Source organism: Malus domestica, chromosome 01 (assembly GCF_042453785.1).
Source record: "Malus domestica chromosome 01, GDT2T_hap1".
Taxonomy (NCBI): domain Eukaryota; kingdom Viridiplantae; phylum Streptophyta; class Magnoliopsida; order Rosales; family Rosaceae; genus Malus; species Malus domestica.
This window is the reverse complement of record NC_091661.1, coordinates 18111070-18183158: the sequence shown is the minus strand read 5'-3', so window position 1 is coordinate 18183158 and position 72089 is coordinate 18111070. Positions and strand designations below refer to the sequence as shown.

Sequence of the window (72089 nt, the reverse complement as noted above, 5' to 3'; positions counted from 1 at the left end):
AATTTCCAACCCCATATGGCAATGGTTACATCAGAGGATATCAACTTAGTGCACGATCATGTTACAACACTTCGGTCAAACAACAGCACCTGCTTATGCCCAAGGAAACCCTTTCTATACATGACCAAGTCATAAAGACCAGCCTAGACGAAACCAACTTGGATCTTCACGGTGGCAACAGTCAACCCGACGATCCTTGAGATAACTCTTTCACCCAACAAGCACAACCCGTTGAAGAGTTGGAGAAGGTCTCTATCTCAAAAGATTATCCGGATCGCATGGTGAAGATTGGCACCACCTTGTCACCACCCATTCGGTTGGCATTGATCTTTTTTTTACAAGAGAACACTGAGGTCTTCGCCTGATCATACGAGGACATGCCAGGCATCTCTCCCGATATCATCTGTCATCGCTTAAGTATTGACCCCAAGACCAAGCCAGTGAGACAGTAGTAAAGATCATATGACGTTAAACGGTACGAGGCAATGAAGGCAGAAGTTGAAAAACTCAAAGGCATAGGCTTCGTCCGTGAAGTTAATTATCCAACGTGGGTAGCAAATGTTGTCCTTGTTAAGAAGAATCCGACCAAGGAAAGTCTCCTGCTACAAAAGGTCTTGTGAAGAATGTGTGTCGATTACACCGACCTAAACAAATGATGCCCGAATGATAGCTTTCTTCTTCCTCTCATAGACAGACTTATAGACTCTACAGTAGGGTGTGAACTCTTGAGCTTCATGGATGCTTACTCAGGATACAACCATTTCTCATGAACCTTCCGGACCAAGAACACATAGCATTCACTACTGACAGAGGACTATATTGCTATAAAGTCATGCCCTTTGGCCTAAAGAATGCAGGGGCAACTTATCAGAGACTGGTCAATTCAATGTTCGCCGAACAGATTGGGAAGAGCATGGAAGTTTACGTTAATGATATGCTAGTCAAGAGCAAACATGCTGACCAACACATCACCAACCTATTTGAAACTTTCACCATTCTGAAGAGGTATCGAATAAGGTTGAACCCTAACAAATGTGCCTTCGGCGTAGGCTCTGGCAAATTCTTAGGCTTCATGATAAGCCAACGAGGCATTGAAGCTAATCCGAGAAGATCAAAGCAATCCTCGACATGAAGGAACCGGTAACTTCAAAAGACATACAAAGCCTTACTGGCAAGGTGGCAGCCTTAACTAGGTTCATCTCTAAGGCCACAGACAAATGTGCTCATTTTTTCAAAGCACTTAAGGGAAGTAAGAAGTACATTATATGGACTGATGAATGTGCTGAGGCATTCAAGAACCTTAAAGACTACATGAGTAAAGCCCCTCTGCTCTCCAAACCTGAGGTTAGTGACACTTTCATTATCTATCTGTCGATATCGACTTCAGCAGTAAGTTCTGTTCTCATTCGAAATGACGGTAATGTCGAACGGCCTGTCTACTACGCTAGCAAGGCCTTACAAGATGCGGAGACACGATACTCCAACATTGAGAAATTGGCTCTAACATTGGTCATGTCTGCTCAAAAACTTCGCCCTTACTTCCAAGCACACTTCATCATCGTGCTTACCAATCATCTTCTTCGACAGATACTCCAAAGTCCTGACACTTCCAGGCGAATGATCAAATGGGCGATAGCATTGGGTGAGTTTGACATCTCCTACCAACCAAAGCTAGCTGAGAAGGGCCAAGCAGTGGCAGACTTCATCGCCAACTTCACATATCATGTTGACATTGTTTCTACGCCTAAAGAAGTGGTTTCATTACCCTCAGAAGCTCAGAAAACAGAACCAACAGCCCCAGCATGGAGCCTATATGTTGATGGCTCGTCCAACCAACAGGGTTGTGGAGCAGGACTAATCCTTACGACCCCTGACAAAGTGGCAATAGAGTATGTTCTTCGTTTCAAATTTAAGGCGTCGAACAATGAGGCCGAATATGAAGCCCTCATAGCAGGCTCATGTTTGGCCAAACACCTTGGGGTTAAACATATTGATATCTGCAATGACTCCCAATTGGTGGTTAACCAGGTCACCAACAACTTTGACGGTAAGGATAGCTTCATGGCAGCATATCTGGCACAAACACAATTGTTGCTCAAGCACTTCCACTACCATATCACCCAAATTCCTCGAGCGGCAAACAGTCATGCAGATGCTTTGGCTCGCCTCGCCTCAGCGGTGGAAGACAAGATTGGGAGAAAAATTCAGGTTGAATTGTTGGCAGCACCAAACACCATGGTTACGGAAGTGTGCAACTTACAACAGGGGGATAGTTGGATTACCCCGATTTATAGATTCCTTGCTCATGGCACCTTTCCAAATGACAAAGTCCAAGCTAAGCAAATTCGATACAAGGCTACCCGTTACTGGATCATTAATGACCAACTCTACAAGCGAGGTTTTAACCTACCATACCTAAGATGCCTTACGCCCGCAGAGGCGAAAACTGTCCTTCGGGAAATACATGAAGGAGTCTGCGGAGATCATGCTAAATCTCGACCCCTAGCACACAAGGCTTTTCGCCAAGGATATTACTGGCCAACACTCCACCAAGATGCCATCAGAATATCCCGCTCATGTGATAAGTGTCAACGCTACGCAACTATTCCTCACTCATTTCCCGAGCCGCTCACTCCTATGATCAGCCATTGGCCCTTCGCCTAATGGGAACTTGATTTAATTGGCCCAATGCCTGCAGGGAAGGGCAAAGTTTGCTATGCAATCGTTGCAGTTGACTACTTCACAAAGTGGGCCGAAGTAGAACCCTTGGCAACCATTACTAAGGCAAAAATAGAAGACTTCGTATGGAAGAACATCCTTTGCAGATTCGGCATTCCCAATGCGATAGTCACTGACAACGAGTGACAGTTCGACAACAATAAGTTCAAGTTGTTCTGCTCTAAGTTCAACATCAACTTATGTTTTGCCTTCCCAACTCATCCCTAGTCTAATAGACAAGTTGAAGCTATCAACAAAATAATCAAGCGAACTTTGAAAACCAGCTTGGACAAGGCTAAAGGTTGTTGGCTAGAATTTGTACCCCAAGTTCTTTGGTCATACCGCACTTCGTATCGAACATCAACAGGAGAAACCCTATTCTCACTTGCCTTTAGTACAGAGGCAGTTGTCCTTGTTAAGCTTGAGTAAGCAACGTTCCGAGTCCAGAACTACGTGCAAAGCGAAAATGATAAACAACTTACCGTCAACTTAGATCTAGTCGAGGAACACAGAAACCAGGCTCATTTGAGGAATGTCGCCTACAAGCAGCGCATCTCCAACTACTATGACTCAAGGGTCAAACCTCATTCTTTCAAAGTGGGGGACTGGGTATTGAAGAAAAGATTACTCTGCGATAGAGTCACGAGTGAAGGAACACTTAGTCCAAACTGGGATGGACCGTTTGAAGTTGTTGGCATCAGTCACCCTAGCTCCTACAAGCTTAAAAGCTCTGATGGCAAGACCCTTGGCCATCCATGGAACGCTAATCACTTAAAGTACTATTACAAGTAAACTCACATTATACAAGTGTTAAGCTTCAGTCGTTCGGCATCCTATGTAACGAAGACTATTTGGCATTAATTCAATAAAGAGGTGATTTAGACAACTCGGTCTTAATCCTCTTACATTCCTAGCAATGAAACATTCGGGTTCAAAGCTTCAACATGAATGCTTCCAACATGAAACAAAGTCTAAGTATATGTCAACAAGACTATACAAATAAACGAACAGCTTGACAGTATATTCGTTCAATCATACATTCCAACACATTCATACATAAGCCAACTGTGCTTTGAAAGGGTTCAACATACTTTGTGTCATTCAACACTTGCTACAATATGCCTAGACGCCTTGCCCTTATTCTCACCAACCAAGTGATGAAATGTGAATAAGGAACTCATCTTCATGCCACTAACCAGATGATGAAATGTACAACCCGTACTCTCCTTCATGCCACCAACCAGGTGATGAAATGTACAACCCGTACTCTAATATCATTTGGCAACTTGCCACTCATGCCACCAACCAGGTGAAAAATGAACCCATCTTCATGCCACCAACCAAGTGATGAAATGTACAACCCTTACTCTCCTTCATGCCACCTACTAGGTGATGAAATGTACAACCCGTACTCTAATATCATTTGGCAACTTGCCACTCATGCCACCAACCAAGTGAAGAAGGAACTCATCTTCATGCCACCAACCAGGTGATGAAATGTACAACCTGTACTCTCCTTCATGCCACCAACCAGGTGATGAAATGTACAACCCATACTCTAATATCATTTGGCAACTTGCCATTCATGCCACCAACCAAGTGATGAAATGTACAACCCGTACTCTCCTTCATGCCACCAATCAAGTGATGAGGTGTACAACCCGTACTCTAATATCATTTGGCAACTTTCTAATCATGCCACCAACCAGGTGAAGAAGGAACTCATTTTCATGCCACCAACCAGGTGATGAAATGTGATGAAAGGTGATGAAGGAACTCACATTCGTACCACCAACCAAGTGATGAAAGCAACTCACCATTCATTCCACTTACCAGAAGATGAGTGGTACAACTTGTACATATGAACTCCTAGCATTCACAAATAATAAAAAACCCTCAAGATTGACAACTCAACTAGGGGAGCACTTATGCCCAAAAAGCGTTATAGTCACCAACAAAGTCTTATTGCAAGCCAACAACAACTTCAGTGTATGGCATACGAAGATCAAGCTATTCAGCCCTCTTGCATCTGCTTCAAACATTTCCCCTCTGTAACAATTCAAACATTACAACTTGTAGAAAGCTTCGCACACTCTTTATCAAGACAGTGTGAAGCAAAACCAATTTATGGTGCCAACAAGAGCTTCATCAAAGAAGTTCAACCACAATTCTCAAAGCTTCACACACTCTTGATCAAGACAGTGTGAAGCAAAACCAATTTATGGTGCCAACAAGAGCTTCATCAATGAAGGGCAACCACAATTCTCAAAAGCTTCACACACTCTTGATCAAGACAGTGTGAAGCAAAACCAATTTATGGTGCCAACAAGAACTTCATCAAAGAAGTTCAACCACAATTCTCAAAAGCTTCACACACTCTTGATCAAGACAGTGTGAAGCAAAATCAATTTATGGTGCCAACAAGAGCTTCATCAATGGACGGCAACCACAATTCTCAAAAGCTTCACACACTCTTGATCAAGACAGTGTGAAGCAAAACCAATTTATGGTGCCAACAAGAGCTTCATCAAAGGAGTTCAACCACAATTCTCAAAAGTTTCACACACTCTTGATCAAGACAGTGTGAAGCAACATCAATTTATGGTGCCAACAAAAGCTTCACACACTCTTGATCAAGACAATGTGAAGCAAAACCAATTTATGGTGCCAACAAAAGCTTCATCAAAGGAATTCAACCACAATTCTCAAAGCTTCACACACTCTTGATCAAGACAGTGTGAAGCAAAACCAATTTATGGTGCCAACAAAAGCTTCATCAATGGAGGGCAACTACAATTCTCAAACCTTCAAAGCAAATTCACGACTGTTCGAAGCAAATTCAATTTATATGGTTCATCCAAACCTTCGACTACTACAAAATGTGGCTTGCATCACAATCTCTTGCTCAACAGTGTGGAAGCAAAATTTGTATATGTTGTCTCTCCCACATTTTCAAATTTCTAGTTTCCCAAAAAAAAAAAAAAGGGAAATTCAACAAAGCTTCATCAACGGAGGACAACTACAAAATCTCAAAAGCTTCACACTATGTTGATCAAGATAGTGTGAAGCAAAATCAATTCATGGTACCCAACAAAAGCTTCACCCATAAAAGCTTCACCAACAAAAGGTTCAACTCCAAAGCTTCACCAACAAAAGCTTCATCAATGGAGGACAACTACAAATTCTCAAAAGCTTCACACTATCTTGATCAAGATAGTGTGAAGCAAAATCAATTCATGGTACCCAACAAAAGCTTCAACTCCAAAGCTTCACCTACAAAAGCTTCAACACAAAAGCTTCACCCACAAAAGCTTCAACACAAAAGCTTCACCAACAAAAGCTTCATCAATGGAGGACAACTACAAATTCTCAAAAGCTTCACACTATCTTGATCAAGATAGTGTGAAGCAAAGTCAATTCATGGAACCCAACAAAAGCTTCAACTCCAAAGCTTCACCTACAAAACTTCAACTCCAAAGCTTCACCTACAAAAGCTTCAACACAAAAGCTTCACGCACAAAAGCTTCACCTACAAAAGCTTGACCTACAAAAGCTTCACCCACAAAAGCTTGACCTACAAAAGCTTGACCCACAAAAGCTTCACCTACAAAAGCTTCACCCACAAAAGCTTCACCCGCAAAAGCTCCACCCACAAAAGCTTCACCTACAAAGCTTCACACTATCTTGATCAAGATAGTGTGAAGCAAAATCAATTCATGGTGCCCAACAAAGCTTCAACCTCAAAGCTTCACCTACAAAACTTCAACACCAAAGTTTCACCTACAAAGCTTAAAATATATATATATATATATATATATATATACATATATTTTTCGGAAATTCGGAAATTCAAAAATTCGAAAGAAAAAAAAAACATTTGCCTAGGCCTCCTCTTCTTTGGGCCTAACAACTTTCATAATAAATATATATGAAGAAGGAGTTTTGGGCTACCACTTAGAAAGGAAATGCCTCATTCGTCAACTCCCTCAACCGAATACTTAGAGGACTCCTACCATATGTTACTGCACCTTGATACTCGAAAGTCTCACGACCACTCAGTGACTTGGATTTTTCAAGTGTCCAAACGAGAAGTTTTCCTTACTCGGGAAATTAAGGGAGCACTACCTCAACCTACATGCTTCACTCACAAAGCTTCAACATACAAGTTTTAACAAAAGGAAAAATTCAAAGAACTTAGTGAAGAAGGCCTTAGTGTATTTAACACAATACGTTGAAATGAAGCAAAGCTTGTTTATTGATATCTCCGATAAGTTACAAATATGTACATATACATGAATCAAAAAAAACAAACAAGAGAGAGCCTTCACAAAGGTTGCTCAGGAGAAGTCTCAGCAGTCGACAGAGCCCCAAAAAGAGAAGGCACCAGAGGGTGATTATACGGAGCATCAGTACTAGGCAAAACCCTAGAAGGATGAGGCACCGAAGGTTAATCATTTGGAGCTTCATTAAGCGGTACAACCCCAGAAGACGAAGGCAATAAATGCCTTGGGAACAAACCCACAAACCTCTGATGATCAAGTAAAATCTGACCATCAGACTCCTGCAACTGGTCGAGCTTCCTCTTCATGTTTGTAGCATAGTCATGTGTGAGCTTGTGCAACTGTTTATTCTCATGTTTAAGGCATCTGATCTCCTGTTTGAGACTTATCATTTCAGCCGCCAATGATTCAACTTGGCAGGTTTGAGCAAATAGGCGTTGGGCCATATTAGACACAGAGCATGCACACTGAACACTAAGAGCCACAGAATCCTTAACAACCAACTCATCAGACCGTTTGGAAAGTAGTCTGTTATCTTTGGGAGTGAGAAGGCTTCTGGCCACCACCGCAGCGATCATATCATTCTTCATCACAAAGTTCCCAACGGTAAGAGAACCAGTAAGGGATAAGAAGGATGGGCGCCATATGTTGTCTTGAGAAGGCATGGCTGCCTCTTCACCAAAGTTCAAGTCAAAACGACGGTCGGATGGGCCAGACATTCTCAGACATGATGAAGGAGAAATGAGGTGCAATAAATCTCTTAAGTAAGGGGAAAATTCCTACAATCAATAACTCTCTTAATGTACTGCTTGCACACAATTGGTGCCCTTATAAAAGAAATGGCAACAGGGCAGTTGGTTCAAAAATCGAAGAGGCACCACTCTCTAGATTCCGAAGAGGCACCACTGTCCACACGCAACATCAGCTCCTCGGGTACCATAGATAACTTTGCCAAAAATCTCTGACAAAGTTTAGACACATAAATTTCGAAGGTCCAGCTACCCTACTATTACCCACAAGGGTAAAGGAACAACACCACTGCTTGATAACTAGAAAATCCCAATGTGTGTCAACCTTCGTGCTCTGTGGCAAGGCAGACTGGCAAAAATGCCCAACCTTTACTCACATTCAAGAAAACACTCCCAACAAGATTGTTTGCTCAAAAATCTAAGAGGCACAGCTCTCCGAATCTCGAAAGCCAGACTCCTAACAGGATTACGTGCTCAAAAATCGAAGAGACACTGCTATTTGAATCTCAAGAGCCAGACTCCCAATAAGATTACTTTCTCAAAAATCAAAGAGACACTGCTCTCCGAATCTCAAGAGTCACTCCCAACAGGATTGTTTTCTCAAAAATCAAAGAGGCACCGCTCTTCGAATCTCAAGAGCCAGACTCCCAACAGGATTACGTGCTCAAAAATTGAAGAGGCACCGTCCTCCAAATCTCGAGAGCCAGACTCCCAACAAGATTACTTTCTCAAAAATCGAAGAGACACTACTCTCTGAATCTCAAGAGTCAGACTCCCAACAAGATTGCTTTCTCAAAAATCGAAGAGGCACCGCTCTTCAAATCTCGAAAGCCATAATCCCAACAGGATTACATGCTCAAAAATCGAAGAGGCACCGCCCTCCGAATCTCGAGAGCCAGACTCCCAACAGGATTACTTTCTCAAAAATCGAAGAGACACTGCTCTCCGAATCTCAAGAGTCAGACTCCCAACATGATTGCTTTCTCAAAAATCAAAGAGGCACTGTTCTCTGAATCTTGAGAGCTAGATCCCCGACAAGATTGCTTGTTCGAAAACCAAAGAGGCACCGCTCTCCGAACTTCGAGAGCCAGATTTCCTTGGATAAAGCTTGTATGCAATCTTCACACGTAACATCAGCTTTCCAGATACCACAGACCACTTTTTCAAAGTGCTCTGACAAAATTAAAACACGTGAAGCTTACAGCTCCCACTACATTGCTATGACCAAGAAGGGTAAAGGAATAACACTATTACTTGTTGTTAGGGAGATTCTTATATATGTCGACCTCCATCCTCCACAGCTAGGCAGACCTGCAAATAAAAAAAAATGCTCAACTTTTTTTTACATCCGAGAGGGCACTCTCAGCAGAGTCTCTCGAAATACTCAGCTTATTTTCCTCCTGATAATACATCTGCAACAAGCCACACCAGAGCAAGAGTATCTCATATCATCAGGGTTAAAAGCAAGAGTATCTCATATCATGTTTTTCCCTATCTTTTCCTTTAGCCTTGTTCTTACCTGCAAGACAAAGAGAAAGAAAGCAATCAGTCAGCACTTGGAATCAAGCTTCTAGTCAGGAACTGCCTGCCTGGAACCCCTTGCCTGATTACTTACCTGACATTGCTCTCGAGTACTCATCTTCAACATCTTATGCTTCCAGAGAAGATACCACATCTGCCTGAGGAACAAATAGGGCAAGTGAGAAGGATACAAGGAAGCATGTGGAGATAAGCGTAACAGAACACATGCTGATACATCTACTACTTTGTCAACAGCAAAAGTATCCCATATCATCATGGTCGAACGTACTCTAGATTTGATGGACTTATTTTGACCCTTAAATTCTTGAGTCGGCCTTATACTCTGGAGGAAACCAGAAAACCCTTCAGCCTAGTTCAAGAATAAGCCTGTGGAAAGTTACTTCTTTAAAAGCAAAAGTATCTCATATCATCTCTTCTCCATTTGCTTCTCCTTATCCTTGTTGCTGTTTACAACACAAGGAGAATGAGAACAATCAACCGGAAGCCAAAGTCGAACCTCCGATCCAGGTTACTTACTTGGAAGTCTGATTGCTTACCTTGTCTGTTACCTCTTTCGGTAAATCTCCTAGCTCGGCAACTTCAAGGACTCCTACTACATGGTTTGTATCGCGCTTGACCAAGCCTGAAACTACAAGTAAGCTTCAAGTAGAATTGATACATTACCTTATGCATCTCCACCGGTTAAAGATACCACCCTTGGATGGAGGAAGAGTACTTCCAGAGAAGATGCCACATTTGTTGGAAATGTGCCCTAAAACTAATCATATGATGATACTTTACGGACATTTCAAATGTTAAACTAATCTAGTTTAACATATAAAGGGCAAAGATTATTGTTTGAGCCGTCTCATATAAATGTTATATGCTTAAACGATAAAGTCCAAGGAATATGTGATTGGGAGAATGCAATCTAATGAAGTTAGATTAATGAGACCATTCTTTCGTAGACACATCCTAAATGTTCCTGATCATAGGATTACCAATTGGGCATTGACAGTCCGTTAAGATCAGTACGTACTGTGTCTTCTCTCAGGGAGAGTGACTAGTCTCGAGTCATTGGTGTGTGTGACATCAAGACAAGTACGTAGGTGCTCAATAAGAGAATGAGTTCACTGAACGTGATCAACGAAGAGTTCTTATATTCCATGTCACATGAGAACTCATGGTTGGGATAATGCAAAGTAGTCCTTTGACCTGAGGCATCACAGTTGTCTTGTGGTTAAGTCCTTAATCTTTGATTATGTCTAATTCACCCCCTAGGGGTGTCACGGCATCGTTGGGGTTAAGCCACTTAGCTATGGAGACAAGTAAATGCGCAACAAGGGATCTCTAACCTTCAAACAGTTGAGGGAGAATACTCTATGATATGATTTGGAATCTCTGGCCAGAGTATGAATGAGATTGGGGAATGCGTTCCAAATCACATTCAAGGAAATCATATAAGCAAACGATTCACATTGGATAGTAGACATGAGTAAATAAACTATCATACCAAACAATGTGGTCAAGAGTATTAGATTAGAGAAGGACCGTATTGCATTTGTAATCCCAAACTGAATAGGTTCTCTAACCTCTTCTGATTAGCTTGGGTAACCATGACATGCTGCTAGGCGTCAACCATGGTTTGTGGAAGCCCTATACGTGTATAACCACTAAAGGGAGAATTGAAAATTGTTTCAATTCACAATCGATGTAAAATTGTTTTAATCGCCCACTGCCTCGCTAAAAGGAACCTAATGGATCGCACACCATAAAAGGTAGAGATTGAAGATTAAACGGAAATGAGTAAGAATGATTAAATGGTTTAATCATTTATTTATGGCAAGGATTAATTAATATGTTAATTAATCAAACGAATTAGTTCGTTAAAGACTTCGGGATAGTTTTGGACCTTAAGGCCCAATGGGCTTCGAACGTCAAGCCCATTAACTTAAGTTGTATGACAATTTAATGAATAAAGATTCATTAAAGCCCAAAAGCCCATAAATCCCTAAATGGCCGGCCATATGTGTATGAATTAGGGTTTTGGTTGTTTAGGTCACTTAAAGAAGTGACTATATAAATGACTTTATAGCCAAATATTCATTAATGTGATTAAGGGTTTATTTTGGGTGAAAATGGGTGAGAATTGTCTCTCCATTTTCTCTCTAAAGAAGCTAACACCTTGGAGGGTACATCTAGCAATCCTACTACTCCAAGGTCACTCATTTCTTCTACAATCAAACCTTGGTGAAGAGACTTAGAGGTTCTCAATTTTGGGAACTTAGAGAACCTATTCTTCCATCCAAATCCATGGATCTAAGAAGCAAGGAATGAAGGCCCTATCTCTTTGGGTGATTAGCCTTTGCTTATGCAAAGAGGAATCTACAAAGGTATTAATTTCAACTCACTTTGTTTTGAGTTGATTATTGGTTCACCAATCTACTAGGCTTTGAATTTCATGGTAATGTTTTGTTTTTGAGTGCATGCAAGCATGATTCCGCCTTTTAATTGTTAATTGCATGCTATATGATGTTGCTCAAATGAACATGTTTTTCAAAATAAATCCTTCAAGTGGTATCAGAGCCTAGGTCTAGTAGTTGGTGAATCCTTTTGGGTTTTGTAGTTCATAAGTTTATGATTTAAAAGTTGTAATTGTTACAAGCTTTATTCTTGCTTCTTTGAATGTAAATTTTGTTTGAAAATTTGCCATCTCAAATGTTGTAGATGTAGTTCATATGAGGATGAATATTGGAGCTAAAATTTGGTGCCATGATTTTGGGAATTTTCGGCCAAATCCAAAGGGTGATTTTTTGGGTTCATGTTTGTCTTGTTAAAATTGTTTTAAGGTGACTTTTGGAACCCCTAAGTACCCTAGGATGTTAGCCTCATTTTGAATGATGAAAATTTGAGTTTTATGGCTTGAAAACATTCATGGAGCTCTTATGGGTTTTCATGGATGTTCTTCATTGTTCTTGATGTTCTTGCCAAGAACAAAAAGGTTTTGTGTTTTGATTCAAAGTTTTGAATATTTCATAAAGTTTATGTTATATGTTTTTCAAATGATTTATCATGTATTTAAAGTGTTAAATATTTGAATAAATGATGATGGAAACATCAATCATCAAAACATATATTAATTTTATGAAAGTATTTAAAGTGTTAAATATTTGTATAAATGATGATGGAAACATCAATCATCAAAACATATATTAATTTTATGAAAGGTGAAAGCACTACTTGATTGTTTTTGACAAAACTAATAAATCAAAACACCCACCACTCATTTTTATCCCTAAAAACCGGCCACCCTAATAAAATAGGGTATTTTTGGGGCTTTTATGCAATTACATAAAGTTTTGATACTTTTGTGTATTTGTACTTTGACCCGAAAGTTTACGTTTTGACGTTAAGGCCTAAAAACGCTAAAGGACAAATTGTTTTGCTCCTTTAATGAAGTTTTTGAATTTATTTAAATTTTGGGTTCTAGTTGTATTTACATGAAGTAGTGACTTTTGTGTTTTTACAAAGTGACCCCAAAAGTTTATGTTTTCGCAATATGGCCCAAAAAGTTGTGGTTATTGCACGATGGCCCAAATAGGATGAGAACAAAATTGTTTTGTCTCTTTAAATGAGAATTGGATTTTCATTTTGTTTAGCTCCACTTAAATCAATTTTATGGATACAAAAACCAAATGAAAATGTTGCATTCAATTAATTAGTTAAAACGTTAATTAATTAAAGGATGATTATGAACCTAAGCCTAATATAATTGAGCTATGTGAAAGGCGTTTCAAATTTGTTTGAACCATGGGAATGTGTAGATTAGATTTTGGTTGTAATTTGATTTGATCAAATGTTGTAAAAGGGCATAAGTCCTTCTTTACTTTAAGGTAATTTGTTTTATGCAAATGTTGTAATGAGCATAAGCTCATCCTTTACTTTGAAGTATTTCTTTCTTGCTTTATATGATATGCATGAAAATGAAGTAATTGGGTCCAACGCCCCTAAGACAACACGCCTTAATGTGATTAAACGCGTAACTAAAATCAATCTCCATCCCTAGACCGAGATTCAACACAAGGCTCGTGTTGAATCTAAACAAAGGTTCATAGTCATCCTAAGGCCCTAAGGCAACTATATAGTCCATCAAATGAATGCAAACCTTATGTTAGTAGTAACATATACTCTTGCTTTAAAAACCGTTTTAAAAGCATATTGGGAGTATTATGTACAACTAAAACAATCATATGGACCAATAGTTGTAATAGGACCAAAATAGTTTTAATAGAGATTAAAATGTATGTTTATATGAGATGAGACCTAAAACCCTCAACCAAACCATTATTAAGTTGATAAGCGTGAGAGTGCTTAGAACACTCTTTCGTGGGCTTCAATCGTTTGTGACTCGTACAATGTATTCGTCCAGTTCTGGGGTTGCAAAGTATGTGCTTACATTCAGGAGAAGCCTATAAACATATGATGAAGTGAAAGGTAGGCAACGAGTGTGGCCAATATGGAGTTCTTCTGAGGCCATTCTTGAACCCCTACTTGAACTAGCATGGTGGGAATGACTTAACTAAGTGCAATGGTGCCAATATGGAGTTCTTCTGAGGCATCATTCTCTAGAGGCCAAACGAGATGGGTACTTGCATTAGTTGCAAATGAGTAAGCGTACTCTCTCATTATTATTGTTGCTAGCCAATATGGAGTTCTTCTGAGGTGGGCTTGGTAATAGTGAGCCTCCCATAACCTACTAAGAGTTTCATCCAAAACTCTCGAATTCCAATGAGGGATATGGAATTTGCCAAAAATAGTGGGTGGTGCTATTTTGATTTAAAGACCCGAATCAAATGGCTTAAATTCAATCAATTTATATTCGTTATGTATTTGTTTACCAATATATTTGCAAACGCTATCCAACACTTGACAAATAAAAGCCGAACGTTTAGTTTACGGACTTGGTACTACAAAACCATAGATTGTCTTTAATGGCTTGTAAAAGTACCTAAGTAGTCTCATCCTCACAATCTTCCTATTGATAATGTATCATTAGAAGAATATGTTAGAAAAGGTCTATCATAGAGAGGACAACACTTTTAATGTCATAATTCTTCAATTACAAATTGTTGTATGAAGAAATAAGAGTTGCTTTGAACAACCCTTAGTCAATACAAACACTTAGTGCTTATTTCTTTGTTAATTGAACAAAGAACTTGAGAAGTAAGCACAAGGGCATGGACACTTTATGTGCCATGATTCTTCACTTACAAATTGTTGTATGAAGAAATGAGAGTTGCCTTGTACAACTCTTGAAAGTTTGTAATTATGTTTAGAACATAATGGTTGGTTGACAAAAATAGTCCATTAACATGGACTTATGATAATTTTGAATCATTGAGTGTTGAAGTGTTAAACCACTTAACGAGACGGAAACTAGGCAAGGACTTCACCTTTGTTTCCCTATCCTAATGGTTCACTAAGTTTATGGTAAACTATGTAGTGAACAATAACCACATACTCTCCAAATTGTTTGATGTGTATAACACAATTGAAAAAGGTTTCAAGAGAGATAGTGGGAGTTTAGGGACCATGACTAATGTAGTCAAAGGTGAAAGTCAAATAAAGAAGATAAATAACTCCAAGGGAACAAACTTTCTTAATGAAAGGATGGACATTGGAAGGGGTATTTGCAAGAAATGTCTTGCAAGTGTCAAGAACACACCTTTCGAAGGTGTTGTAAATTGTTCTTGAATAGTTCAAAACAGTTGGTTCTTCTACTTGAATGTATGATTCCGTATTAGTAACTATGTTTTACAAATCGTTGTAAAAGTGTGACTAATAAGAAGTAGAAGATATATGAGAGAAGAAAAGGTGCTTCACATACGGAACGTGAATAAGATATAGATCTCTGCGAAAGCAGATAGTACTTACTTCCTCATATGAACTACCAAAGAAATTGGATTCTAGTAATCTAATTGATTGTCTCTATAGTAGAGATGATATGGTAGTGTTAACTGTTTAGAATATAATGATGCTTAAAACCCAAAAGGTTGCAAGGTAGTGACTAATCCCAACTAAATTGTGATACCTCTAAAAACATAAATTACGAGTTGGTCATAGATGGACGCTTTGGATCGTTAGATCCGGATCCAATACCTTCTTGTTAAAATTGTATGGAGGCGAAATGTTCGAATCTTTATTCTTTTGGAAAGAAGAAAGAATCACAAAGTTGTTGAGGTTAATTCACTTAGATGTTAGTGGCACTTGTCCACAACATAATATTACTCATGTTGAATAACATTCACCGAAGATCACTCTCGGTTGGACTATAGTTTATTTTGAATAAACACAAGTCCGAATACTTTGTAAAATGTTTCAAAGAATTCAAGTAATGTAAGTTGATGAGTAAGACATATAAAGTATTTACCTCCTTAGATTTGATCCAAGGAAAGGTAACACTTTAGATAAGTTTCCTTGAAAGATATCAAGGAAAATAGCATCATAAGATAATGTATTTCTCCATTAGGAGAAGAACGAACTTGAATAAGATTTAGTTCGTTAAATGTTATCTATTACCCATATATAGGATATATACTTCTAAAACAATATGATTGTCAATGAGAAGATCTTCCAATATTTTCATGACTCCATAAGATGTAGTTGGAAAAGAAAGACAAATCTTAAGCATGTTAAAGATTTGGGGTTGTGTGCTAATAAGCAATATTTGTTTGATAACAATCTTGTAGGATATCCTTAAAATAACTTTTGGATATCGCTTCTATAAACCAACTAACAAATGTTGTTTTGTTGGGTAGTTCATTGTAATTCTACAATGTGATTTGCCTAAAAGCAAATGAACAAGAGATAGAACTCAAAGAATGGGTTCTTTGAGAGACAAGATAGTAATCAACAAATATAACAACCTAGTTCCTATACCACAAGCTCCAAGGTAGTCGATAAGAATGAAAATCCTTATACACTGAGTGCATATACGATATATACTCAAGGAAATGGTAAAGTACCATTTGACTCGAAATAATGAAACCTTCATAGCTAATTGGTAGCTTAAGGTGACTACAATCAAAGAAAATGGTTGACTTTGAAGAAACCATCTTTGAGATAGTCTTAGTTTCAATTAATTCGAAGATTGCTAGCTACAACTAAATGGTGATTCAATGTTTGGACATTATTGAGATAGTCTTGATAATATATGTCTAAAACTATGAATCACAAGACATGTAAGTTGTAGAGATCCATCCATCATGGATCTTAGCAAGCTAGTGGGAGCTATTTGCATCTTATGAGAAAAAGATCAAATCGTTTGATTGCTTATAAAGATGTAAATGAATCTTTTGTTTACTAGGTTTACAAAAGATTAGTGGGAGTTAATCATGTTCCTAAAATTTAAAATATATATGATATATTAATTTTGGAAATGAAAAGAATACTTCTTCGTTAAAGTTATGACTTTAATACATTATATGAAGATAGAATGTATATGGGAGATATAGTCTATATACATGGGATGGAAATCTATAATGATATATTTCATGATATAATTGGATTATATCAATCCCTAATAATAGACAATGGATGCTAGGAAGTTTCTCATATGATGATAAACTTCAATAAGAAGGACGATTCTAGTGAGACTAGCAAGTTGCCCTTCTCAAAGGGAACGTACCCTTTGACTCCCATAGAAATAATGCGTAAATTGAATCCTTTATGCATAAGCAGAAAGGTGATTTATGTATTTCATATTGTATGAAAAACATTGATATGAGTTGTACCTAGAACGGTACAAGACGATATCAATACAAGCCCAGGATCAGAACCATGGCAACTGTCAAGTGAGTCCTTAAGTATTTAAGAAATACTAAATGATAAATTCCTCAAAGATCGAGGAAGAATTAGAGTAACGTAATGGAAGCGTAAATGTATTAGATTATGAATCTAATCCATCATTGGATGTTTCTTCATTATGAATGAAGAGATAAACAAATATCTCTTTATTATGACTAAAGAGATATTTGGATGGAAACATTAAAGTAATGACTTTAGTGTGTTCCATTATGAATGCAAGATATATTGCCATATAGAAGTTTACAACAATGTTGTTTGGATGGGAAAGTTCATTTATGAACTCTCTATTCGATTCCAACCAGAAAGTGTATGACACTAATGGGGCGATAGCTCAAGCCTGGGAATCAAGGTCTCATCAAGATCCGAACACAAATGAGAGACTGAACCACATGATTGAGAATCATGTATAATGGTGACGTCGTTATTCTCAAGGTTGCTTCTGTGGATAACACATATAGATATCCATTGACTAAGCCTACTACTCAGCCATTTATGAAATGACTACAGAAGAGGTATCATCACTGATGACCAATGCTGATTGGCTCTAGTGCAAGTGGGAGATTGTTGGAAATGTGCCCTAAAACCAATCATATGATGATACTTTACGGACATTTCAAATGTTAAACTAATCTAGTTTAACATATAAAGGGCAAAGATTATTGTTTGAGCCGTCTCATATAAATGTTATATGCTTAAACGATAAAGTCCAAGGAATATGTGATTGGGAGAATGCAATCTAATGAAGTTAGATTAATGAGACCATTCTTTCGTAGACACATCCTAAATGTTCCTGATCATAGGATTACCAATTGGGCATTGACAGTCCGTTAAGATCAGTACGTACTGTGTCTTCTCTCAGGGAGAGTGACTAGTCTCGAGTCATTGGTGTGTGTGACATCAAGACAAGTACGTAGGTGTTCAATAAGAGAATGAGTTCACTGAACGTGATCAACGAAGAGTTCTTATATTCCATGTCACATGAGAACTCATGGTTGGGATAATGCAAAGTAGTCCTTTGACCTGAGGCATCACAGTTGTCTTGTGGTTAAGTCCTTAATCTTTGATTATGTCTAATTCACCCCCTAGGGGTGTCACGGCATCGTTGGGGTTAAGCCACTTAGCTATGGAGACAAGTAAATGCGCAACAAGGGATCTCTAACCTTCAAACAGTTGAGGGAGAATACTCTATGATATGATTTGGAATCTCTGGCCAGAGTATGAATGAGATTGGGGAATGCGTTCCAAATCACATTCAAGGAAATCATATAAGCAAACGATTCACATTGGATAGTAGACATGAGTAAATAAACTATCATACCAAACAATGTGGTCAAGAGTATTAGATTAGAGAATGACCGTATTGCATTTGTAATCCCGAACTGAATAGGTTCTCTAACCTCTTCTGATTAGCTTGGGTAACCATGACATGCTGCTAGGCGTCAACCATGGTTTGTGGAAGCCCTATACGTGTATAACCACTAAAGGGAGAATTGAAAATTGTTTCAATTCACAATCGATGTAAAATTGTTTTAATCGCCCACTGCCTCGCTAAAAGGAACCTAATGGATCGCACACCATAAAAGGTAGAGATTGAAGATTAAACGGAAATGAGTAAGAATGATTAAATGGTTTAATCATTTATTTATGGCAAGGATTAATTAATATGTTAATTAATCAAACGAATTAGTTCGTTAAAGACTTCGGGATAGTTTTGGACCTTAAGGCCCAATGGGCTTCGAACGTCAAGCCCATTAACTTAAGTTGTATGACAATTTAATGAATAAAGATTCATTAAAGCCCAAAAGCCCATAAATCCCTAAATGGCCGGCCATATGTGTATGAATTAGGGTTTTGGTTGTTTAGGTCACTTAAAGAAGTGACTATATAAATGACTTTATAGCCAAATATTCATTAATGTGATTAAGGGTTTATTTTGGGTGAAAATGGGTGAGAATTGTCTCTCCATTTTCTCTCTAAAGAAGCTAACACCTTGGAGGGTACATCTAGCAATCCTACTACTCCAAGGTCACTCATTTCTTCTACAATCAAACCTTGGTGAAGAGACTTAGAGGTTCTCAATTTTGGGAACTTAGAGAACCTATTCTTCCATCCAAATCCATGGATCTAAGAAGCAAGGAATGAAGGCCTTATCTCTTTGGGTGATTAGCCTTTGCTTATGCAAAGAGGAATCTACAAAGGTATTAATTTCAACTCACTTTGTTTTGAGTTGATTATTGGTTCACCAATCTACTAGGCTTTGAATTTCATGGTAATGTTTTGTTTTTGAGTGCATGCAAGCATGATTCCGCCTTTTAATTGTTAATTGCATGCTATATGATGTTGCTCAAATAAACATGTTTTTCAAAATAAATCCTTCAACATTTACCTATGAGACAGATAAGGCAAGTGAAGACGATACCACACTTCGGTACTTAGAAGTTTCGTGATTACTCAGCAACTTGGATCTTGCAAGTCCCCAACCGAGGAGCTTCCCTCACTCGGGAATTTAGGGGAGCACTGCTTGTACCATACTTGACCAATCCCGAAACTACTGAGCACCAGTCAACGTTATACGGTCAAGGACCCAGAAGAGTTTCCCTCCAACCAGAAGGCCAATCACAACGCGACACGTGTCGACATCAGAAGCCAATCATAGCGCGACATGTGTCAACATCAGAAGCCAATCACAACACAACACGTGTCAATTTCAGAATGAAACTAGAAACTCTCTTCTATAAATAGAGATCATTCTCTCACAATATTTCCTAATGTCATTTGTACTAAATCATTCACTTGTATTCACTAAAGGAGAGCTTGAACCTATGTACTTGTGTAAACCCTTCAAAATTAATGAGAACTCCTCTACTCCGTGGACATAGCCAATCTGGGTGAACCACGTACATCTAATATTTGCTTCCCTATTTCTATCCATTTACATACTTATCCATATTAGTGACCGGAGTAATCTAGCGAAGGTCACAAACTTAACACTTTCTGTTATACCAAAGTCCACACTAATTGTGTGCATTAATAGTACTCCTAACTTGTAGGAGAAATCATTGCTACTCAAGGAATGTATTTGTATATATACCCTTTCACGTATCAATAAAAATTATTATTCAGCCATATATTATTTTTCTACATGGTATACAGAGCAGGTTCAAAACCCTAGCTCTATTTTTTTCCTTTTTTTTTTTCTCGGCAGCCATTTCTGCCATTCTTTATGGCCGACCCTTCTTCCTTCGATGGCCCCTTTTACATTCATCATTCAGACCACCCCAACCTTGTTTTTGTCTCCAAAAAATTAAATGGTGATATTTACACCTCCTGGGCCCATGGCATGCAGATTTCCTTGAGTGCCAAGAAAAAGCTTGGTTTCATCACTGGCGATGTTCAGGAACTTTCTTCCTCCGACGAACCTGATGCTCACGCGGCTTGGCGTCGTTGCAATGACATGATTCTTTCTTGGCTTCTCCATTCCTTGGAACCTGATCTTCAAGAATCTGTTCTCTTTACCACAACTGCTAAGGATGTGTGGGACGACCTTCACAAACGGTTTTCTCATAGCAACACGCCTCGTATCTTCTAACTCAACCGTGAGTTTGCTACGATTTCTCAATGATCCTCTTCTGTCTCTGCTTATTTCACTCGCCTCAAAGTTATTTGGGATGAGCATACCTCTTATAGTGATGGCTACACATGCTTTTGTGGCACCATGTCTGAACGGCAACACCTTATGCAGTTCCTCATGGGTCTTCACGACTCTTTCTCTGCTGTTCGTGACCAAATCCTCTTGATGAATCCTTTGCCTACTGTTCGACAAGCCTGTTCTTCTGTTTCTCAGGCCGAGAAACAACGTTCCTTGGGCTCTGTCCGTCCCCCCTGACTCTCCCGCTGCCATGGCTGTCCGCAGTTTTTCCCACACCTCCTCAGACCAGCGCCCGCTCCATTGTACCTACTGCGACTACGATTACCATACTCGTAAGACCTGTCATAAGCTGCATGGTTATCCCGTTAGCCACCCTCTCCATGGGAAACCCTGGCAACCACCACGCCGCGCATCCACCTCTGGCGGCTCCTCTCGCAACCACCCTACTGCTTCTTCTGCTCGTAGTGCCCCCGCGCCTTCCTGCCCTTCCAGCAGCCCCCGGCTCTCCTCCGGCAGCAACTCCAGCGCCTTCACACCGCACTTTTCACCATCTGCCAATTAGGTGCACAGCTCTCTCAGCCTTCATGACCTGCAGTTAGCCATGCCTAATCTATCCGCTGATCAATACACTCGTCTCCTCGCTGCTCTTGACGATTCTGCAGCCCCGTCGTCTTCTCCTCAAGTCCATGTCGTCTCTAATGATAACTTCACCAAAGGTTTGTTGCCTGTTGACCCATGTCATGGTCACTGGATCCTTGTCAATGGCGCCACTGACCATATTACTTCCTCATCTTCCAATTTGGCCCATCCTTCTGCTTCACTTTTGCCGCCTGTCTCTTTGCCTAGTGGTGCCACGACTCCCATTACTTTAACTGGAAATCTTTGCTTAAATTCGTCGATTATTTTGATGGATGTTTTATGTGTTCCAAATTTTAAAGTGGACCTTTTATCAGTTGGTAAGCTTATAGATGGTTTATCTTGTTCCGTGACTTTTTTCCCATCTTGGTGTATTTTGCAGGACTTGGTTTCGAAAGTGACGATTGGTGTGGGTAAGCGATGTGGCGACCTTTACTACCTCGTGGCCCTTGCCTCTCTTCCCACCCACCAACCTCTATGCAACATCATCACCATACCTCCTTCCCTCTGGCATAGGCGCCTCGGCCATCCCTCTTCTGCTCGTTTACAAGTTTTAGCCTCTAGTTTTCTCAAATGTTCTTTCGATTCTAGTCATGTTTGTGATGTTTGTCCTTTAGCGAAACAAACTCGTCAACCTTATGGTTTAAGTTCAATTTCAACAACTTTTCCTTTTTCCTTAATTAATTGTGATATTTGGGGTCCAATTCGTCAGTCTTCTCTTACTGGTGCTCATTATTTTTTTACTATTGTGGATGATTTCTCTCATTTTACCTAGGTCTTCTTACTGAAGCATAAATCTGATACTCAACAAATTATCAAACATTTTTTTGCCTATGTTCTCACCCAATTTAACACCACCATTAAAAGCATACGTACCGACAATGGAGGGGAATTTTATTCTCTTCATCATTTTTTTCTCTGAACATGGGGTTGTTTTTCAAACTTCTTGCATTTACACGCCCTAGCAAAATGGTGTTGTTGAACGCAAAAATAGGCACCTCCTTGAAACTGCTCGGGCCCTTCGGTTTCAATCACAACTTCCCCTCAAGTTTTTGGGCGAATGTGTACTCACTGCCGCCTCAACCGTCTTCCCACCCGTCTTCTCCACAACAAAACACCTTTTGAAGTCCTCCACCATAAACCTCCGCTCTATGATCACTTTCGTGTTCTCGATTGTTTAGCCTATGCCACCTCTGTTCTTCCGACCCCTAAGTTCTCCCCTCGGGCTCACCATTGTATCTTTATTGGTTACCCTGCTGGTCAAAAGGCTTATAAACTCTATGACCTTGACACACATCGCACATTCACTAGTCGGGATGTCATCTTCCATGAGAACTTTTTCCCTTTTGCCTCCCCTCCCACCACACCTGTCACGGACCCCCCATCCCCACACCTATCTCTACCCATCCCCCCTTAATGGATGTCCCTTTTCCCACATTCCCGGGCCTTACACCACTGCCCCATCCTTCTTTCCCTATTATTTCCCCGCCTTCTGACAACATTCCCAGCACCGCACCGCCTCATCCTATTCCCCCACCCCCGGCCCCACCAACTCATCCACCCATACCCCACCTAACCCCCGTGCCCTCTCATGCACCCTCTCCACCTCCCCGCGTGTCTTCCCGTTCCCATGCACCCTCACCTTATTTAAAAGATTACGTTTGCTCGCAGGTGATTCTGCCCCCACAGCCGTCCTCGTCTTCGCCACCAGGTTCTGCCCACGATACGCGATATCCTCTCTATAATTATATTTCTTACCATCGTTTATCTCCACATCATCCTTCATACATCTACTCTGTGAGTCGGGGTGTCGAACCCTCTTCTTTTACAGAAGCTGCCTGTGATCCTCACTGGCGTCGTGCTATGAGCGAGGAACTGGATGCCCTCCATGCCAACCGTACTTGGACCATGACTACCCTGCCCTCTAGCAAGGTTCCCATTGATTGTAAATGGGTGTACAAACTTAAGCACCATTCTGATGGTTCTATTGAGCGTTACAAAGCTCGTTTGGTTGCCAAAGGTTTCACACAGTCGAAAGGTATAGATTATCATGACACATTTTCTCCTATTGCTAAAATGGTCACAGTGCGATGTCTTTTTGCCCTTGCTGCTAGTCAATCTTGGTCTCTTCACCAACTCGACGTCAATAATGCTTTCTTGCATGGTGATTTAGATGAGGAAATCTATATGTCTCATCCTCCTAGTCTTCGGCGACAGGGGGAGAATCTTGTGTGTCGCCTCCACAAGTCCCTTTATAGTCTCAAGCAGGCTTCTCGTCAGTGGTTTGCCAAGTTCACTCGTGCCATTCTTTCTGCTGGGTTTCAACAATCCAAAGTTGACTATTCATTGTTTACGAAAAAGTCAGGTACTTCTTTTACAGCCTTGCTCATTTATATGGATGATATTGTGATAACAGGCAATGATGTGGGTGCCATTAATTCTCTGAAACGTTTTCTCCATAATCACTTTCGGATTAAGGATCTTGGTGATTTAAAGTACTTTCTGGGTATCGAGGTTTCTCGGTCCAAACGTGGTATTTATGTTTCTCAGCGTAAATATGCATTAGAAATTCTCAAAGATTATGGCTTCCTGGGAGCACGACCAATTGCTTTTCCTATGGACGATACAAAACTATCTGACAAAGGGGAACTTCTGAAGGATCCTGAAAAGTATCGGCATCTAGGAGGGCGACTAATTTATCTTACAATAACTCGGCCAGATATCACCTACCATGTACATGTTCTAAGTCGGTTTATGCATGAGCCGCGTATTCCTCATATGGATGTTGCACTTCGAGTTGTTCGTTATTTGAAGTCTACCCCGGGTCAAGGCTTATTATTCCGTTCTGACAATCAAGTCAAGTTGACTGCTTTTTGTGATTCTGACTGGGCAGGTTGTCCTATTACTCGTCGGTCGACTACTGGCTACTGTGTTTTCTCGGGAAATTCTTTAATTTCATGGCGAACAAAGCGACAAAAAACTATGTCACTTTCTTCTGCTGAGGCGGAATATAGAGCTATGTCTGGTGCTTGTTGTGAGATAATTTGGATGCGCTTTCTATTGAAGGATTTGAACATTCCCTTAACCTGTCCATCTGATCTATTTTGTGACAATCAAGCAGCATTGCATATAGCTGCCAACCCTGTTTTTCATGAGCGTACTCGCCACATTGAGATGGATTGTCATTTTATACGTGAAAAGATTGTTGATGGCACTATAACTACCAAGTTTATTGGGACGGCAAATCAACTGGCAGACCTATTTACGAAACCTCTTGGGAAGGAAAAATTTTCAACCATGCTACGCAAGTTGGGCGTTCTTGACATCCACTCTCCAACTTGAGGGGGAATGTTAGACAAATAGGAAAGTAGTTAGACTTAAATTGTAATTGTACTCCTAACTTGTAGGAGGAATCCTTGCTACTCAAGGAATGTATTTGTATATATACCCTTTCACGTATCAATAAAAATTATTATTTAGCCATATATTATTTTTCTACAGCCACTGCATCCATTTTCTGTCAGATTTTGCTAAAAATATGACAGTAATATACGTTTTTTGTCGATTTTTGGACCGTCAGTTATAGATAATTTTGAAGTAGTGTATGTGTGTAAGTTGTCACGAGAGTTGCTACATCTCCATGAAAGATATATGTTACTGCTTCAACCATCATCGATCACAAAGTTGATTCTTATGCTAGCTGCTTTTCCATAGTGGTCCACTACATACATAAATTTAAAAGAAAAAATGTTATGCTTTTGCACAATTATGATTTGTTTATAGGCTTTATTAAGTTACTGGATAATAAAAAAGAAAGACGTTTCAGTGTAGTCCCTATCTTTTAACAGACAAAACATAGTAGGAACATAATTTTATAAATTTTAGATCCCCATTTCGGTTCGATTTTGTCATTGTTTTAGCAATACGAACCAATAATTTATGATACGAAACTATACACACAGAGGTGTCCAGTCACACTCACTACCAAGTTCCAAAGTTCCAAAATTAATTGGATCGTTAAAAGGTACCAAGAAATTTTGGATCATGCAAAATAATTTATATATTTCTATGCACTCCACACTAATCTTACTTGCATGAAATGGGGGTGGAACTTATCCCCAATCTTTTATTTATTTTAAATTTTTGGAGGGACGAAAAAGTATAAAAAGAGGACCCTATGCAAGTCCTATTGCCATCATACAAATCAAATATTGCGGAAAAAAACTTATAAATATAAGACTGAATGTAATTTTATATATATATATATATATATATATATATATATTTTAATAAGAAGCGATAGTGATTTCATTACCAACAAAAAGCGATTACAACGATTGTTACTAAGGTACATTTGCTCTAGTGACCAATACATAGATTTGGAGGTAATTTGCATAAACTAACAAATTGATTAAACCTCTATATGGCTACCACAAGCATAAGATTATCAATACAATTTTTTCGCAAAAAACAATAGATGCAACAATCTACGAGATCACATCACTCGTTATACGAGACAACGCCCATTAAAAACAGCATATCCCAAATAATTGAGTATATACTAAATTATATCCCATCGTTGACAGACGAATTGACAAGTGAGAGGAAGGCTCGCTAAGCCATATCACTCGCTATTTATATACCTAATAAGCAAGACTTCGGATGACACATATAGTTGAAAATCTGCCCAACAAATACCAAACTTAGCCCATACGAAGTGAAAATCTAACAAAATGTTGTTTGTGTTGTTTAACTATTGTTGGCAAGTTAGAAACAATTTTAAATATTTCAATCCACTCGTTTGGGAAGGGATGGTTGATGTTGTAGTCAGCAATTACCTAAGATTCTGGTCTGCTTTTGGGTTTTGGATTCTAATTGAGATTAAGTACCATTTGGTGGATTAAATTATACCTCTTTACATGGTCAAAAGCAACTGAGCAAACCTAATTATTTTCATTTGAAGAGCTTAGAAGATCATGCATATCTCAGTGGTGGTGCTGCCAATTGTCTCCTCGTTACAGTCTGGAAGGTTAGTAGTAGTTTTGATGGCCATCACAATCATGAATCAACCCTTAATTTGATACTTTGATACTTACATGAAGCTCGGCATTCACTTAGGAGAGGGGTGATCTTCACATACCAATTCTTTTTTTATTTTTACACACTTCTCTTTACTTTGGTTATCAGATTGAACAAATCAAATAAAAACAACGTACAATAATTAGCAACGATGTGTAAGAGAAGAAAAATAGTGCGTATTTATCAATTTTCTCTAGAAGAAACTCAAAGATCCTATGATCCACTTCGAGCAAGCAATTATATTCCGGTTGAATCGAAGCTTGGTTCAAATTTTCTTTTACTTCAATTCAGTAGTCTCTCTTCTTCTTTTTTTATCTAGAAGGAAGATGGAAATTCTCCTCTTCTAACTTTTTTAATCGATTTATTAAAGAGGACTCCATGCTCTGATTGTGGAATATTGCTAATTGAAAACGATTAGTAGTGACACCCGTCACCCAAGACACATGCAAGTGATTTCCTGCATTTGATTCCTACACGAGTGCATATTTATGCACCTAAATACAGGAGGTCCTTTTAGGGCCTTGCCTTGGGTGGACAAGTGACATGACACGGCTTCGGCACCGAAGAATCTTTGATTTAGAGTTCAGTTGGTTTAAAACCCTAGCCGCTAATGAGAAAAAAGCTCTTTGTTGCCGACCGTTGCCTTTGAACTTGGGGTATATTCCCTTTGTTCCCCTCCCTGTGTCTCTCATCTCCTAACGATCTTTTATCCTTTGGTTGGGGTTACTTTTTTTCCTCTCTAGTTAGAAAAATCTTTTTTTTTTTTTTTATAAAAGTCGCTATCTCCCTCTGTCTGGTGTTTATTGCTTTCGACTGGGATTGATATATTTGAGTGGTGATTGTCGTTAAGCGTTGAGGTGATGGTGTTTTGTGTTTCTTGTGGGTTGTGTGCATGATAAAAGACTATAAGGAAGAAGTTCAGTATGTTTTGGAGATGACTCATGATAATGTTTCTTAACTAACAATTGCAAGATTATCAAAGGGTGATGCAGTCAATCTTTTCTTTATGGTGCCTTTAGAATAAGTTCTACAACTTGTAATGTTTAGTCATCGTGAGTAAGTGTTATCTTTCTTGTTAGTTGAATGTGAGACTTTTGTAGTTAAGAAATTGTATTTATTTGTATGTAATTGTAATTGTGAAATTGTAGTATTTTATTTTGTGTTTGTGACCTCTTGATTTACGTTTGATATGTTTATCTTATATATATTCTTGATAGTTCTTAAGAGCATCTCCAATAATTCCCAATTGCCCTTGCAAATGGGTGAACATGCCTTCTTGCCCACAAAAAACTTGCCCCGTCGGTGAAAAAATGAGAAGGTAATTGGTAGGAGGGCAGGTGGCATGGCAACTGCCCTCCCCGTTATTGTAAGGGCAGGCACGACCCAATCCAATTGCACCAGCAAACATCCGTGGGTCCTACCCACATGATGAATAGATGAGCCAAATGGCTTTCCGGATGAAATGGCACTGTTGGATTTCCAACGGTTCAGACCGTTGATTTTCCAACAAAAAAACAAAAATTGTCCTTTTGTGGTCATCTGACACGTGGCAGAATCTTGACCTCTAACAGTTTATGATTTTAAAAATCAACGGCTAAGATTATTCTAACAGTACAAATTCCAAAAAATTACTATAAAAATTCCAAAAAACCTACCCAATTTTATTTTTGTATACAAATACCCAACTATATATTAAAAACATCAATAAAAATTATATTTGTGAATAGTAAGCGCCCTTGCCCTTGTCATTCCTCCTTCCAAACTGGTGGACTTGCACAAAGACTAATAGTGTTTAGAGTGAAAAGTAAGAGCAATTTTATTGCCCTTGCTCTCAATTGCCATTGCCCTCTACCAACTAGTGGAGATGCTCTAATAGAGTTCCATTTGATCTCAGAAGGGGTCAAGGGGTTCGGTTGGCTCCTGTATCCACAGCCAAAGAAAAATAAGAATAATTGCAAGTCCATTTTTTTATTTTAGATGATTGGATTGAGATTCAAGAAAGGTTTTAAAAATCATAGATCGTTACTGAATTTTTTTGAGAGGTTTACTGATGGTAAGTGGAGATTTGGATGAGAACTAGGTATTTATAACAAGGTAAACAGAAAAACACTTCTCATGTACAAGTGTACTGCATTTTGGCATTTGCACAAGAAATTCAGTTTACAAAGATTCTGGCCTCAATTCAAAGATCAGCTATTCTTCCTGTTATGAGAAACTAGAGAGGCCCCTTGGAAGTTTTCATGCGAGAGCGCTTTGCTTCTAACCTGGCTTCTAGTAGTTTTGCCATCAAGGTATTTTCGTCAAGTCCCGGAGGCCATTCCAAAGAAGATTGAGATTTTCCAAAATCTGGGGTTCCTAGTTTTGACATCCATTGCTGCACTGGACTAGCATTACCTGTATACACAGGCTGAACACAAGTTTCCACCCTGCAGTTACTTTCAGGATGACTGGATTTCATTCCACGTGCCCTAAGCCGTTTACTTTGTATTTCTTGTAGACCTGTGATTAAATCACAGTACTCAGATTCTTCAAGATTCTCAATCAGAGCTTGATTTTCTGCTCCCACTTCAGTGATTTCACCATGTTCCCTATCTGCAGACTCGCTTCTGTTTGCATTATAGGACATGCTTCTGGCCATACGTTCTTCATACTGCCCTTGCAAACCAGACAAGCTATTAGCCTTAGTGTTCTCCTTTGATAGCTTCTCTCTCACAGAATAAGATCTCGCCATTCCATCATATTGGCCTTCTGCAACATTTTTTTTTCGCTGTCTAGAGCTGCGCTTGATTTGTTTTCCACTGGCACTCTTGCCTGCTTCTAAAGGGTGTGAATCATTGTCAGTAGTATCTTCGTCAGCTACGTGTTGTGGTGCACTTGTAGCTTCATTCAATGGAAAGGACTCTAATGACTGCCGGCGTGAGCAATTTCCCTTCAGCTCCTCTGGGGATAACTTACCATTTTTCTTTGACTCAACAGATCGTTTAGCCTGAAGAAAGGTTTCTATATCAAAACCTAACTTGTCCACAATTGTATTCCTCTCTGCAAGGTCGCTCTGAGCTTCTGGTATCTTCATTTGCATCCGTTCATCAAGCCATGCTTCTGAAAGATGGAGAATTAATCTGTCTGAGCTGGTCATACCACTGTGATCCTTCTCAGGCTTTTGCTTCAGGGATCGCACCTCTTGTTCATACTCTTTTATTCCATTGGCAAACTCATCGCACAAGTTTTCTAATAGGATACGCGCTTTTCTCTCCCTTTCAAGCTCTCTCAAAGCATTAGAGAAAGAAGATTTCACTTCAGAGAGCTCTCTAACTAGCTTCCTATGCAGGCTTTCTGAATGCTTTCTCAACTTCCTCTCACCTTCTAGCTCATCCCTGAGCAATTGGACAGTTGCTTTGATTCGGTCTTGGTCCTTATTCTTCCAAACAAGTTTATTTTCTGTAACATGCTTCATCAAGTCGTCCATTTCTTGCCTATCCGATTGCTTCTCATGCAACAACTCTTCAATTCTTGCATGAGAATGATCTAGTTCCACTTTCAAAGCTTTTACCAATGATATATTAGATGCATGTTGCTCTTCAAGAGTCCAGATACGATTTAGTACTTTGAGTAATTCTGTGGATGTTTTAAAACTACGACTTGATTCGCCCATGCTTCCCTTATAAGGGGCCACCTACAAAAATTGAAAACCAAAGGGTATCCGAGTCCATCAGTCTCTGATCTTGGGTAACATTGATTCTACAATGTGTGTAACTATTTACCATTCCAATACAAATAATTACGAAACTCTTTTTTTAGGCATTAAACTTCTTTTCAATTCATGCCTCCTATCTATCAATTTTACAGATGATATTGTTTATATAAATTATACTTGATACCCCAAAGTTCTTTCTTGGATATCGTCATTTGAAAACATTTTTATACAGCATGGAATCTACACTTGAATGAATTTTTTCAGACGCGTATTACTTTACATTGTTTTCTACTTATCAATTGACTTAACCCTTAAAGTAATCACTCACAGACTATCCAATGGATCAGCCGTTCTGATTATTCAGGAGAAGAATATTCAGGAGAAGAGGGACATAATTACTCACCTCCAATGAGCTACAAGTAGCAGGAGATCGGGGTTGGAGAGCACAACCGTTGCTCTCAACTGATTGATGGTGCTGTGTCGGCGGTGCTGATACAAGCCTTCTCAAGCTTCTTGCACTTGCTGGCTGGAATCAGAAAGGTCAAGGGATCAGTAATCAATTAAAACACACAAACGAACGCAATTTCATATGATTTTGAAATTTCAGAGCAGCAAAAATAAGATCACAACTATCAAATCATACACAAAGACGAGCAATTCTTCCCAACTTTACAATTTTCCCCTAATGTTAATGCTGCATAATCAACAACTCAAACACATTAACCCTGACAATTAAGAATCAACAACTCAAACTTTTCCGGATAAAAGGAAATTCTAAATCATATTTGCAGCAGAACTGCAAAAATATAAGACAAGGAGAATGCCTCACTTTTGTTGTTGTCTTTTTTTTTTGTTTTTGTTTTGACAAGACTAATCTACGGAAGCTCCGAAATTGGATGGGATGGGTGGATATATTGCCTAAACCAACTGACATAACTCATATCTACGTAATTGTATGTCTTTAATGTGTCATACAATCTTTAGACTAATTTTCAGCATAGCAAGAAATCCCAATTTGAAGAAACATTCCGTTTCTGCAACAGGCTTCATAAAACAAAGTATAACTAAGCATTCGACCAAAAAATAAACACAAATTACACACACACCTGGTCACGAAGTGAGCCAGCAGGACTCTCAACCTCCACCAGATGCCTGGAAATCCCGTCCCCATTTCTCCTCTGCTGCTTGCGGCGGAGCCGACCGCCGGCTTTGCTCATTTGCTCGATTTCCCAGACGGAGGAACAGAGCTTTCTGGCAGAGAGTGACGCTGCGGAGTGAGGGATGAGGAATTCTGAGGTGGATTTTCTGCGACTCTGAGAAGAGAAATCGTCGAGCCTCCAAATGGGTGGTGGCGTACTGGAGGAAAGCCCTCCTCTTTTCCTCACCAACACAACCCGTTTCAACTTTTTCACCATCACTCCCCCTTCCTTTTTCCTTTCACTTTCCGCACCTTTTTCCTCTCTCTCCATCTCTCTCTCTCTAAATTCAAATTTCAACCTGTGCTTTCTTGCTGACCCACGTTTTTGTGTTTGTTTTTGTTTTCTGCTTTTTTTTTTTTGGAGATTCAAGATTACAAGGTTGCTTCTTTCACTCTCGTTTTCTTCAAAAGCTACAGAGTCGAGGTTGTCCTGCTCTCTTTTGGAATCTATTTCTCTATTTTTTTATTTGAGCAGTAATTTTTTATATTTCCTATTTTTTTGTCCCCAGATTTACCCGAAGTTATCCACCTCAACCATAATATGCCAAAGGAATTGGGACAGTGACCTCCAAAAATTGGGCCCACTTAGCTCCTCACAGTCATCTGTTCTTGCTTTTTTTCCTCCTTTTAAGTTAAAACGAACAAGAATAGTCTAACACTACTATAGTCCACTGGTATTACTTTTTATTTAAAAGTAAGAGATTTTAGGTTCGAATCTTTTAGATAGCGAATTCAATATCAAATTAGATTGTTCATTTGGTGGCTTAGTCGAACTCCCTTTCTCCTAGTGTAAAAATATCAATGTATTAAAAAAAAAAACTTAGCCGAACTCCCCATTCTCCTAATGTAAATATGTTGATGTACTCTAAATAAATAAATAAAAAAAGAACAAGAGTATGTTTTATTTTTCCTTTATGTGTAAATTTTTACCGCTTGAATGTGTTTTCTTTTTTTCTTAGCTGATTTTGATTTCACTTTGCTTCATATAATTCAAAACTATCACTTTATTTCTTAAAATACAAAATTCGCTTCACTTTTCCATATTTATCTTTCTTTTGTCAAATTCACTTTATTTTTAGGGAACTTTAAAGAAAAGCTCCTGTATTGTTCACTTTAATGAAAAATCACATTTTTACACTAAAAAGTCAATCCGGGTACTATACACTTTACCCCTTATTTTGTACTTAGCGTTAAAACTCAAATTTTTCAAGCCATTTTCATTAGTTTTCCTTTATTTTTATACCACTTTGCACTCTGGAACTCGCTTTTGATCTCACTTTGGCCTCTGAAACTCAAAACTCGTCATTTAATTTGTGAAACTCAAAATTCGCACCACATTGCCTTAATTATGTTAATTCAATTCAAAATCCATCAAATGTGCTGATGTGGATATGTGAAAAGAAAAAAACTAATGAAAATGACTTGAAAACTTTGAGTTTTAACGATAAGGACAAAATAAAAGGTAAAGTGAATAGTATCAGGATTGACTTTTTAGTGTAAAAATGTAATTTTTCATTAAAGTAAACAGTATATGAAGTTTTTCGTTAAAGTTCCAAAAAAAAAAAAAACAAGATTCAAAGCAGCTTGAGTATGCATACTCAAACTAGTTTGAACTTCTTCCTCACACTTTTTCCAAGATTGATTTGCTATTTGTAGAATTAAAGCAAATTCTATTATGTGGGCCTGATTTGGATGCACCAGCCTAATCAATTTATTTTTTATTTTTTTTCCAGATCTCTGCAAACCAAAAAAAAAATTAATCCTTAATTTCTTCTTCTAAACTTAATATTTTCTAACTGTTAGAAGTTAACACATAGTAAAGATTTATAATCAAATTCATAGCAGAGATGATATTTATAAAATGACAACTTTTGAGTTTTAGGGGGTAAAGTGAGATCAAAATCGAGTTCCAGGAGCAAAGTGGGAACAAGATCGAGTTTCATGAGATGTAGCTAAAAAATAAGCTTATGATATTACATTTTACCCACCACGTTTGCAACTTTAACAGTTGTTTGATAGAAGAAAAGGAAATGCGATAAAGTAGAACGAATTTTAAGCTTCAGAGAGTAAAGTAGTGGTTTTTAACCTTCGTAACTTAAAATTCAATCCTATGACTTCAAGCTTAGTACTATTTGACCTTCATAACTTAAAATTCAATCCTATGACTTCAAGCTTAGTACATTAATTACACGTGTCAACTACAATTTTTCGGTAAACATTTTAGGTTTTATAGAATGAATTTCGACATTCTAGAAGTGCATTTTGTAATAGTTAACATGTACAAAGAATTGAGCGTGATGCATATTACTGAAACTAAAATGTCATTGTATTATATAGTGCGCTCAACCCATCATAAATTAAAAATTATCTCCCATAAACATCATATTCTTTATCTTGTGGACAGTTGTGGAGCAAGATCAAAGCCTACAATGATATTGTTTGTCCATTTTTCAAACTTTACACTCACATGAGGAGATAGCGGAAGATCTTGACCCTTCAAAGAGAGAAATGACAAGATATTCACATGATGAAATTGGCCTTTTCTGCTTTCATGCGCCCTACATCTATAAATACAAATATTAATCATAGCTTTCTACATATCTGATCTGATTTACCATACGAATCTCTATCTTTCTAATCGCAAAATTACTCATATGATATAGAAAAAGATTCATACGATACAGATATACTTTTCTCGAAGACTAGTAGAAGCTGCAGAAGTTTGATATTTAACCAACCAACCCCATTAAGGACAATTTAGAGTCAGGAATGGAATCCTAGGCCAAGGAAGGTGGACAAGGACTGTCTGCCCTCCCACTTCCTTTGCCCTTCCGTGCCCTCCTGTTTTGTATGGTCACGGTTAAGTCACGTCAACATTTTATATTACTATTCATTTTTGTCTTATTATTTTTATAAAAAAAATAATATAAAATATTAATGTGACTTAACCTAATCATACAAAATAGAAGGGTAGGGAAAGTGGGAGGGCAGACAATCCTTGTCCAAGGAAGGTCACCTGTTTGTTGTCTTAAGCCAATTTAATCAGTATGTTCAATTAGTCACTTGAGAAGCATGATTGTCCACACATGTCAATCTGGAGCTTTCTGACAGAGACGAACCACAGCTGAAGCCGAAACACCAGGACCACTGGACCAGTCAGTCAGAAGAAGGAAGGCCCAAAATTGTGGTCCTTGCCCTATCATGCAACAGCCTATTGCCATAGGCTGTTGCGTCTTTATTCCTCTGTTGTCTTGTCTATGTGCTTTTTGTCTGCAGGCAACAAGTGTGTCATCTCCCATATGTGGTTTGGTTCTGATTTTTGGATTTCTTTTTCCTACCTTTTCTTTTCCTCTACTCGAATCTTTGCTTGTTGAATGGAAATTCGAGGTTTAGAGTCAATTCAATTGTCAGATAACCATACTTTATCTAAAAGATTGATGTTTTAACGGTTAAGTAAGGGTGAACGCGATCGAATTTGAATATGTTTGACACTTAAAATTACAATAGAACCAACTAATTAGAATTCTAACTAAATTCGTTGGGATGAAAACGACCCAAAGCAAATCACTTTTTCTAAATCTAAATCCTTAGTGTCATTTTTTAAAACTATTTATCTTTCTAATAATCAAAATCAAATTAAATTGCTCATTATTATTGGCATTGTTCGACTTAATGCGCACCCTTGCTACTGAGCCAACTACCATATTAAATCTACCGCATCTCCTTTTCATCAAGAGCTTTCATACCAACTGAACTCCACAACAGGACCACAAAAAATAACGATTGGACCACTTGTGTGGTTTGGTATTGTTCTAGACAGGACGTGGTCCAAAGGGGGGGCTTTGCTTTTGATGAACTTATACAAAATCCCATTTTCTGGTTTTGTTACCAACATGGGCAATGATTAAGCCTCAAACGGTAGAGTAACATGGGAATTTCATTCCTGTTTTTCGTATCCTGCACCTTGACATAGTACTTCTCATACTTTTTGGGTGCTTCCAAGATTGGATATTTGGATTTACTGTGATTTTGAGGATACCAATTGGAGCTTGGCCAATTGTTCGGCCTGGCATTGTATAGGCATTATTGGGAAACTGGGCCTGGTATAACAGTTCATCATGTACGTTCTCAGATAGAAACCAGTTCGTTTCGAATAATTCAATATGTTAGAGTCCGTCTAACATCTTTACTCATAAACGTTTTTGCTGAAAACACTTTATTTGAAGCATGTTAAAATGCTTTCCAAAAGGTACACAAGTGTTTTTACAACCCAAAAAGCACTTATAATTTTTCTTCTCATGCTCTGAAATTGGTTACAGCAAGAATCGGCTATTCAGAACAACTTGTGCACGCAATGGGATGCACTTACCTCTTAGCAACTATCTTCATTTTTTTATCTTTATAAACATTACCATTGCTTCACTAATTCGCAATCCTAGTAATGCAGTAATCTATATTTTCTACAACATGCACGAATTGCGACTTTCGGGTTCTGAGATATCTGACATGAGCAATAGTGTTCTTGGTGTTGATCAGAAGCATCTCCTCTTCACTAGGCTGTCTAAAATGATCAACGTAGCGCATTCTTCGACTAAATTTTGTGGCTGAGTCCCTGTCGGAAACTTATTTAGAGTTATGTTAAACTTAAGATGCTCATGACATCCCTAATGGTGTCAAGAACAGAAACCCTTCATTGTTACACTGCATATTTAGAGCTCGATTGGTGCTGACGAAGTAAGAAACGAAGGTAAAGGTGAACGATTTTTCATTTTGAAGGGGATTCGAGGAAATCAGTTATAAGGTGTTGATAACGTAGGTTAGAAGGAATGAGTCTTCTTCATGAGTGACATGTTCTACCTTCACATATTAATCCAATCTAATCCTAGCTAAGCCTTTAGAGATTGTCACGTTTGAGTTACTGCCCCAAAAATAGACCATCTTCATTAATCGAAAGCATGGCTCAATGCGACCTGAGCAGGCCTTACATGAATCTCTCCTAGTTTTTCATTTCTTGTTTTGTTCAAGCCTAACAGTAACATGAATCTGTATTTAAAGGTCAGATTTTGAAGGAGCAGAAGGAACCTGCTAGTTGTGATCAAAGTCATCCGACTCTTCGGGCAGAAATACTTCGCTCAGAAACTCTTGAAAGCGAGAAGAATAGGCTTTGGGGTTCACAGTATTGATGGACTTAGAGTCATATTTGATTGCCTTGAAAGCATGCTCAATGCGTTTCTTCATATTGTAATTCTGACAAAAGTCTATTATTCCAAAGAATAAAAGAACATTGAAGCATTCATGTGATCTGCTGGACCTATATGATTTACTCTCCATTCCATTATTGAAGGCTCGGACAGCGCGTGCTGGCAGTCTGTCGCCAAATTTAAAACCAGGCCTGCAGCAGAAGAATAATGATCAAGAGTCGAAGAATAATGATCAACAGATACGATTTGGAAATAAAATATGGTTGAGAGTTTGTTAGGTTTTGTTCGTTAAACTTTTACCTCAATTGTAAAGGCACTTTCATTTACATTACTACTTACTACAGTCAGGGTTTAAGCCTTGACAGATTAGTAACAAAGTGGTACAGCGGTTCGTCCTGAATGCCAAATCAATTGGAACTTACTACAGATTTTCAAGAATGACAAGATTTGAATTGGGAAGTCTCATGCCATCTGCCTTTGCTTTCTTCCGCATCCAAGACAAACCGCTCGGATACTAGTTTGTCAAGGCTTAGCCAATATTAGGTGGAATATAAACGATGCAACAACAACAAAGCCTTTTCCCACTAAGTGGATTAGGAAATGACTGGAATTATCTCTCCAGCAGAGCTTCAATGATGGCAATAATTCTTCGACGAGTCAGTTGACATAATAGTTGTGACCCTAGCAAACTTCCAACCATGTTTATGCCAAACCGAACCTACCACAGTTCTATGCTAACAGGGCCGTTTTGATCCTATATTTAAACCCAAACAGAACCAACCTAAACCTTTTTATCTTCAAGTCCAGATATCAATGTGGAAATACATACAATATAGTACCTGTCAATTAGATCGCAGATATCGGCAAGAGTTAACTCTGATGAGGTTTCATCATCTTCAGAAGCATCATCTATTTGCTTTTTGGCATCAAAACTTCTGGAATTTCTTTTATCAATTGAACCTGCCAAGGGATAGGTGGATCCTTTATATTACAGAATTAAAGACTTGAGAATCAGGACAAACACATTTTCTGAACACCTGAATGGATCTTACTTAATAAGCGTAACAGTTCGTTTATATGTTCAATTGATGAAAGAAAATAAGCAATTCTAACACTACATTTGACACAACGACAATAACGGGAAAATTTTGGACTAGTTTTCTGCAGAAATATTTGTGTATGTTGTATTCTCATAAGAATTTCCTCATCTGCATCTGATGAAACGCACACTAAGTGAGAGAAAACGATTAATGAGGAGAACCACCTTCCCGTGAACGTGAAGTATCTATGCGCATACCAAGCAATAAACTATAATCCATGATGCCCTCGGCCTCCAAAAACTCGCAGTCATACTTGATTTGTCTATAACACAAAAACGAAGGCAAAAGGTGTTAACAAGGCAAAACGAGGGATTCATATGCTAGAAGCAAACATATCCATGCATCCTTGTAATAATTTGTATTCTGAGATTCAAGCGTAACAGGATAAGCTATACAATCAAATCTGTGTGTAAGATACCCGCCGAAATCCATATAATGAATAATTAGGAGTTTGTAATTACTAATAAACAGAATTATGTGATAGAATGCATTTCCTAATTAATAGTTTGTGAATGCACACTCCAAACTAGTGTCATTCTCCTTTTTGTCCCCATAGAAATTACCTTGGCTAGAAAACAATATCAGTTTGTGGTCTACCTGCCAAATAACAATATTATGGGCTCAAATTTTCGTCTAGAAACGCGATACAAATCAAATAATTGGTAGAGCAGCTGCAATGCATAGCAGAGAAGTAAAGTTTCATGATTCTCAAGATCTCTAGACATCCAATAAGTAAAAGTAGTGAAAAACAAGAGTTTGTTTTTTATCGCACCGATGGCAACATTCCCTCAACAATTAAACACAACTACAACTGCTCATTCAGAACATCTCCAGACAGCCTAGGAGTGATGTGTTATAAGAAAATAGGATATGACATTCGAGTTTGAGATCAAAGCTTCTTCTAATTTAAGTAATGACGTATTCAAGTACCCAGTGCACAAGGCTCCCGCTTTACGCAGGGTCTGGGAGAAGTGAATGTCGGCTAGCCTTACCCCCATTTATGACATTCGAGTTATGCATAAAAGTTTGCTTATGCGCTGATGCGCTGAGAAATGACAATTAGACAAAGGTACTTACGCTAAGAGCCGAGCATGGACTAATGGATCCAGGTAAAAGCAAAAATCAAAATCCAGATCCTTAAGTATGGCCGTGTCGTGGACGTGTGATCTGTTGCGGGCTCTACCAACTGAAGAGCCCTTGAGATCATAGCACTTATATAAGCAAAGTTCTGACGGCATTACACTTGCGCAAACTGCAAAGTAAACCTGCTCATTGCAAACAATGTAACTATTGATTAGAAGGAGCTTGAATATGTCAAATCCTAATTAAAGGAGATTTGGTAGGATAAAATTTGTTCATCTACGTTAGCTCTTTGCATATAAAAGTGCCATGACACCATCCTCCATGACGTAGCATTATGGAAGCCAAAAGATGACGCAGTTTCCACATCATCTATGCTGATATTTGTAGTACTATATATGTAGCTCTCATTTCACATATATATGTATATTATGTGTAAAGTATATGCTCACTATCTCTACCCAATATATTGCATTTAATCTAATTAAGTAAACTTTAATTCTGCGTTACTGAGAAGATCGTACCTTGATACCTCCCGGTGGCCTGATAACATGAAGTCCATAGAGTCTTTTAAAAAGTGAGGCCCCGTACTTCTTAACATGGCGGTAATAGTTTGGAAGCATTTCTAGGTACACCTACCAGGAAAGGTAAACATAGTAAATGCCTAGACTGCTGACAAACAGATATATATAGAAGCAAAGGAAATTCCTTTGTTCCATTAACTTTGCATCAAAACTTCCAAATTTATACAGAAATCTTTAGAAACACAAAATCCTTCGACAGAAAGTAAAAACACGAAGAAGAATTGTTTCGCAATAAGTGTATATAATCAGATTTGTATATGTGGCTCGTAAATTTGCTAGTAACCTTTCATCCCTTAATGGCACATGACACTAGAGGTTTATTTGATTACCTGCTTTTCTGATTTCCGCAGAGTTTTAATCACTAATCGTTTGTCACCAGGCAATATATACACCCTACCGTAGCGTCCTGGTAAAGAAACCTCCCTTAGAGTGTCATCTCCACGTACTGTAAGCAGGTAGTCATCATAACTAATTATACTGTCAAGCTCCAGCAAACGTCTGCAAACAATCTATTCATTACATATTTTGCAAAGTCTTAAAAAGATAGCAACAACACAGACATGTGTATACATACTATAGACATATATGCGCACACGCCAAATCACTTGCAATAAGATGAACAAAGAAACTTGACACGAGAAGATCTAACTTGAAAAATAACACACAATTGAAAGAACATTAAAAAGAAACCTGAAAACTGCGGGACTGTAATCCTTCCATTCAAAGTCATTTGTGAAGTAAGCTCCATGTATCGAGTCCTGCCTGGTATACTTAATACGGTTTGTTTTAGTAGCTTTGAAGTCATCTGGTGAAAGCTCTTCTTGCAGAAGCTCCATGTATCGCCCTGCGGACTAGTTCTTATTGGATCAGCATTTCTAAGTAGACAATGTTACACTTTGAGTTTGTTAGCCTCATATATTAGCATCACATGTTACAACAAAGATGTAATCAGAATTGATTATTATATCCGTCAGCCATACTTGAATTTCTAACTCATTTTCGCAAAGCATAGACACAACGGCGCACAATAGTTCGTATTCACAGTTCAGCAAGAGAATATTTATGACACAAATGATCTTGTATTGTCGACAACTTACAAAGTCATGAAACATATACACGACGCATGACCATAAACAATTAACATAAGATGAGAACTATCATCTGTTTTTCTGTTTCGTCCACAAAGACTAATCAACAGCCTAGCCTTTCATTCAAAGTTTCAGTCAAAAATTTAATTAGCTGCGAACTTGTACACTACTTATCATATAATGATTTATATCCCCATTGAAAAGAGCAGTATCACAAGATTGTCAAACGAACCACCCGTATTTTCTTTTCATTTTGATCATTTTTAACTGAAACCAAAAAGATTACATATGTTTGTACCATACTTAGGACCTCCGTATTTAGACCTCGTATAAATACTTGGGAGACTCAAGTGTAATTATGTAATAAATGAAGGGGCAAATATGTAATAAGTGAAGAACTCTTATTCTATAAAAGGGCTTCCTCACCCTCACAAACCTAAAGCTCTCATCCTCACAAACAGAGAGCTCTCTCAAACTCTATCTTTCTCTGAGAAGCTCTCTCTCCCTCACAATCCTCTCACAAACAGATAAATACAATATCAGTGTGGACGTAGCCCAAACATTGGGGTGAACCACGATACATCTTGTGTTCTTTACTTTCTTGCAGATTCACGGTCGGATTTACGTTGTTCCAAGACCTCTTCGGTTTTGTGCATCAACAACGTAAATAATCAAGACTCGTTCAATGAACCAAAAAAAATATATATAAATAAAGTACAAAATTGATGCAAATTTGCAAATTGAATCTTCCTGTATCTGACATTTACTAAACAAAGAGCTACAAAATCTACCAACCAAAAGTGAAAAAGCCTAGAAAAACATGACTCCAAACAAACCCAGCAGTTATTACCCAAACATTAAAACCCAAAGGCAACCTTTGCCTTCAGTATCCCTGACAAATCACCAACCCCAAACAAAACCTACCAAAAACAACACTGTTTGGGCAAAGATTTACCTTTGTCAGAAACCCTGTTTCGAAATCCAAGAATTTCCAGAGAAGAAAAGGTTCTCGTTTTTTTTCAGGTCCAACTTTTGAGCTTGTGCTGTCGTCGTCTCCGTCATCAGTTTTAAAACTCGGGTTTTAGTTATGACAGAGAGGCTAGGAGGAGGATTGCCCATCGGACTCATTGATTCACTGCACTTTTACGCGCCAAGGAAAGATCGAACTACCGATATAGCCGTTTTTGGAATGCGTTCGCGTCTGGTACAAGACGTACCCTTCCCCCCCCCCCCCCAACAAAACTTCCTAACGGTCCATTTTCATTTGACTGTTATGCCCTCACTTGTTGTTACAAACGATATTAATATGAGAAATTTTATTTGAACTCAACTTTTTTATCTATACACTCAATTAACAAATTTTTCCCACTAAATTTTTAAATTTGCCCTTAAATAAATAAGAATCAGAAAAGAAGTATTGAAATATTTATCTCTACACCCAATAACCTAAACTCACATCACCACTACATTAATGCTCTTGTTTTCTATCTCTTTGGATCTAACTAATCGGAAAATAAAAAGAAGCCGGGTGGAGGGATCTCTTTCCCACTTTTCATGAGAATAATAGTATTAATTTACTTTTTGTAAATCAATATATGAAGAAAAAAGTGCGTATGCATATGGTACGGAGGGGATCGCTAAACCCTAAGGTTTCTTATGTTCTTGGTCCAAAGTTCTTATGGTGATTGAAAGAAAGAATGACTTTTGTATAAGAAAAGAGGATCTTTTATTATATCTTTTCTTAATGAGAAAGAAAATACAACTCAGTTTATATACATTTGTCTAATTAGGCTTAGTAACTAATTATACTTAATTTAATCTCTTAACATAGAGATTAGTTACAAGACTGTAAAACCAAAAAATACAGCTGTAAAATCTATTAACTATATGATATCTCTTTACACCCCCTCAAGCTAATCGGTGGAGCACCCAGAGAAAGCTTGGATCGGAGAAAATGAAACCGGGACTTAGGCAGAGACTTGGTATGGATGTCAGCAATCTGAAGCTCAGTGTTGACATACAAAACTGTGATAAGATCTGCAAGAACAAGCTCCCGGATATAGTGATAATCAATCTCAATATGTTTCGTACGAGCATGAAACACAGGATTAGAAGCTAAAGAAATAGCAGACACATTATCACACCATAAGGTAGGAGGGTGAGAGAGAGGAAAAGTAAGATCTTTGAAGATCTTACAAATCCATGTGATTTCAGCAGCAGTAAGAGCAAGAGAGCGGTATTCAGCCTCAGTTGAAGATCGAGCAACCGTTGGCTGCTTTTTAGCACTCCAACTGATGAGATTTGAACCCAAGTAAACACAATAACCGGATGTTGAACGTCTATCAAAAACACAGCCAGCCCAATCAGCATCCGAGAAAGCAGTAAGGTGCAGAGAACCTTTTTTAAACCAGATACCGTGATCAACAGTACTCTTGAGAAACCGTAGAATACGTTTGACTGCTTGGAAGTGAGTATCTCGGGGGCAATGAAGGAATTGACACACTTGGTTGACAGCAAAAGAAATATCTGGCCGGGTCCAGGTGAGATATTGGAGAGCACCAACGATGGACCTGTACTCCTTGGGGTCAGACAACAGAGTGCCGAGATGATCTAATTTGGTAGTGCCAAGTGGAGTGGCACAAGGTTTACAGCCCTCCATTTTAGTCTTAAGAAGCAGATCCATAGCATATTTGCCTTGGGACAAGAAAATGCCTTCAGATGAGCGATGAACTTCAAGTCCAAGGAAATAGTGGAGAGGCCCGAGATCTTTAACAGGGAACATGGAACTGAGCTTGTGAATGAAAGCTTGACAAGAAGAAGTATGGGGGCCGGTGACAATGATATCATCCACATAAACTAATACAATCACAAGATGAGGAGAGGTATTCACAAACAGCGAACAATCGGATTGGGAATTGATAAAACCAAGGGAAAGCAGTGCATGACCAAGTTTGTCATACCAGGCCCGAGGGGCTTGTTTTAAGCCATAAAGAGACTTGTGGAGCTTGCACACAGAGGAAGGTTGAGAAGCATCAACAAAACCAGGAGGTTGTTGCATAAACACCTCCTCTTTCAGTAATCCATGCAAAAAGGCATTGCTAATATCAAGCTGATTTAGGAACCAATCATGTTGAACAGCAAGAGTCAATAAGATGCGAATAGTCACGGGTTTAGCAACAGGACTGAAGGTCTCTTTGAAGTCAATGCCCTCTTGTTGGTGAAACCCTTTGGCAACAAGACGGGCCTTGTATCGATCAACAGTGCCATCGGATTTGCGCTTAATGCGAAATACCCATTTACAACCAACAATGTTTTGATGAGGAGAAGAGGGGACAAGAGACCAAGTACCGGTGCTTTGAAGAGCTTGAAATTCTTCTAACATAGCTTGATTCCAGTGAGCATGTTTGGATGCTTGCAGATAAGTAGTAGGCACAAAGTTTTCCATAGCAATTGGATGTTTGGTTGCTGAGAGTGCTTTAGGTTTAAAAATACCTGCTTTAGATCGGGTAATCATAGGATGAGAGTTGGTAGGAATATGAGGTTGAGGTGAAGAGGAAGAACGAGATGGCAAATGTAAAGATGAAGGTGGAGGAGAAGGTTGAGAGGAAGACGGCATAGAGGAAACAGGGAATGAAGAAGGGACTGGTGACGCTGTAGATGATGCTGGAGCATGGGAAGAAATGGGAAATGGAAGAGTGAAGGGTGGAGAAGGAGAATCCGAACCTTGTGGCATTGAAGAAGGCTGAATATGTTGTGCATCATGAAAAGGAAAGTGTCCTTCATTAAACAACACATGTCTTGATATATAAATGCGCTGAGTTTGAATATCTAAGCACCGATACCCCTTATGCTGAAGACTGTAACCAAGAAAAACACAATGAGTGCTTTTGCCATCCAGTTTAGAAGAAGTATACGGTTTAAGCCAAGGATAGCAGCTGCAGCCAAAGACCTTTAATCTTGAATAATCAGGAGATTTACGAAATAGAAGTTCCCAGGGAGATCTGTCCAGTTGAGAGATTGGTAGTCGGTTGATGAGATACAGGGCAGTGGAAAAAGCTTCAACCCAGAACTGATGGGGAACGCGAGAAGAAGCCAAGAGAGTCCGTGCAGTCTCTGTGAGATGCCGGTGCTTTCGTTCGACACATCCATTCTGTTCCGGTGTATGAGGGCAGCTATACTGATGAAAAATACCATAGCGAGATAGAAATGAATTGAACTGCGAGCTAGTAAATTCACCCCCTGAATCGGATCTCAAGACTTTGATTGTATTGCCAGTCATATTTTCAACATAAGCTTTGAAGGAGACAAAAAGAGAGAACACCTCAGATTTATATTTCATGGGAAACAACCAGGTATATTTTGTAAACTCATCCACAATTAACAAGTAGAACTTGTAGCCACTGACAGAAGAGATGGGAGATGGACCCCAAACATCACAATGGAGCAATTCTAAACTAGTAGAAACAGAACTGGTGCTAGAAGAAAAAGACAACTTGTGATTCTTGCCTATAGCACAATCGGTGCAAAAGAAAGATACAAGTTTGTCACCACTGGGAGCAAGACTATGCTTATGTAATATTCTCCGAAACATAGCAGAAGATGGATGACCAAGTCTTTTATGCCATGTTTGCAACGATGCTTTGGTACTGAAGAGCGCAGAATGAGGAGCAGAAACATTGGAGAGACCTTGAAAGGGATAGAAACCTTCTTTAACTGGACCGCGAAAAAGCGTCCTCCCCGAAGAACGATCCTTGATTTCAGAGCCATCAGAATCAAGGGTCAAAGAACAATAGTTATCTTTCAAGAATTGATAAGCAGAGAGCAAATTAAATTTCATCAGTGGAACATGAAGAATGTTACTCAATCTGAAATTAGCAAGGGGTGTTGAAACTGTAGAATTACCAGTGTGATGGATTGCCATACCTTGTCCATCACCAATATACACTTTGTCTTCGCCAGAGTACGGATGTGGAGATTGGATAGCAGAAATGTCATTAGTGATATGAGAGGTGGCACCCGAGTCCATCAACCAAGGAGTAGGAGACTGTTTAGAACCAGTGTGAGCACACATAGCAGCTAACTTTGCAGGAGGAATTCGGCCAGCAAAAGCAGGGTTCATTCTCTCATAGCAATCCAGAGCTTCGTGATCAAAGGAGTTGCAAATTTGACAAGAAGTGCGGCCACCAAAACTGTTGCGATTACCACCAGAAGTATTGCGATTGACATAGTTGTTCCTGTAATTGCCATGAGGACCTCCAGAATTGGAAAAATGACCACGAGAAGCATTGAAATTCTTAGCATTACCACGGCGTTGGAAAGAACCGCGACCACGATTATTGTTGGAGAACTTTGGTGGAGGATTGGAGAATGACTGATGAGCCGCATAGGCTTGAGGAAAATTGTAGAACTGTGGTGTAGGAAGAAGTGGAGGTTGAGACTGCGTAGCAAAAGCTTGAAAAGGCTCAGAAGCAGAAGAATTGACACCTTTTTTCTTGCGAAGCATAAAGACCTCCTTGTTGAGCAGCAATCCATGAAGTTCATCTAATGTTGTGGTCGAAAGGCGGAGCATGATAGAGTCAATGAAAGACTCATACTCATCAGGCAATCCATTGAGAGTAACAGCAATCAAATCATGGTCAGATACAGGAGCTCCAGCAGCCATTAACGAATCAGCAAGGCCTTTAATCTTCTGCAAATAATCAGAAATAGAGAGATCGCCCTTGTGAACAGAGTGAAGGCGAGAACGAAGTTGATGGATATGAGCGGCAGAGACTCCACCAAATCGATGCTCAAGATTCAGCCATAGATCTCGAGCCGATGTGACACCAACGGTGAATGGAATTATATCTTCAGAAAGCGTAGAATTCAACCAGATCAAGATATTCTGATCTTTTTCATACCAAATCTCGAACGCCGGATTCGGAATATTGTGACCAGATGCATCAAGAACATAAGACGGCGGGCAAACTTCAGAGCCATCAACAATGCCCGTCAGTTTGTATCGTCGGAAAATCGGAGCAAATAGAGCTTTCCAGACGAGGTAATTATCACGCTTGAGCTTTGTAGGAACCATGCAGCTAATATTCTGAACAGTTATGGAAGAAATTGACGAGATCGAAGAAGAATTAGAGAAATTAGGGTTCATCGATGCAAAATTGGGGAAAGAATTTGCAGGATGAGAAGGAACAAAATCAGGTTGTATAGGAGAAGAAGTCGAAGATGCCATGACTGAAGCGCAAAGAACGAAGAAGATTAAGAAGCGGAGGTGGTGGCGGTGGCGGTGGCGGTGGCCGAAAAACTGAGATCGAAGGATCGAGAAGCGGTAAAGCAGAAAGGCGGTGATACCATATAAGAAAAGAGGATCTTTTATTATATCTTTTCTTAATGAGAAAGAAAATACAACTCAGTTTATATACATTTGTCTAATTAGGCTTAGTAACTAATTATACTTAATTTAATCTCTTAACATAGAGATTAGTTACAAGACTGTAAAACCAAAAAATACAGCTGTAAAATCTATTAACTATATGATATCTCTTTATTTTGCAGCTTAAGTTTGCTTTAAGCCTCACATTGGGACTCCTTCACTCTTAATTTGTTGATTTAAGTGTTGATGGGGTTTAGGTTGGATTCGTCAGAAATAACGGAGGCGTGCAATGGTGGCGATGGGGTTTATTGGGTGTAGGGATCCAATTTAGACTTAAATTTTATTTATTTTTATTTGTTTAAGGACAAATTCGGAAGTTTAATCGAGAGAAAATATTAGTTGGGTGTAGAGAGAAAAACTTTGGGTCCAAATAAAATTTCCCTATTAATATTTGAAGCTATACTAATGGAAAGGGGAAAAAAGAGGTTATACCCGAAACGCAGTGAATTAATTAAAAAGACCATATCCACCAAAGCAATTCGACAAAAATAGAACTTCATCTAAATGACTTTGTGTTTAGATTCTTCTCTTACACTAGCCTCCAAGCAAAGACATTGCCAACCTTTTAGATAGACTACAAGGGAAACGGAGAGCATCTTTATCCATGGATCCTTTACTCGTACTTATTCAATTAGAAGTATTGATCTAATAAAAAAAATTATGTTTCGTAATCTCATAATTCAAATTTTCAAATTTTAATTGATTTTTGGATACAAATCACGAGAATGTATATTCTTCCTTGATTTTTTCATTGAATACAATTATAAACTTCTATGGATGCATGTTCTTAGAATAGCCATGTAACTGCAAATTGCTTGCATGTCAAGTAATTAAGAGTATACATCTCTGCATTCCAAATTCTGTATTTGATTTTTTCTTTTATCAATATTGGTTGTATCATAAAATCTGACGAGACGTTTTGTTTTAATTATTAAAAAAGAAAAAAGAAAGTTTTTTGTCATCGCCTGAATGGAGCATTAGATATTTTTACAAAAAGTAGACAAGAAAATAAGTAGTTAACCTAATTGGTGCCACCCAAGCCATGGCATATTGGCTTATTGATTGTAATGATCTCATTGGATGTTTTTAATCCTAATTTAGTCAACTTGCCCCCACTTCTATTTGAACAAATCAATATCATTAACATAAAGTGAATAATTTTAAACATATAAAATTGTAATATCCAAAAAAATTTTGAACTTGAGTGAAGGCAATTATAGAGACATACAAAACATACAGCTATGGAGATGTCGATCCATTTAGAAATTTTTTATTTTTCAATAGCAATATTCCGCTAAACTGCAAAGAAATAATTCAAACTTAAGTACATAAAGAATACGATACCGGTTTCCAAATCATAACATTAAGATTCGTTGAAAACCCAAGGCATTTCAATAAAAAAATCCTTTTCTTTAAAATATTTGGTAGTGGCACAAGTCTTCGGGCCACAGGGAAAAAAAGCAGCATGGATTCATAAAACACAATCTTCCATAGTCACATGTCCACCAAGCAAAATCTACCTCTATTAAAATTAGAATTTTAAAACCAGAGTGTCGATCTTCGTCACTTCTCAACCAACCCACACAAGGCAAACACAAGCTTCCCTGTTAATCTCCACTTTTTAAGTGCCTAATCAGATTCTCAATTATTTTTACGTTGAAAACAAGTGAATTTGCAAAAAGATAAAACAAGAGGAAATCTGCTGAAACATGGAAGCTTCTGTTATTGGCTCATTGCCAGAAATTGACCAATTTCCTTGGCTAGGAAAACATCTTCAAAACCATGGGCGTGATTGAAACTTGAAAGGGACACTAGAAATCAATGTGCCCCCCTCACATATGTAGGGAAATTCCGTCATATCTACAAACACGTATGATATATAAATAATGTCTAAACCATCTACGGATCAAATTTTTGTTGACCTACCGGTTCAGACAATGTTTATCTGTCATACGCAGACAATCTCAAAAATATCCCCCTCTAAATCTCTCTCTCACGTCACGTAATATGAGATAAAAAGCGTAGATATAATCCCCAATTGTATGATGGAATTCCCCACACAAGAGACCCAAATCTAAAAGGTTTATAAATTACATGTCAGGAATTCATAAGATTGAATTTACTAGAGACAAATTCCAATTGAAAGAATAATATAGCCATAACCATGAATAAGCAGCTTTTTATCTGCGGGTACATTATATGTATACAACTTTTAGAACACACATGTGCTAACTGGAAACTAATGGGAAAAGAAAACGAGGGTGAAACACAGGAAATTCAGACAAATTGGTGTAATGCCACCACCACATCCTATCAATCCACACAATCAAGGAGAAATTTCGAGCCTCGGTTCGAAACAAAAACCAGTAAAGAGCTGAAGTGGGAACCTCTTTGTTACAGGGCACTTCTGGGACCATCTCCAATGCCTCAGGTTCATGTCAAATACAAGAAGAGCAGGAGATCCGTAGCTCTGAATGTATATGAGATCATCTGTGCCGCTGCTGGCGAAAACATCATCAAACTCCCCAAACCCTTGGAAGAACTTGTGAGGCATTCGTGCAATCTCTTGCCACTCTTTCCCCTTTAGAAGCCAGATACCAATCCCCTTAATTATGTCAGGCCGATCTTGTTTACCAATCCCTCCCACCATAACCAACCTCTCTTTCAAGTTCATCAGACGGCCACATGTAAGAGAGCAAGGTACAGGAATTATACTGCGTATCAACAACCCATGGGTAGAACAAGCAGATAAATTATATGTGATTAGGCCATGACGATTGTCTGGTGACCCACCCCCAGTTGAGTAAATCAAGAAGTACAAAACCCCGTCACAGATTACACTCTCATCTCCACCTCTCCATCCTGTCAGAACCTCTGTCAAAGAGGTCACCCACATCATTGTTTCTGAATCATAAATATGAATGGACACATCCCATTGGAAAAAATTTCCAGCAACTTGCTTAGATTTCACAATTGAGATAGTATAACCATGTGACTTCCTGTTAACGGAAACTGCTGGTGCACTGTAATCAGAAAATCTCAAGCCAGGGGGCTCCTGAAGCTTCCTGCATGTTTTGGTAATAGGGTTGCAGACATATAACTCAGTTCTACTTTCATTGTCCATAAAGCAAACCAAACCGCATGATGACGCAATTAACCAATTGGATGTCTCAATACAGGGGAGCTCAATACCATACCACTTTCTGAGGATAGGATCATATGCATAACCAGTTGGATCATTAGAACTTGTAAACATAAAATACCAAGGTTTTTGAGATAGCACGTTCGAAAAGTTCCACAGAAACCTTCTTGAACTAAGAATTTCATGCCACCTTTTGCACACACTACGTGCTCTGAAAATGCTTGCAACTGGTAGATACGCTAATATCCGTTCCAACAGGTCATCAGGAAGTATCAAATCCACTGAAACTGCATTAGCTTCTCTATTTCCTTCATCACTGAGCTCCGAGAATGCATCATACTCTGTAGTCCCTCTTGCCATGTTATCAAAGGGATGGCTAAACCACGATGTTTCTCCCTCCATGATCAAAAGGAGTAAAGTGAAAGGAACCTGGACACAATTATAATACAAAAAAATCTCATCTAGAAAATATAATACACCAAATTATGTTAAATGAGAATCTCTTGCATTACTGTTAGACTACTCAAGTTAGCGATCGCAAGATTAGCATCAGTAACAATATTGGTTATGAAACCTGTGGTCTAAACCAATACAAAGTCGGAGACTGAGACCAATTCAAAATTGAGGAATCAAAGATGGCATATCAACTCCAGATGTCAGCTATATTAACTCTCTCATCTAATTGTGACTGACTGATTCAAGACACTATAATCAGCAGACAATACTGCTCTCCCTACCTTTATTAATTACAAATTATATAATCACATAAGGGGAACGAAACATGATTCCGACTAATTAAAAGGCTACACATAAGCAGAAATTTATTCACCTTCCAAGATTTTTATTCGTTATTCCCACAGCAAAGATTCATTATCCAGAATCCAAATCAATATTCATTCTATAAGAAATGCCATGGTAAACCTTCAAACACTCCATTTGAAAGGTAAAACAAAGGAAAGGACAGTAGATGCAGCCAGAAAGTACAGACGGTCTTGGTAATTGAATACCCGAAATTCGAAAAGAAACTCCCATATCTTCAAAATTACAGACATGACAGAGAATGCAGCATAACATCATTAAATCTTGCAAATGTCAGAAATTTTATCTCATGCCAAAACAGAAAAATCAGTTACACAACCAATCAACCACATATAAGATCGCATGCAATGATGCAAAGAAGAATATCAAACCGAAATGCATACCCAGTGAAGAAATCAGAAAATCAACACTTTTCAGCAGCATAGTTTACAACCCACATCCAAAGCAAAAGCAACAAAATAAAAAAGGGAATTTTTTAATCAGATTTCAAAGCAAAAACTTGTGTTTTTTTTCAAAGAAATCAAACCCTAGGAGAGATTTGTGACTTGCAATTTGTTTTATAATGTTAGATGAAGAGCTATTAGTCCATGGATACCAATCAATCAAAACATCACAATATCGCCACAAAACCAGATAACAATACATCAACAAACTATATTTCCACCTGACATCAATGGCACAAAAATAAAAAAAATAAAAAAAAACCACAAAAACAAAAGCAGAGAAAAACTAATTTCCTGCAACAAAATCTAACAAAGCACGCACCTTTTATTCGAATCCCGCCTCCTCCACCGCCACCGGCCAAATGGGTTCCCTCAGATTTGTTCAGAGATTCAATATATGACAGCTGCGAAAAACAAACGAGCCGAACAAAATTTGACCTTTCACCGACCAACCCTCCTTAAACGAAGCAAAAGGTAAAAAAAGCACAAGATTTCCTTCAAATGGTAGAAAACCATGAAATGGGTAGCTCTAGATTCGGCTGGTGAAACATGTTTGCTCGTCAGCTGGTGAGCAAAAACCCAAATGCAAAAGAAGGAGATTTTAAAGGGAGAAAAGAGAGAGAAGAGAGAAGTGACTTCCGTTTCTTTTTCGATGCAACAAAAACGACAGGCAGGTAGTGAAGTGAGAAAACGTTTGCTTCTTCCTACAGTCTCTCTCTTCCTCTCTGTTTATGTGTGAGAGAGTGGGGAAGAGAGAGGGGGACGAGAGATGGGAGGCGCGTGAGAGTTGAGCTATGTTTTTGTGCATACAACACATGGTGAGTCTGAAATTATGGGGTTTTGTGGTTTGTATTTAAGCATTTGATAAATTTTAACGAGAGAGGAATAAGGCGACTTTTGCCAAAAAAATAAAAAACCCACCGAAAAGGAATAGTATAATGCTCTCTTACTCATCACTCCTTATTTTTCTTCCGGTAATGCTAACGTGATCAAATTTTTAAATTTTATTTTATAAATTAAATGATATGAATGTTAATAAGTGAATTATTAAATTTTAATTAACGTGTTTATTTTTTATTGATGACACATTATTTGGTTCGTAAAATTAATTTAAATTTTTGGTCTCTTTAGTATTATTTTTTTCCTTCACTTTTTTTCTTCTTTTCACCCCTTGTTTCTATCTATTTCTTCTTCATAATTTGTTATTACAATTTGCACCCTCATTTTTCCTAATCATTTAGTTCTTTTTTCCTTTTTATTCCTTATTATATCGAATTTAAATTCTTTGCTTGATAAACATTTCATTTTAATTTATATTGTAGTGCTATTTTATTGAGGAAAAAGAGAGGGAGAGGGCCAGTGTCAAGGACAGAGAGAAGATAAAATTTTATACATAATATACTAGGATTTACATAATTACACTCCTAATGAATTTAGGACTGCAACATAACTTACATTTTTTAGTTTTCAAAATATAACTTTCAATTTTTAGTTTTTAGTTTTCATTTTGTTTGAAACTAAAAAGTAAAATAAATTACCAAACATATTTTTCATTTTCAGAAAGAAAAAAAAAACTAAAAATTTAAATGATTATCAAACGGGTCACTAAAACTAAAAATTAAAAAATAAATGCTTTAAAAACCCTAAAATATAAAACACAAAGTTAAATCACTTGAATTGCAAACTTTGTACTTCTTTGGGTATCAATTTTTCTCTCTTTAAAATTGGTATATACTTTACCAACCATAGCAAGGCAGTCCATGATACCAAACCACATGGCTAAGCTAATTCTTTTCTTGCTTCCATTTTCTTTGAAACATGAAAAGGAGGTAATGGGGTAAGACCCTTTTGGTTGGTTGGAGGCACGTTGGCCCATCTTTACCTAATCAGAATATCATGTTTCACGCTTTATAACTCGCCTCAAATTTATTTTTATGTTTTTTACAAGAAACATCAATTTTTCATTAATAACGATAACAATAACAGTTACAAAGGTTGTCACACGAGATAATTTTTAATGACCAAATACTTGATCTGGAGGTAATTCGCACAAACAAACAACGATGATAATCCCTACTTGGTTACCAGAAGGCAGAAGCGCACACACAATAGCACTAACACCCAACCAACAGTTAAATATGATTTTGAACCAAAGAATAAAAACTAGCTCTACATCTTAAAACTAAAAACTCAAGTTCGAGTGCTCCTTCTTTAATTGTCAACTTCAAACCAACAGTTAGATCATAATTTAAATAAATTAAAATGTAAAAACCAAGTAACCTATATCTTAAAACTAAGGACTCAAATTCGAATTCTTCTCTTCCATGAAAAAAGATCTGAGGGTACCATTGTGTAGATTGATCTATATTAAATCAACCCGCATTACCTCCAACTTAAAATTTGCATAAAGTTTTTTCAAGGCGGCCAAAATTGTTTCTATAGCTTTTCAACAAAATAATTTCAAATCCAAAGTTGCGAAGATCTATATGTTTTTTGTGTGAACAAGAAGAGAAGATTCTTTGCCGTAGCCATAACAATATCCAGGCCACTAATTGCTCAACGGTGCAATACGTCATTATTCATGCATGCTAAGCAATCATGTAGCAAAAGCTCTAGAATCAGTCTAAAATCCAAAAGCTTCCTCTACCAAGGCTAAAGTGCCTTGGCAATGCACAAGGCCCACACCTCGAGCTGCAGCTCGAGGATGAGATGGCATTAGCATGACGCCACCCTTATTATTATTATTATTATTTTGTTAAGCACGTCTTTTACGATCTAATCTGGTACAATAGGATGACACATGAAGCCTATTAATGCAGAATACAAGCTTAACGTCTTCAAGCCACATGGGGCAATCTGGTCCTTTCATTCCCAACGACTACTTCAATCCAACGTGGTGAGCCGTTGTATAAGCAATGCATTTTAAAACTTGCTCTTAGAGGCTTAAGTGAGTATCGCCATGAACTAAAACAATATAATCCTTACTTAGGTCAAGTCAACAGCAGAAATGCATACAATAAAGTAATTGAGGTAAAGCTAAGGATTCCCAATTGTGTCCCTTCGGGGACATCAGGAAAAAAAAAAAAAAGAATCCCAATTGCAAAAGGGGAATGACAAAGATGATGTAAAGTGATCTATTGAAAAAGTAGAGGAGAAATTTTTATAGTTTCTAGCAAGTGCCATTAAACTCCCAAAAAATTGGTAACAATCAAATCTTAGGCATATATTTGTCACACACACTACTTTTATTACCTGACAAATAGGGAAGAAACTGCTGGACGAAAAATAGTTCAAATTTGCTGCACTCAAAATTCTCTGTGGTTTCTCTGTGACCTATTTATTTGAGCGACATATGTTTTTATGATTTAAATGATTGATCAAGTATCAACAAATGAAATAAGTCACAGATTGACCAAAAAAAAGAGTCATAAAAGGCCATATAAAATTTTGAGTGCAGAAAATTTAAACTCAAGGAAAAAAAAAGGGGGGGGGGGGAGAATAGAACATGCTCTAGTGGAGTAGGATATACCATCCCAAACCATTATAAATATATAATGGGAATATTTTTAGTGCAGTTGCTACATAATACCAACAAAAAAAAATTTGTTCAACTTAAGTATTTATATAAGCAGCTGCACTAAAAAATGTGTAGTGCGTGGAGCCTCATCAGTTGATGGATCAACTTTTCTTCAGAATAGACGGGCTATAAATAAATGAAAGCAAATGAAAATGGTTCGATGGGGCAAACCAAGGATCAAAGGTATATGGAGTACATGGTTTATTTATTTATTTTTCAAAACTGAAAAAAAAGCTGGCATAAAAGATCATCTGCCAGAGTCCTCTTCTAAGATCTTTATTTTGAAGGACCTGTGAGGACCAAACGCATATTAGCCACATGATTATATTAGTTTAGATTCAAATGCTAAAATTATTTGACAAGTTGAAGAAGCCTTTCGATCTAAACTAGTATAATATTGTGGCTAATATGCATTTGGTACCCACAGATCTTCAAACGATGATCTTAAGAGAATAGGACTATCATCTCCCAATTTTTAAACCATACATATTAAAATTTACTCTGAACACAATTTTTTTAGGAATTACAAAATCAAATACAAGTGTGATTATCCACTGGCATCACAGTTTGTTTTTTCTTTGCCTAATCAGGAGAATTTAAACAAATTTTAGTGGGTTCACCACTACAAACCAACCTCTTTATGGTAAAAATTATCACTTTTGCACATTAAGTCATGCTTCACTTGTAATAGTTTATGGACAAACTTTTTACAAAACAAATATTACTTTTATATATATATATATATATATATATATATATATATGTGTGTCTTGTTATGTGTTGGTTTGTCAAGCAAAACGGACCACATACATTTTAAACTTGCAGACATATGGTTATATAATCGTTTATTTTCGCGTCAAGCTTAATTATTTGGACCATTCATCTAAACATGTTTAGTTAACAAGGCCAGAGATTAGTTTTCATGCATTCCTATTTTCGGGTTATAACTACATGCAAGATCGTTTGTAGGATGAGAGTCGACTAGCGTTATTTTACAGTAGGCGAATGCAACATAAAAGAGGAAATGTTTCACGATACTCACTCTCTCATCGGTCCAGAATTTTAAGGCAAATCCTTGATCATGAGGTCTTAATAAGGGATTATGTTGAGATGATACTTAAAATTATAGAGTTGACTTAATTAGTCCTATAGAAACATTCCAACTGAGCGTGGCCTTTACAGACCCAATATGCATGATGGAAAAAGGCAAAATGTAAAGGGAAGATAATGGAGTAAGTAATCAAAGGAAAAGCAGAAGGGACAGCACATGGTTGAATTGCCAAAAGTGAATTATTACAAACTTATGGGTCGTGCAAATATGGCGATGGCAATGAGTGGAGGTTATAGATTTTTGTGAAACCGAAGTATTATACAAGTGCTTTGTATACTCATAGTCTCGTACAACACTGTGGGTGGGAAAATGCATGTGGAAAACGTGCTTGTGTTTTGGCATAGACAATTTGAGTTCAAATCTTCTGCATGTATTTTGTGTGTGATCTTTATATGGTCTCTATTTTGGATTGACACATAATAACAAACTTAAATTTCATTTATCTTATTGTTATGAATTTAACACGCGTCAATCAATGATAGAAGCTATAGAAAATTCACACAGAAAATAAGCAGGAGATTTGACCTCGATGGGTTTTTTTTTGCTTGACTAGATGTACTTCTAATCCTTATAGGTCATTTTCAATTGGTGGTTGCAATCTGAGGGGTCTTGCAAATCCATCAATGGGGTTTTAGACTTCTATGAACAATTACCATTTGCTAAGGACATAATAACGATTAATTTTGTAGAAAACTTTATTTTAATCCTTAAAAAAGATGAGTTTTAGATTATAACCATATGTAAGATTAAAATCTAATTTTAGTCCCTAGCACATTTAATCATATCATTTATTAGTTGTATTTTGATGTTTTATTTTATCCTTTTATTTTTATTTTAATGTATTAATTACATTTAAATTTAATTTTTATTTCATTCATCATAATATATTTTAATGTCTACATTTAGGCAACTAATTTTTTTATAATATATATTCCGATAACAATTTTGTATGTTCTTTATTTAGGTACATTAATACATTTGAATATTTTGGTATATCCATCGGTACAAACATGTAGTTACATTGATTCAACATAATGCATTTCGGTCAATATAATGTATTTCGTTACGTACACTTTGGTACACACATTTGAGTATCGACTTTTAGATACATTAATTCAATTATTATATTTCGGTAAATACATTTTGGTATTGATATTTAGGTACATACATTTTCAGTATTGACATTTAGGTACATACTGTAACATCCCACATCGCCCAGGGGAGTGATCCTTAAATGTATATTCTCATCCTTACCTAGCACGAGGCCTTTTGGGAGCTCACTGGCTTTGGGTTCCGTAGGAACTCCGAAGTTAAGCGAGAAGGAGGCCAGAGCACTGCCAGGATGGGTGACCCACTGGGAAGTTGCTCGTGAGTTCCTAAAAACAAAATCGTGAGGGAATGGTAAGCCTAAAGCGGACAATATCGTGATACGGTGGTGGAGGGGGCCCAGGATGTGGTCCCCCCGGGCTGGGATGTGACAAATGGTATCAGAGCCAATCCCTGGCCGGAAGTGTGCCGACGTGGACGTCGGGCCCCTAAGGGGTTGGATTGTAACATCCCACATCGCCCAAGGGAGTGATCCTAAAATGTATATTCTCATTCCTACCTAGCACGAGGCATTTTGGGAGCTCACTGGCTTCGGATTCCGTAGGAACTCCGAAGTTAAGCGAGAAGGAGGCCAGAGCACTCCCAGGATGGGTGATCCACTAGGAAGTTGCTCGTGAGTTCCTAAAAACAAAACCGTGAGAGAATGGTAAGCTCAAAATGGACAATATTGTGCTACGGTGGTGGACCGGGCCCGGAAAGTGGTCCCCCCGGGTTAAGATGTGACACATACATTTCGGTATTGACATTTAGGTACATTAATTCAATATAATACATTTCGGTACATACATTTAGGTTCATTATAATATATTTCGGTACAATCATGTAGGTACAAATATTTCGGTACAAAAAGTCAATTTATATATTTTGGCACAATCATTTCTGAACACTTATGTATTTATATATTTTTGTATCACAATTTTTTTTTAATATTTTCTCATTTACATTCATTTCTAATTAAAAAAAACTAAATATGTGCATATTAATAAAATTAAAATTTAATACGGAGAGATTAAATAAAAATACACATTAAATAACAAAAATTGAATGTAAATTTTGATAAAAGTACACTGAAGGGATTAAATTGAATATTTAATCTAGCACTAGGTTTTTTTTTAAAATTTTAATCTTTTGCAAGGATTAATGTTCAAAAACCCCTTAATTTTGTATATGATTTGCTAATTTTCTTAATGATATCGATTTCTCAGTTATAGTTTAATTAACATGTATGATTTAAAAATCTTATGGTGATTTGCTTCTTGTTAAAACCAAAAAATAAAAGGGTTTCTAAAATTTAATGAACTATATTTGTTGGTGAGTTCTCATTGTGAAAAGGTTTCAACATAACATCTTCCAAAGAAGAGATGATCACTTGTTACCACATAAGGCAATAAGAAGAAAGAAGTAGTAGCAAAAGGTGATTTCTCTTCTCTCCCAAGCACAATAATATCAATGTGATTAGATATGATGGGACAGATTAAGCTCACTTGGGAAAGGAGAAGAGACCAAATTGATTTAACAGAAAATAAGTTGTTGTATTGTTATAAAGTTGGGAATTGGATCTCCGCCTGAGCAAATGGTGGGATCCTCATGACCTATTAATAAGGGCCGTTTGATTTTGATTCAACGGCTACAATTATTATAACTTTTAGAAGAACCTCTTGTTTGTAACCGTTAGATCAAAATCCAACGACTCATGTTAGTGGGTCATGAGGATCCCCACCATTTGCTCAGGAGGGGATCCGATTCCATAAAGTTGGTCCTTGTTTTGATAAATTAAGTAAATGTAAAAGAGAAGTAGGTACCTGTGTAGACATTGAAATTTCCTTGATATATATATATATATATATATATATATATATATATATATATATATTCACTAACATAATAAATTTTGACATGTCATGACTTACGTGACATACACCATGTGTCTCACAAATTGTACACAGGGTATTTGACTCATCAAAACCGAACAAGTTATCAAAAGGGACACATGTCAACATTTGGGGAAAAATAGTTAAAGAATGATCTTTTTTAATTTTTTGATTGATTTTAATTTACATCAAACAAATTAATTGATTTAAATTTAAAACAATTAATTGATGAAGTTAAATCATGAACCGAGTCACAAATCAAGTCTTTGGTTCTTTAGTCAATGAATCAAGTCCACAATCAAGGCCAAATTCAGTCGTAGGAAAGACTTGGAAAGCCTATAATATGAGGCTCCAAGACAAAGAAAGGGGTTAGAAAATCATTCTCACACCCAGACGTTGAAGCTCTCAAGCCTTAAACTCCCAAATTCACAGACACTCAGAAGATTCAAAAAACTCTATGCATTCTTCATCATTCTTGTGAAGAACCACCAAGCACCCCTACATGTGCCGATTCCTCCATCCCCACATGTCAAAACCTTGAGGTGCTCGTTCATTCGAGATCAAGTCATCATGACCCTTAGATCAACAACACACACATTTTCACCCTAGAGATCGAATCAGAATAATCAGGTTTGTAAAGAGATTGAAACCCTACATTTACATTAATACCAAACAATTATCGGAATTACCAAAAATAATTTCAGTTATTTTAAAAGTATTTTCAAATATACCCTAAATTTGAATCCCTATTATGTGTATATATTAAGAAGATATCAAACATGATGCCGTAAGATCACTACAAAAGCCCAACGTTATCCCACTTGCCCTATGTTTTCATTGCAAAGTCCAACATTATCGCACTTGTTCTACGTTTTGTTTCTAAGCTTATTGAGTGGCCACCGTACATGTAATCACAATCGTTGCTAGTTCCAAAAACAATCACGTAGTATCCTGAATAAACAAATTAACGCTATACTTGCAAGAGTGCATTAATTGTAGTAATCAATCCGATCGATGACATGCAAGTTTGTGAAAAAGATATTAAGAATAGTCATACACGAGTAATGCTAGGGAGACTAACTAATTAGATCAAATTTTGGAAACCATATGATGTGATTGTTGATGGATGAATTATTACTTAAATTAATTAAGGTGCTTATTTTTTATTTGTGACACATTATATGATTTGCAAATTTTGTCTAAAAAATTCGTTAACCTGGCATTACTTATAGACATAATCATATGGTCGATAGGTATCAAGGCATTAGGCCACTACCTGATATTGACGCCTTCTTTTGCCTGTTTTGAATTTTGATATCAAGCTCCTATTTCTCCACTCGTACAGTTGGATTAGGGTTATCTGAGTAACAACCTCTAACGACTGTACGATAGAATATGAAGATTTTTTACGGTACTTCGAAGTATGAGATATTCTAAATGTTTTAACTATTAAATTTTTGTTTAAAAATACAAAATCAGGATTTAACAATGAAAACACTCAGAACATCCTTAGAGCACCATAAAATCTTGGTAGAATATAAGCATCAAACCCAACACTAATGCAAGGCTTTCAATACCTAAAAAGGAAAAACATCTCCAAGAGCAACTCTGAATTTTTGTTAAATTAACAAGTGAACAATGTCAAACTTTTTATCTCCAACAATACTCGCTATTTTAACAAACTTTAAATCTTTTATTATTAACAATTCAAACACAACCCACTCATTTTATAAAACAACCGTCTCTCTTTCTTTTCTCCTTGCTCAAAGGACCCTTGAGTTTTGTTATTTTTTAATATTTAATTGCTCTCTAAATTCAAAGAGTAACTGATTGTTTTGTTATAACATAAACTTTTTACAACATCTTCTTTGACAACATCTGTTGGAGATGAATTTTTGAGTTTCGTTTTTTAAAGTAGAGTTTTGGTTGTTTTACAGCATCTCTGGGGGATGCTCTGACACTATAAACTACTTTGACAACACAAAAGAGTGCGAACGTGTTCACTCAAAAAATATTCACAATAAAGGAAGAACTCGGAGATATTCTATAACTTTTTTTTTAGTACAACAATAGTTTTAAGTGCCAATTTAGGCCGAGTCATCTAATCGACCATGAGACTTGAGAAAATTTGATAGACAAGTGTTATTGTTATTTCAAAAATTTTATTCTACACTCTTCATAAGTGTATTTTTCTTTCTTAATATAAAAATTTTGGAATATAGAATGAGATTTTTAAATGCTAATAACAATTCTTATTTGATATTCAACTTTAAAACTATTTGGCGATATAGCCAAAGTCATTATAAACATCAAGTGGTTTCTCGCTTATAAAGTTACAAGGGAAAACTATTTTGAGCCAACAAAAATCAATACCATGATATCTAGATGGATTCTGTTCACACACTTATTTTAACATTTCGTACACATTCCGATAATTTCTGTAATTTAATATCTATAAATATATATATATATATTACTTGACGAATAAAAATTAAAAATATAAAATAATATAGGTAGATAGCAACACTCAATTATTTAGGCACAAGGGAGTCACTTTCAGGGGATCACTTATCAGCATCGTTGACGACAATCGATAAAAAAAAATTTACAATATCAGAGTTCGGCACGGGATCCGGAGATTGCAATCAGAGACAGCCGGATCCACAGCAGTTGTTGCATCAGCTGAAGTTGTACCAATCAATCCCCGCGTATTTGAAACTGTGTACGTGCGTGACTACGTGTGAAATTGTGAGTGGTCGGTGCTTACTTGTTTTGGTTACTTCAATCAATCAAATCGTGTGCTGTAGTCTACACAATCCCTGCCCCTGCAGCCCAGGGTACTAGGCTACTTCTAGGCTGCCCCCTGCTGCTTCTGCGGTCTGCAATTTGCTGATTTTCTTCTGCTGAGCTTACTCGCACTGCTTCGATGGTGGTGTGTACTCGCTCTGTCTAATCGAAACGTGGCGTGCCTGTCCTTGTTTTTCGGGATTGGTAAAGAGATTTTGCTTTGATTTGTGGAGTTTGTTGGAAACATCAAATCAGATGGACAAATGGGTGGATTTTTGAAATCGGAAATTGGGCCGGAACTGATGCATCCAATTCCAAGTTTTTATTTAGGCCCAACCGTAAACTTGGGTTGATATTGGGCCCAGCAGCATAGCAAAGGTAAACCCAATAGGTAGTTCTAAGGCATTGGAGAAAAACTTTCATACATACATTTAGATCAAATTTAAACGTATTTTTACATGCACACGCAAAAACCCTCTCACACCTTGCGCCATTTCCCTCTCCCAACTAAATCGTGACCTTCACCATGCGTGTCTACTGCCACAGTGCTACAACCACTTGAATTGTCATTAAAACACCTCAAAAGTAGAGGAGAATTTGATGAGATTACTGCATGACTAATTGCACATTGTTTGCACAAAAAGCAAAATTACAAATTTACACGCTTAATAGAAGCCAACAATCACCGGTGCCTGCCTGATTCCTACATTTTTATTTTAGAATCAAGAAGAAACTAAACTCTGGCTACTCGTAATCAAACTCCTCATTAATCCGTAATTTGCACTCTCTTACTCTTAATCCTCTCTCATTACCATTTTAATCTTCATCCCTCCACCGGCATTATTCACACGAATAACCTCCATGCTCGTCAAACTTTTTTTTACTTTTTTACCGTTTTACTCTTTCTTTTTACCTTTCTCTGCTGTGGGCTCCATCCGCGTTCTCATCCGACGGACTGTATTGCATCTTCCTCTGCGTCAGCAAGCAGCACAGGAAACGCGAGCCGTCCATTGGACGAGCCTTCAACACCTGCCTTGTTGTTCCCGCCAATTCGGTGATCGTGTTCAGCTCCTTCAGAGGCGGTAATGGCGTCGCCGGAGATGATGCCGCCGACTCGCAGACGTCTGAGTTCTCCGCCGACTCAGTGAAAGAGTTTTCCTTCGAATCGCCGGGGTAATCACTCGATTTGCTCTTCATGCTGTCGCGTCGCCGGCGCCGGAAGCTTTCTCCCTTTCCCATCAGGTCGCGGTACCCGACCGCAGACAACTCGCTCACCGCCGGAGCCAGATACGAGCCGTCGATCACCATCGCGGCCACATTCAACACGCCTTGGAATCTTCCAGAAGGTCTCCGAATCTGGATGGCCGTAAACGACGGAACCTTGGACGCGACGTCGAGAAAGTTGTTGATCAGAAGTCGGACGGTGCCGACGAGGTGATCGCTGAAGCAGCCGACGGCATAGATCTGGATGGAGACCTGGGAGGTCTCGCTTGAGAGAAATGCGGACGGGACCTTGAAGAGGAACCGATCGTTCCACGTGGGGTTCTCGCCGCCGATCTTGTCGACCCGGGAGCGGATCTTGTGGGCGGAGTCGACCCAGGCGAGGGCGTAGGTCTGCATGCGGCGGAGGGCGGCGGAGGGAGGCTTGAGGCCCTGGGCGGAGATGAGGTTGATCTCCAAGACGTGCACGTGATGGTCTCCGTTTTCTTTCTTCATCATCATCGTCGTCGGTTCTCAGGCGGAATCGGAGGGCCGAGAATCGATCGAGAAAGAAGGAAAAGAGAAAACGGACGGCCTTGATGAGATTCAAGAACGTGAAGGTCGTCGGCGCATGGCTCGCCGGTGGATGGAGAGGGGACAGGCGAGAGGGAGAGGAGGTGGGGCAGGTGGGGTGGAGTAAAAAAAAAAAAAAACGAAGAGTTATGGGGAAATTGGCGGGTCCGGATTAGTCGGGGGGAATATTCGTGTTGGGTAAAAAATGAAGCGGATGGCTAGGGTTTTGCCGGGGTGTCAAGTTGCGTGGTTACAGGGTGGATGATGCATCAAATTTATACGGTGGAAAGTAAAAATCAGTGGGGTTAATTTGTTGGAACTTGCATGGTAATTCTATTATTAACCCTTTTGCTTTCAATTTACCTTCCATTCGGTTTTTTTTTTTAAACAAACAATATTATCTATATTAAAAGATGAAGAAGTGAGCAATGAGCAGCGACAATCCTTTTATGTTAAGTCAAGTTTGATTTTTATTTTTTTATAAGGAAAGTGGTAGATTTTTCTTTTAATAAATGATATTATATATATTATGAATCGGTTACATTATTTTAAGAGATGGGAAGTTTCGAGCACTTCCCATCTTATTTGTCCACTATATGAAATCAGCTCCGGTCCAAGCAGGTTTGTTCAGTTCTAAATTTCTAATTATAATTAACATGCATGAACTAATTGGTCCTTTTATATACAAAAAGAAGAAGAAGGAGAAAACGAAAGAGTTATTAAACGGCTATGAGATTAAAAAGAAAAACATGCACTAGTTGTTGCATGTTTTCTCTGTTTATCTCTAATTAACGTTGTTATATGGTACTCATAATTTTAATTACTTAAAGAGCTCCGCCCCCTCCTCCGGCACGGGCCACATTTATTAGACAAATTCCGCCGGATATGTAAAATGTGCTAATAAGCTATTAGCATCAAGGCTCCAGCTGCTAGTTTGTGTATTAAAATCTTTAGAAATCCAGATGTATTCAATTAGGATTTTAAAGAAGTTTATAAAATTTTAGGTGTATTCAATTAGAAATTGATTTTAAAGAATTTGAGAAAGTGGAGGAATTAGAGGGAATTTGAGAGATTTCGTAGTGTATTTTAAGCATCTACAAATCTTACATCTCCCTATAAGATTTCGAAGGAATTGAATCAAATTTTATATGAAACCTCTACAAATAAATTAAACTCCATAAAAATTCATGGATTTATAAATCCATTATAGTCTCTCAAATTCTCAAGTTGAATACACCCCCTAATTGATTTCTAGAGATTCTATGAAAAAATTTGATTCAATTCTCTCGAAATCTCAGGGGAGATGTGAGATTTGTGAATGCTTATATTGCACTACGAAATCTCTCTAATTCCCTCAAATTCCTCAACTTTTTAAAATCCTTCAAAATAAATTTCTAGATAAATACACCTGGAATGTTATAAATTTCTTTAAAATCATAATTGAATAAACCCGGATTTCTAAGGATTTTAATAAACTATCTTAAAATCCTAATTGAATACACATTGAATTTTAGAGAATTACTTAAAATCATGATTAAATACCGCTAGATTCATTAAAAGAATTAAAATATCTCAAATTCTCAATTGAATACCCTCTCTTAAGTTCTGTCTCGTGAACGAGAGTTGTTGGATGATGCTAGATATCGGATAAAAAGAACATTATAAAGTGCACGAACAATACATTACTCTGCCAGACGAGTTGGATATAGCTCGTTGCTGTTCGTTTCCGGCCTCAATGAACTTCAGCGTGATTGCCCTATGTTTCTCGTTCTCTTTTTCATTCTCTTCGATCAGCTTTCTACCACTTTCAGAGTTCTGTGACATCTCCATCGACGGAGGATGCCTCGAACAGAACGTCAGTGTTACATTACGCTTTTTCGTTCTAATCCTAAGTCGAACATTATTAGCCCTCCACCGGCTCTCTAGGCTCTAGGCTCTAGCTAGTTTGATTTTGATTAATTTGTCACCGTGATTTCATTGTACTTGTTTAATTTCCCAAGTGTGTACAAAACTATATCCTATTGCTAAGTCTGGTTATAATACACCATGCATATACACGTGTTGTATGCATTGGATGCAAACTACAATCACTGTATTTGATGCAAATTAAAAATAAATGAAGGAAAGTTGAACGTTGCGTAAACGTGTTTTGGTCGAGATATAGAGGTTCTATGCTCTTTCTCACGAAGATTATATTGCGAAAACGTGTTTTGGCCAAAACAGAGATGTTATGTTCGGGGACGTTCTACGTTCAGTCTCTCTCGAAAACGTGTTATGGCAAAAACATAGACATTATGCTGGAGGCATTCTACGTCTCTGTCTCATGAATGATTATGTCATGGTCTCTGTCTTATGAATGATTGTGTCATGAAAACGTGTTTTGGCCGAGATATGTACATGATGTTGGAGAAGGTTCTACCTTATATCGCGCGAATGATTATGTTAAAAAAAGTTCAAGTTCTTGCAATAGGTGATGAAATTTATTTACCAAAATAATACTGGACCTCAATTATTCCTAACATTACTTTGGTACGTATACAGACATTATCATCTGGAGTTTGGTGGCTTCGTTTTACGAAAAAAATGCAAGATGGAAAATATATACTGAAACAGTCCTTTATTTTTCTGTAAAATTGAAAAAAAAAAAAAAAAAGTAAATACAAATTCACACATTATAGATACACAGACACTCAAACCAAACCCCAGATTACAACTGCTTACATTCATTCAATTGAGATATGAAATGAACTTTTCACATTGCAACACCAGCATCCATCTCCTTGGAACAATTGTTTGATGGCCTGGCACGAGAAGGTAACCTTCTACCCCTTACTTTCTTCTTCCGAGCCAATTTTTTCTCCAAGTCTTTCACTCTGCCGGTCAGGTTCGATATAGCTTGTAGCTGTTCATTTCCGGCTTCCATGAACTTCTGCATCATTGCCCTGAGTTTCTCGTTCTCTTCAATCAGCTTTCTACCACTTTCGAGTTCCATGACATCTCCATCAATGGAGGATGCCTCGATCGCTACTTGTTTCTCAGGCAATGATTCACTCTTCTGCACTGGAGTGGATTGTGTCTCACTGAAGACGTCATCCACAACAGTTTCAGCAACATTAGGCGGTGCATTCTTGTTGTCCTCGCATTTGAGGTTGATCTCCTGCATCTTTGTATCCTCTATAACTGTTTCTGCTCGCAGGTGCTCACAGTCTTTTGTACTTCTCTCAATTGGCACTTGGTCCTCGCTAGGCCGGCCCAAATGATGATCATGAATCATGTCCAAGGGTCCATCTTCATGCACAACATCATGAGCTTCGGTCTGAACAGGTAAGCTCAGTGCTTGGGTTTCAATCGACTCAGAGGCCAGTGGAAGATGATCATCTTTGCCGACTTGTTCTTGTGGCTGGAGCACTACCTCTAAATCAAGCACTGAATCTGAAGGGCGTCCTTCATCCTCCTGAGATCCAATCTCTACCTGCTGCTCAAAACGGACAACAGGTTGCTCTTCCCCTGCTCCCTCTCGTCGTTGCTCTAATTGATCCGTATTTGAAGTTCCATCCGGTTGTGAAGTTACATCAAATGCCACATGATGTTCTTCTCCACTTTGTAGGGAATCATCTTCCTTCACCACTCCGACTTCTTCAATTTCCTTGGACTCATTAAGTGCATTGTGCTCATCAGTCATGCCCCGTGGCAGTTCTGCTAGCTCTTGCATCTCTGCTTCCTTTTCCGTCACATAAGCACAAGCATTTGATGAAGTCACATCTGGCAACAGTTCTACTTGTTCAACGATTTTAGGCTCCAAAATGGTAGATTCGGTAAGTGCATTGTACTCATCAATCATGCCCCGTGACAGTTCTGCTATCTCTTGCATCTCTAAGTCCTTTTCCATCACACAAGCACAAGCATTTGGTGGAGTCACATCCGGCAACACTTCCACTTGTTCATCCTTCCCAGGCTCCAAAATGGCAGGTTCGTCATCAGTTACTCCTCGAGGCAACTCTCCAGGCTCTCTTGTCTCTACGTTTATATTAACAGCTTCGGAAGAGTTTCCTGTCAGAGTATGGTTTCCTTCTATTAGAGATGGTGCTTCACTGCATTGCCCAGGCTGAGTAAAACCATTCTTCATTTCTGCATCTCCCACCGCCATATCTCCAGTAGACTGTTCACCAACCACATCATCTTTTGTTTCCACAATGGGCGCAAAACCATTATCTTCAGACTTTAAGCAACTTTCCACCTGTAGCTCTTGATCACCATCCTCTGCTGCGGCGTGCAACTCTCTATGATTACAATGGCCTGGTTCCTTGGCTCTCAAACCAGGCTCAGGTTCAACATTCTGAAGCACTTCCCCTTGACAATGGTCTGTACCATGATGACTGCTATCACTGACACCATCAGGCAATCCTTCACCAAGTCCAGTCACGTCCTCTCTTTGCTGCTCTAGCATGCAGTTACCGTTGTTGGTGTTCTCACCGAGCTCGTCAAGCTTTTCCTGCAGAACTACGAGCTCCCTTGCCAAGGATCTTCTAATGTCTCTGAGGCTTGGAAGCAAACCCTGTTGAACAACCACCAAATACGCAACCAGAACAGCATAGTTTTAAAACAAATCCCACAATCTAGAAACTTTTAGATTCAGGTGCCTCTTTCATTGCTACGACGGAGAATCATCTAAGCATAAACTACATACATCAATTACTTTTAAACGAACACTATAACATGAGGGTTGAGGGTTTGCAAATCTGTCCATTTCTGCACGTGTTTGTGAGTGCGCGAGTGTGCGTGCACAAGGGTCTTTAACTCAACCAGTTTAAGTACATACCTGAATGGTATCCAACTTGAGGAGGAGTCTCATGATTGTCTCCCCAATTATTACTCTCTGCTTGTCATCTTTCTGGAGATCAGAAGTCTCTAAAGTGGAGATACGATTACGAATATCAGCAACCTGCTCACGAATGTCAGCTATTTGCTTTAGTTTCTTCAATGGTTCCCACCTCCTGACCTCAAACCCACGAAAGGCAGATTGAATAAGCACAGCAGCCTCTATATCTGACAATGTCCTCGCAAGTTTTCCATCAGCAACTGATTTGGTTGCCTCCGTAGGCTTATTAGTCTCCTCAGATTTTGCATCTGCAACCTTTTGTGCTCCTTCATCCTTGTTGGTCCGACATCTATCTCCATCCTTCTCAGATTCCCAAACGGTTGAATTCCTAGAAACATCCTCTTTAGAATTAGTAAGAATCTTGGATGTATGCATCGGATCCTTGTTCTCACTGATTGTCCTATCCACCACCTCTGTATCCTTCTCCTTTATGGATGGCTCCACTTCTTTTTTGTGTCCTTTTTGAGCAGGAGGACTAGGAGACCGTGAACTGCCATTGGCCTTCTTCTTCCTCGGCAGTGGATCAACTCTCAGACAGACGGGAGGTAGCTCAGATGACTTTTTAGGGGAAGAGGACTGTCTCTTAACACTCGTACCAGAAGGTTTGTTCCCCACATTCTCTTCCACTTGTTTCACGGGGACACTCCTTTCTCTTCTCTCCTCGTCTTCAGAGTTATTTTCCTCCTTACGTGGATCCATTTGCTTCACAACTATGCTTTTCACGTTAGCAGTGTTTTCCTTCCTCTCCTCAGCACCCTGACCAGCAGGTTTCTCTTCATTTGTACCAGCCTCCATTGTGACACCACCCCCAGTAATTTTCATTGGAACAATTTTTGGTGCGGAATTCACCTCCCTGTTGTCCTCCTTTCGAACTTCCTCCTGCTTGTTTCCGTAAGGAAACCAGAAGAATGGAAATGGGATTTGCTTATGTTCATCCTCAGTCTTGTGATCACGAGAAGCATTGACATTCTTGTCCTTCTTTCCAGCCTCCTGATAAGGTGGCATCCAGAAAATTGGAAATGGGAATTCCTTCTTTTTATCCTCCACCTGCTGTTCTTGACGTGGCTCTCTATTTCCTCCTTGCATCGAAGCCCCAATGTCATTCAGATCAAAAGGGAACCGAATATGCCTTTGATCTCCCTGAGACTTCAAACCCTCTGTAGGCTTAGAATCAGTTGGAATTTTTGTTTCCTCTACGACCTCCGGTTCGGAAACCTTCCTTTGCTCTCTACCATTCAAGGAATCCGGTGGAAACCACAAAGTTGGATAATGGTTGTTGTTCATATGAACCGGAACCAAATCTGCCTTCTTATCGACAACATCCGATCCTTGTTCTTCAATCTTCACACCCTTATCTACATTCTGGTGGCAAACATGATTAGGACACCCAAAACAGTGATAATTTCGAGGTACCATCTTATCATACTCATATTTAGGAATCTCCATGGAATAATGAGGAGGCGGCGGCACATATGGAACAGGGTAGGCCTCGTGATGCGGAACAGGATAACCCCCATAGAAGTGTTGCGGTGATGGCATTGAAGGATGAGGGTAAGAGGGTCTGAAATTATGGTTATAGCAAGAATGGCAAGGCATTGGGTAGCCATAGTTTCCGCCACAGGGCCAAGGCTCACATACCATGGACGGATTGGACCCGAAACCCGGATTATGATACTGAGGGTAAGAGAAAGTTTGGTTTCTTTGGTAGGGGTTTGAATCCATGTATCTGTATAATGGCATCATTATTCATCAACTCTATACACACAAAGACGAAAAAGGAATTCTCCAAAAAGTGTTTAAACAACACCAAAAGCACTTGTTAAATCTGTTGACATAAAAGGAACGAGAAAATGCTTAGAACTTAAATTCCTAAAAGTCTAAACCATAGCGGAAAAAAGAACCAACAAGCACCAAACGGTAATCGCATTCAAACTAATGTTCTATAACTAACAAGCACTAAATTCAAATTTATGAACTTTTAATCCCAAATTTCCAAACCGTACCTTAAATTCAAACTCATAAATTGGACCTAGTAAATAAGAAGATGCATACCAAAGATTATAGAAATTCCAGATTTAGAGAGAGACAGCATACAAAGTAAAAAGCTTGCATTCAGATTAATGGGTTTTTCTAAGACAATACAAATCAGAAGATTCGAAACAAAATTCGTAAAAAGTCCAAATTTTGATTTCTGGGTTTTCATTCTCCACTCAAAATTCACAAAAAGTTCAAATCTTTTTTCCTGAGTTATTACTATTCATCTAAATCTTCTCTCAGATAATCTCACATCATTGCAGAAACAAAGGAAAACGCAAAATCACAAGGAGAAGAAAGAAGAGAGGAAGAACTTACAGTTTATTTTCTCGAGAAAATTCAAACAGCCAATTGCGGTTCCACAATCCGGATGACAAAGTTATCGGAGCGAATCGGTCCACAAACCCGAAAATTAGAAAAATGGAAGCTTTTGTAGTCTGGTTTTCTTTCGGCTTTCGCTTTCTGAAATTCAAAATCTGTGTTTTGGGGAGAAAGGAGTCGAGCAATATATAGGAAAGGCTAGAAATGCAAATCAACGGGAAAAATCCGAGGCTTGGTGTTTCGAGATGTTTCCCGCGACATCCAACGCTGGAGTTTTCTGGAGGTTTCTAACAACGTGCAGTTCGTCTTTGTCGGACACGTGTGAGTTTTGAGTTTTCTCCCCAAAGAGGGTATTTGTCTGGCTCATTCTTTCTTCGGTGTGAGTCTAGATCGTTCTTTAATTTTTATTCAATCGATTCATTAGTTTTCTTTTTTTTTAGAAATTTTAATGAAAAGTTTTCGATACTATTTATTTTAACGAAAAATTATATTTTTACATTAAAAAATTAATTCTGTTACTATTTATTTTATCCTTTATTTTGTCTTTATCATTAAAACTCAAAGTTTTCAAGCCATTTTTATTAGTTTTTTTTTTGTTAGTAAGAGATATAAGATTTGATTCTTACAAAAAAATAAATTTGAATCACATTATTGCTAACTCATTGCGAGACTAAACTCATTTCCTCACATGCAGATAATATCATTTGTTAAAAAAAAAAACCTTTATTCAATCAAATTCAAGATGAGATTTGTTGATGCACAAAATCAGTGGGGACTTTTGTACAACAGAAAATGTTAAGTTTGTGACATTCGCTAGATTGTTCCGGTCACTGGTGTGGATAAGTAAGTAAATGGATAGGGACAGGGAAGCAAACACAAGATGTACGTGGTTCACCCAAATTGGCTACGTCTACGGAGTAGAGGAGTTCTCATTAATTGTGAAGGGTTTACACAAGTACATAGGTTCAAGCTTTCCTTTAGTGAGTACTAGTGAATGATTTAGTACAAATGACATTAGGAAATATTGTGAGAGAATGATCTCTATTTATAGAAGAGAGTTTCTAGTTTCATTCTGACATTGACATGTGTCGTGTTGTGATTGGCTTATGATGTTGACACGTGTCACGATATAATTGGCTTCTGATGTCGACACGTGTCGCGCTATGATTGGCCTCCTGGTTGGAGGGAAACTCTTCTGGGTCCTTGATGGTATAACGTTGACCGGTGCTCAGTAGTTTTGGGATTGGTCAAGTATGGTACAAACAGTGCTCCCCTAAGTTCCCGAGTGAGGGAAGCTCCTCGGTTGGGGACTTGCAAGATCCAAGCCATTGAGTAATCACGAAACTTCTAAGTAC

At 38.2% G+C, this 72089-nt stretch overlaps 5 protein-coding genes and 1 long non-coding RNA gene across 6 annotated transcripts; all 6 read right to left on the bottom strand.

Moving 5' to 3' along the window:
- Positions 1 to 28562: 28562 nt before the first annotated feature.
- LOC103426539 (uncharacterized protein At5g41620) lies at positions 28563 to 31841 on the bottom strand. The gene is made up of 3 exons (XM_008364627.4): positions 31299 to 31841; positions 30596 to 30718; positions 28563 to 30171 (listed from the first exon to the last, which is right to left on the bottom strand). The coding sequence occupies exons 1-3, from the start codon at positions 31659 to 31661 to the stop codon at positions 28714 to 28716; spliced, it is 1944 nt and encodes a 647-aa protein (XP_008362849.2). The 5' UTR covers positions 31662 to 31841; the 3' UTR covers positions 28563 to 28713.
- A 4429-nt stretch (positions 31842 to 36270) lies between these two features.
- On the bottom strand, positions 36271 to 38689 carry LOC139198268 (putative phosphatidylinositol 4-phosphate 5-kinase 11). Its single transcript, XM_070826749.1, has 5 exons — positions 38622 to 38689; positions 38289 to 38408; positions 37856 to 37953; positions 37431 to 37551; positions 36271 to 36782 (listed from the first exon to the last, which is right to left on the bottom strand). The coding sequence occupies exons 1-5, from the start codon at positions 38687 to 38689 to the stop codon at positions 36476 to 36478; spliced, it is 714 nt and encodes a 237-aa protein (XP_070682850.1). The 3' UTR covers positions 36271 to 36475.
- Positions 38690 to 38774: 85 nt separating this feature from the next.
- LOC139195862 (uncharacterized) lies at positions 38775 to 41635 on the bottom strand. The gene is made up of 4 exons (XR_011580933.1): positions 41399 to 41635; positions 39685 to 40199; positions 39296 to 39406; positions 38775 to 38956 (listed from the first exon to the last, which is right to left on the bottom strand). It is a non-coding gene; the product is annotated as an uncharacterized lncRNA (long non-coding RNA).
- A 7374-nt stretch (positions 41636 to 49009) lies between these two features.
- LOC103426547 (F-box/kelch-repeat protein At3g61590-like) lies at positions 49010 to 52118 on the bottom strand. The gene is made up of 2 exons (XM_070818020.1): positions 51597 to 52118; positions 49010 to 50441 (listed from the first exon to the last, which is right to left on the bottom strand). The coding sequence occupies exon 2, from the start codon at positions 50412 to 50414 to the stop codon at positions 49197 to 49199; it is 1218 nt and encodes a 405-aa protein (XP_070674121.1). The 5' UTR covers positions 50415 to 50441; positions 51597 to 52118; the 3' UTR covers positions 49010 to 49196.
- Positions 52119 to 62290: 10172 nt separating this feature from the next.
- Positions 62291 to 63910, bottom strand: LOC103426067 (uncharacterized). The gene has a single exon (XM_008364155.4). It carries the CDS (start codon positions 63447 to 63449, stop codon positions 62637 to 62639), a length of 813 nt encoding a protein of 270 aa, XP_008362377.1. The 5' UTR covers positions 63450 to 63910; the 3' UTR covers positions 62291 to 62636.
- A 2190-nt stretch (positions 63911 to 66100) lies between these two features.
- LOC103426524 (BAG family molecular chaperone regulator 6) lies at positions 66101 to 70876 on the bottom strand. The gene is made up of 3 exons (XM_070818019.1): positions 70732 to 70876; positions 68320 to 70105; positions 66101 to 68055 (listed from the first exon to the last, which is right to left on the bottom strand). Exons 2-3 carry the CDS (start codon positions 70099 to 70101, stop codon positions 66253 to 66255), a joined length of 3585 nt encoding a protein of 1194 aa, XP_070674120.1. The 5' UTR covers positions 70102 to 70105; positions 70732 to 70876; the 3' UTR covers positions 66101 to 66252.
- Positions 70877 to 72089: the final 1213 nt, after the last annotated feature.

What these genes read in the sequence shown, in the direction of transcription:
- LOC103426067 (XM_008364155.4), bottom strand. Translation starts at nt 63,449, where the DNA reads ATGATGATGAAGAAAGAAAACGGAGACCATCACGTGCACGTCTTGGAG.
- LOC139198268 (XM_070826749.1), bottom strand. Translation starts at nt 38,689, where the DNA reads ATGGGGGTAAGGCTAGCCGACATTCACTTCTCCCAGACCCTGCGTAAA. An exon ending in TACTTCACGTTCACGGGAAG is followed by an intron (nt 37,552 to 37,855) that starts GTGGTTCTCCTC and finishes ATCCCTTGGCAG; the next exon opens with GTTCAATTGATAAAAGAAAT. An exon ending in ATCTGCGATCTAATTGACAG is followed by an intron (nt 36,783 to 37,430) that starts GTACTATATTGT and finishes CTTCTGCTGCAG; the next exon opens with GCCTGGTTTTAAATTTGGCG.
- LOC103426547 (XM_070818020.1), bottom strand. Translation starts at nt 50,414, where the DNA reads ATGGAGGGAGAAACATCGTGGTTTAGCCATCCCTTTGATAACATGGCA.
- LOC103426539 (XM_008364627.4), bottom strand. Translation starts at nt 31,661, where the DNA reads ATGGAGAGAGAGGAAAAAGGTGCGGAAAGTGAAAGGAAAAAGGAAGGG. An exon ending in CTGGCTCACTTCGTGACCAG is followed by an intron (nt 30,719 to 31,298) that starts GTGTGTGTGTAA and finishes TTCTGATTCCAG; the next exon opens with CCAGCAAGTGCAAGAAGCTT. An exon ending in CTACTTGTAGCTCATTGGAG is followed by an intron (nt 30,172 to 30,595) that starts GTGAGTAATTAT and finishes CAATTTTTGTAG; the next exon opens with GTGGCCCCTTATAAGGGAAG.
- LOC103426524 (XM_070818019.1), bottom strand. Translation starts at nt 70,101, where the DNA reads ATGGATTCAAACCCCTACCAAAGAAACCAAACTTTCTCTTACCCTCAG. An exon ending in TCAAGTTGGATACCATTCAG is followed by an intron (nt 68,056 to 68,319) that starts GTATGTACTTAA and finishes GTTGTTCAACAG; the next exon opens with GGTTTGCTTCCAAGCCTCAG.